General features: G+C 46.1%; 1 protein-coding gene, 1 long non-coding RNA gene and 1 pseudogene across 2 annotated transcripts; 2 read left to right on the plus strand and 1 right to left on the minus strand.

Annotated features, from left to right (window-relative positions):
* The first annotated feature begins 6,864 nt into the window (after window positions 1–6,864).
* RGS20 (regulator of G protein signaling 20) lies at window positions 6,865–23,997 on the plus strand. Its single transcript, XM_029923595.1, has 4 exons — window positions 6,865–7,086; window positions 16,063–16,149; window positions 20,261–20,495; window positions 23,020–23,997. The coding sequence occupies exons 1-4, from the start codon at window positions 6,941–6,943 to the stop codon at window positions 23,206–23,208; spliced, it is 657 nt and encodes a 218-aa protein (XP_029779455.1). The 5' UTR covers window positions 6,865–6,940; the 3' UTR covers window positions 23,209–23,997.
* Window positions 23,998–34,930: 10,933 nt separating this feature from the next.
* LOC115279455 lies at window positions 34,931–35,679 on the plus strand (annotated as a pseudogene).
* A 2,846-nt stretch (window positions 35,680–38,525) lies between these two features.
* On the minus strand, window positions 38,526–44,657 carry LOC115279083. The gene is made up of 3 exons (XR_003903195.1): window positions 44,576–44,657; window positions 42,178–42,256; window positions 38,526–38,735 (listed from the first exon to the last, which is right to left on the minus strand). It is a non-coding gene; the product is annotated as an uncharacterized LOC115279083 (long non-coding RNA).
* Between the last annotated feature and the right edge of the window lie 27,070 nt (window positions 44,658–71,727).

The raw sequence follows: 71,727 nt of genomic DNA on the forward strand, positions 1-71,727 counted from the left end.
TTACAGTGATAAAAGTTCTTTTACCAGCAAAAAACAGGTTTATTTGAGAATAGCAGGGAATAGCAATTCAGGACCAGCAAGCCACAGCAAAACCCGGAGGCTAGGCCAACCAAGGAGAGTGAAGTTATTTTATGGAGAAGGAGGAAGTTGGGGGAGGGGTTGTTTTGAAACAATATCCTTTTGAGAAAAGCCAAGTTCAGGGTGAGGATGGTTTCTCATTGGCTGAGTTGCTGGGGTTGTCAGTTTCTTGTAGGAGATGCCCTGTGCTCTTTTCCTGTTGTGGCCTCTAATTGATGCTTCTTTCCTGTTAAGGAGTCTTCTGTTGGGGAATGTAATTGGCAGCGCTTCCTGTAATTGACATTGAGTGGTAAGGGGTGAGCGCTCCCCCTTCTGGTCTCCTGACTCCATTTTCATGAGGTTTCCCTTTATTAATTTTCACACACTCATCATCTATAAAGGAGTATCAGCCAGAAGGATGATACTTCAAATGCCAAGGTTTGTGATAGAGGAAGGAACTCAGAGGTTGTATAGATGGATTTGAGATTGGGGTTGCCTTCATGGGAATTTGCCTTCTCAAGTTTCCTTTGTATACTGGTTTAACTCTTTCAGGGCCCTGAACTGCCCCCTGATGATAGGATTGTTTTCTAAGGATTGCTGAGAATGGTTTGAATGTAGGTCCCTTAAGGTACTTGGTTCTCCCTCATTGGGATCACTGGGATCCTGTCTGTGAGTCTACCATTGTACATGATTCTTTTTTCTTTTTTTTTTTAGGTTTATTTGCGATAGAGAGGGAGAGAGAGAGAGAGAGAAAGCGCGTGTGTGCGTGGGGGAGGGGCAGAGAGAGAGGGGGAGACGGGGAATCTGAAGCAGGCTCCAGGCTCTGAGCTGCAGCACAGAGCAATGAGACTGTGACCTGAGGCAAAGTCTTGCACTCAACCGACTTGGTCACCCAGGCCGCACCAACCCTTGTCCCTGATTCTGACAGGAGCTCAGGTCTTACGCCTTAGAGATAAGATCTCGTCCGTGACTCAAACAGGAGCTCCGGTCTTACACTATAAAGATCATTTTTCATGTAATACTTGATGCGTCAGCATATTCCCAATGTTCAATTTAAGAAATGGCTGTTTTCAGAGGTTGGAAAATATAATGAAAATAAACAGCTATTAATAGAATCCAACCACCAGGTTTAAGTTTACCAGAAAGTAAGCAATAATTTTCCTGAACTAATTATGGGTAGGTTAGTTTTTTTCTAAGATACAACTTTTTATTCCAAATTACTAAAAGGCTGTGAACAAGATTAAGAGTCTGCCTTGGCTTTTACTTGAACTTTGAAAGAATTCTCTTAAATGCCAGGTTCCTGGGAATTTGGAAAAGCCATGTTTGAGTAGGATTATCTCTTTATTAAGATCTGAATATTTAATAAATTGCCAACCTGTATCATTCCCATTTCCTCGGGCTGCTTTTTAAATGCCATAAGTTACAGAATAAAGCATCTGCGGTAACTGACCTTGGTGTTGCATTTCCTGGAACTTCTCAAGCAGCGGCAGCTACGCCTGAGACACGCTTGAGTCCTCCAATCAGATCCGGATGTGATGCCAAGCGATCTAGAGCAGACATTTACCAAAAGAGAAAGACAGTAGCAATGATGAATAAACACTAATTCTGTTATTTAGAAAGAACAAATGGAAATGAAATGCATACAGAGTTCTGCCACAGATATGATGAAGGTGAAGGAAAAAAGATCCATGAAGCTAGTTTGGCTGATGGGATCATATGTCCTCATATGCCAGTGTCCAGAAGACTAGCTGAGCTCATACATACCAATGGCATATTTTAAAAATCTCGTAAATAGGTGGAATTCATTTAATTCAGGTTTTTAGGCTTCATATTAATTAGCCATTACATTGAAAAACGTCTCTACAGATACTTAGTGACACTCACTATGCAAGTCTCCCACTAAGCGACTGCACATTTGTCTTTTAAACAAGGAGGAAGTTATTTAAAGCATCTCATTCTGACAATTATAAGATGACTAATAATAATGAGTTTCTGTAAATTCATAAACTAAATGAAATGGACAGATTTTTTTATAGGAAATTAAAATACCATAATCACTCAAAGAAAGAACTGAACAAGATCAGAAGTCAAAGAAGAAATTGAAAACATAGTCAACAAGCCACTCTTAAAAGATTCCAGTAATTTACAAGCAAATTTTGCAAATCTTCAAGATGAAAATAATTCCCTAATATGGATGGATAGATAGAGAGAAAGTTAGATAGATAGATTTTTTTAAATTCATTATAAAACATTACTTTATTCAGGGACTCCTGGGTGACTCAGTTGGTTAAGTGCCCGACTTTGGCTCAGGTCATGATCTTGGGGTTCATGGGTTCAAGCCCCATGTTGGACTCTGTGTTGACAGCTTGGAGCCTAAAGCTTGCTTTGGATACTGTGTCTCCCTCTCTGCCCCTCCCCACCTCAAGCTGGGTCTCTGTCTCAGAAACAAATAAACATTTAAAAAATATATTACCTTATCCATTTTAGCTGAATAATAAAAGAATAACCATTTTTTAGACCCAAGAAGAGTTTACTTAGTAAAGGAAGGCTGGTTTAAAATTAAGAAATCATTAATTTAATTTACTTCAGTAACTATTCAGAGGAGGAAATTCATATTCTTAATAGATTCATATTTTCAGTAGATTTTTAACTGTGATAGAATTCAACATTTTAAAACATTATTAGAGAAAATTTTCAAGCCTACTGAAATGCAGAGAGGAAGGTCTAACACAGTCCATGTGTTAATGACACAACTTCGACAATTATCAACATGTTACTGATCTTTAATACCCAGATTTTACTAGCACTGTTTGCTTTTTCTGACGCCCTCTCATTGCAGCACCGCTCAGCTGGGCACAAACCGTCAAGGCTGACTGCTCCGTCCATCCCGCGCTCCAGCACCCAGTAATGAGTAAGAGATTTTGAAGCTGAGAGGGGACAGGTTGTTTGTACATTTTATAGGTAGCATCTATTTCTTGGTTAGCCAAAGCTTAAGTGATTCAAGATGTCAGTATTACTGAACCACATGTATGGTTTCAATTCTAATGTTAAACAGAGGAAAGATTTAATACATTATAAGACCAAGTTGAAGCTACAAAGATGACTTGAAACATGAAATGCTGAGAAAAGAAAAGAGTTATAAGTTAGGAAAATGGTTAACAACCATGACTAGTCCAATAGAAATACTAAAAGAACATAATCATCAAGCATTATTCTATGTGGAAGAACAGAGTAGAATGACGTTAACAACTGTACACCATGCTGTAAATTTTAAAACAGTCTCAGCAACATACATCCCCATCTTGTCTGATGAAAGACTTCCATGCTCAAAAGAAAGACAACGTCTGTGGCGCCTGGGTGGCTCAGTCAGTTAAGCGTCCAACTTCGGCTCAGGTCGTGGTGTCACAGTTGGTGAGTTTGAGCCCCACCTCAGGCTCTGCTGACAGCACAGAATCTGGAGCCTGCCTCTGATCTGTGTCTCCCTCTCTCGCTGTCCTCCCCCTCTCTCAAAAACAAAATAATAAACATTAAAAATATTTTTAAAAAGAAGACAATGTCATCTATTTTACATATATATGTACATGTATATGTATACATATATATATATATATATATATATATATATATAATCCTTTTAGGAACCATCAAAAGTCCAGCAGTAGATATGTGGCTAGGCAAATGGTGTCCGTCTAGACAATGGAATACTGCTCAGAAATTTTTAAAAACGGAATGAATGACTGATACACACAACCAGTACAAAACAGTTATGCTGAATGAAAGAAGCTGGACAAAAAATCTTCCATTTGTATAATATTATTTAAAAATGCCAATTGGCATATGGTGGGAGAAAGATGAGTGATGGCCAGGGGCAGGAGGGACGCCCAAGGGATGTGAGGAAGGCTGCAGTTGATAATGTGGGCGTGATTGTAGTGGCAGTTTCACAGGTACATATATGCCAAAACTTACCAAATTCTTTCCTTTAAACATGTGCAGACTGTATGTCTGTTACACCTCAGTAAAGCTGTTTTCAAAAACGTGCAACAGATTTTGACATTTGCCTTTGGTTTCTAAAGGCTATATTTAGCCATGGGCAACCATATGATGTTCTCTCAAAGTTTGCTCACTAAATCATGAAGTCTTCCAGAAATTTACAAAACAATGAGGCATGTTCAAACAAATGAAACACGCTAACTAATAAGATAGGCAGGCACAACGTATTTTGTACCATGTAAATAATAGAAGGATGTTTGCTTCAATCCTTGAAGTTCTCTTCCCTGAGAAACCTCCAGCACACATCACACATGGGGGCAAAGTGCTATCATTAAAGAAGACAAAGGTGCCTAATAATACTGCTACTTTCAATATTTATGGAACTTCCTGGCCAGTGAAATAAGATCAGTAAGAGGAAAGGTGCTTGTACTTGGAAAGATTCAGAAAGTAAACAGACAAGTGTGACTATTTACAGACAGTATAATCATCCAACTAGAAACCCCAAGAGAATCCATAGAAAGACTACTAGAATTCATAAGAGAATTCAGCACAAGGCAGGAAGAGAACAACTTAGCCTTCCTATACTCCAAAATAATTATCTAGAAGCTTGCTATTTACAACAGCAGCAAAAAACTAATCTATAACATATTCAAAATAAACCTATCAAAAATCTGCAAGACCTATTGGAGGAAAGCCTTTAAAATACACAGGAGAGAGGCTCTAAATGAACAAATAGTTCAGGTACTGATTGGGAAGACCCAGTGTTGCAAAGATGTTGGAAATGCAGTCCCTTGAAACCTGCTGACATTACCATGTCATAAGCCTTACTTCTTCTGGGAAGCCATTGGGATTTTTTTTTAATGAGGCAAGTTGCGTCAGCATCTCTTAGAAAATAACAATTACCAGGGTGCCTGGGTGGCTCTTGATCTTGGCTCAGGTCTTGATTTCAGGGTTGTGAGTTCAAGCCCCCCATGCTGGGCTCTGCACTGGGTGTGGAGCCTACTTTAAAAAAAAAAAAAAAAAAGAAAGGAAAGGGAGGGAGGGAAAGAAAAGAAAACAAGAAAAGAAAAGAATAATTACCTGGGCACCTCCTGCTCAAACCATCTCTGCAAATGGTGCCTGCTTGTCCTTGCCCCTCAGTGTCCTAAATAGTGAAACCGTGTCAGTCTGTGTCTACCGCAGTGCTGCAGCTGTGGTGAAATGTGAGGCCGGGAGGAGCCCAGGGTTCTCCCCCGGGGGCATCCAAGGGACTTGTCTCCCACTGGCGCCCGTGAAATGTGGCTGTGAGTCAGGTAGGTTTCTCTGGGCCCTTTGAACAAGTGAGCGTCCCCAGCGCGGGCTCCTGGACTGCTCAGGCAGGCTCTGGGGACAGGAGATGTGAGTGTTGTTCCAGCTGTGGGAGAAAGGCCAGGACACACTTGGCCGCGTGTCTCTTGCTGTCCTGGAGCTTCTATCCCAGGATAATTAAAAGGGCTAATCTAGAGGAGGTGCCCTGACTTGGCAGGTACAGAAGCCGATGTCGTGCCTCATAAATACATCTACACATTCAGTGTGGTCTTGATCAGAATCCCAACAGGCTATTTCTGGACTTTGAAAAGCTGATTCCAAGATTCAACTGGATGAAAAGACAGACATGAGTAGCCAGAAACAATTCTTTTGTAATTCATGAAGAGAACTTTACTACCCGGTATAAAACATAGACTAAAACTGTAAGAATTAAAACAAAGGCCAATAGGGGCGCCAGGGTGGCTCAGGTCATGATCTCACAGTTCATGGGTTTGAGCCCCGCATTGGGCTCTGTGCTGCCAGCTCAGAACATGGAGCCTGCTTCAGATTCTGTGTCCCCCTCTCTCTCTGATTCTCCCCTACTCACGCTGTCTCTCTCTCTCAAAAATAAAAAACATAAATATTTTTTTTAAAAAGGCCAATAGAATATAAGAATAGGTAGTAGTAGGAGGAGATAAATCTAGTGTTTTGACAGAATAACAGCCAGAATTTAACCCCGAAGCCCTGTTAAAGGTTCTTTAATGTAGCTTTGGTTTGTTTGTTTGTTTTGCTTTTATTTCACCAAACAATCCAGTGATAGTATCAAATGTAAAAGTGCACTGAGCAATTTCTCAGTCCTCCGCTGCTTTTTCGGCTTGTGTCCTCAGTCCTTCTTGTGGGTCCTTGGGAAGAAGAGAGGTTGAGGGGCAACGACCTGTTTTCTATGGCTCAATCTCCACCCAGGTGGGCCAAGGTGACCGTCCCGCCAATGCCGGCCTCGGTCAGAGCAGGCCGCAGGCCACCGCCCTCGCGTGCTTCCTGGGACCTGGGGAGCAGCACTCGTTAGCAGGCAGGCGGGTGACTTCTTTAACGTTTCAAAGCTGGTTATGACTTGAATCGTCCGGGGGCCTCAGAGCAGGGCGGCCTCCCCCGACTTCTGGTCTCCCTCTTGGGACATTTCCTCTTACTGCCTTGGTGGCACCTGACATTTTGGCCTGGCTTCCTCCCGCATCCGTGTTCCAGCCTCGTGGGCATCCGTGACCCAGCCATCAGCTGTGACTGCTCCCCGTGGTCCAGCGTGGACGGAACGGGAGGCTGAGAAATGCCCTCTGCGGGTCCTCACCACGACGTCTTGTGGGCAATGTGAGTGTTTGCCCGACTCCCGCACTGACCCGGGAGCCTTCGGGCGGAGACACTCCCCTCATCGTCCCGGTCACAGCGCTTGGCGGATGGAGGACATGAGATGAGTGTTGGCTCTACTAACGGACTGGCAGCGCCAGGTTTTGCCGGAAGGGGCAGACGTGGCGGGGGCAGGGTCACACCGCGTCCTCTCCGTGATCCGCACAGCGCGCTCGCGGCCTTCCGCGGTGGTAACTTCTGTCCCCTCTTCCTTGCGCTGTTGCAGCCCATGGGATCGGAGCGGCTGGAGATGCGGAAGCGGCAGATGCCCGGCGCCCCGGAGACTGCCGGCTCGATGCCAGCCCAGCCCGGCCCCGGAACCCGCGGCTCCAACGCCTGCTGCTTCTGCTGGTGCTGCTGCTGCAGCTGCTCCTGGTGAGCCCGGGCCGGGAGGGGGCGCCCGTGGGCGGGGCCAGCCTGTGAGTCCGGTGTGCGCCGCGCGGGATCTGCGAGGCACAGCGCGTGCACGCGCACGCGCACGCGCACACATGCGCACACACATACAGAGACATATACATATACACACCATCCATATGCACATACGCACATATACATACACACACATATATACACATACACAAACATGAAGGGGCTACGTGTTCTAGCTTTTAAGGGACTTATATTCAAATCCCTGAAATCAGTGTGTTAAACAACTAAAGAATAGTATAAGGCACTTGTGATAAGATACTAATTTGGGGGCAGAAAAAGTAATTCAGTGGTTAGAACAGAACGAACTCAAGGCACTCTACTTGGTAATAAAGACGTGGTAGAAGTGTGAGAAGTCAAGGAGGGTCTAAAGGTTAAGGTTAAGTAGAGAGCGTGGATTTTTATCTTCGGCTGCTTCGCTTTTACCAACTTCAATTTTTATATAAGAGAAATGTCAAAATCTGTGCTTAACGGAGAGGAAAATGTAAAAATACAGACTAACTTACTGGTACAGGAAGATACACAGTCTTTGCTTAAAAAGATAGAGACACAACGTGAATGTAAAATATTCTTGACCATCTGAGTCCCTGTTAAAGTTCTGGAGAAGTTCATGTAATTTACAATTAAAAATTATAGGAACGTTAGGTGGCATTTCTGATATCGTGACTATGAAAAGTGCTCAGTGGCCACCAAATGCGTGCCAGACTTTAGACAATTAAATTGCTGTAAATAAAGTTATTGTAAATTTATGTTGGACTAAGACCTCACTCCCCAGTGGAGAAGACCAGGCGATGGAGTAGCTGATCAGGCACAGTGACGGGACCGTTATAATTGGGGTGAAGGCGGTGGAGGCTGAAATCCCATGTCCAGGAAAGTTTGATCCGTTGCTGGATTTGGGCTGATGTTAACTTCCAGAAAGTTCCGATCCAGTGGGTGGGAGCCGGCAACACAACCCTCCAGGGACCAACGGAACCGTGGTGGTGGGTGGCTGGTTTGTACCGCAGGTGGGAATGTGGGGAGATGGGGCGGGAACCAAGCAGTCTGGCATTCAAGGCAAGGCTTTGGCCCCAAGGGAATCTAGACTCGGCTGGAAACGGAAGGAGAAGCCCTTGTTGGCACACCCTCCACACGTGGGTATCCAGAACCCTAAACAAGGGGGGATGCCCACCAATGGTCAAGGGACCACGTCGAGGCCCGCCCTCCAGCCTCTCACTCTGCTAATCAGGGAGCTAATTAAAGCTGATTGTGTGAGAGATTTGCAGAAATAGCCCTGTGCGGTGAGACCCTCACTTACCCCGTCACCCCTCCCTTCTCTACTGCCTTCAAGGACACGGAAGGCTGAGGTCGTGGCCTAAACAAGGTAGGGAATGATGCAGTAAATGCAGCTGGTGGCGGCAGGCCCCAGAGCAGGCTGCTTCTACCAGCAGTGGCCACGGCAAATGAATCACAAAGCCGTATGTGGACATCTTCGCCAACCTAGCCAACACTTTCGTGGCACGTTTTGTGTGTGTATCTAGCAGACAATAGAGCAATAAGAAACAGTGTTGAGTTGTCAGTTGTGCACCTGCAACTAATATACACCGTATGTTAATTATAACTTTGATTTTAAAAGTACAATAGAGCAGTGTCTTTAAAGAATGGGAGAAAAGTAATGGAAAACTTAGTCAAACTGTAATTCAAGAGTGTGGATAACATAAGACATTTTCAGACATACAAAGGTGCAGAGAGCTAACTACCTTCAGGCCTTCCCTAAAGGAAATAAGAAAGGATATACTTCAGGAAGAAAAAGGGAGCCCAGAGGGTAATCATGGGGAAAAAGTCACAGTGATGGACACAAGACTGATCAAATATAGCTATAAAATGTCGTACTTAATTGTGTGTTAAAAACTGTAAATACAGGAGCGCCTGGGTGACTCAGTTGGTTATGTGTCTGACTCTTAATTTCAGCTCAGGTCATAATCTCATGGTTTGTGAGTTTGAGCACCACATTAGGCTCCATGCCAATACTGCGGAGGCTGCTTGGGATTCTCTCTCTCCCTCTTTTCTCTGCCCCTGTCCAGCTTGCACTCTCTCTCCCCCCCAAATAAATAAATAAACATTGAAAAGTGTAAAACCAAGGTCATAAACAAATAATCTCTTGTTGATGATAGACAAACCACATAACTTAGACAAAAGTTACATTTTCTTCCCAAATTAATGGTATCCTTGGTTAGTCAGAAGTATAACATTTAGTTTCCACACCAATGGAAGACAATAAAAGAAATACAGAAAACTATCAACATATGACAAAAGTGGTTTTAACAAAAGAGAGAATAAACTATTCAGAAAATGCCAAGATACTTGGTATTAGGGTGGCCAGCTCATCCCAGTTGCCTGGGATGTCTTGGCTTCAGCTTGGAAAAGCCCTATGTCCCAGAAAACCCACGAGTCCCCGGCAAATGAGGAGAGTTGATCACCCCTCCTGCTATCCAAATCCACAAAAATAGACCTCTATTCCTTAAATTAAAAAAAATGTTATGTTTTTTATTTATTTTTGAGAGACAGAGAGAGACAGTGAGAACAGGGGAGGGTCAGAGAGAGAGGGAGACACAGAATCCGAAGCAGGCTCCAGGCTCTGAGCTAGCTGTCAGCACACAGCCTGAGGTGGGGCTCGAACCCACGAACCATGAGATCACGACCTGAGTCGAAGCCGGACGCCTAACCAACTGAGCCACCCAGGCACCCCAATAGACTTATATTCCTATATTACATCATGTGAGTAACCAAGAGTAAAATAGAGGATAATATTGTTCTGATCGTGGCACTGGGAAGAATTACTTTTTTTAAAGATTCATACCTTTGGCTAACATTGAGATATTAAAGTCTGCCTAACAAGAGAAATAAAAATATATTCCACACAAAGGCTTGTACACGAATATTTATGGCAGTGTGATTAATACTAGCCCAAAACCAGAAGCAACCTACATGTCCATCAATGAATGGATAAACAAAACGTGATGTATCCATCCAGTGCAATATGATTTAACCGTAAAAGGAATGATGTATTGAAACTGCTAAAACGTGGATGAAGCTTGAAAAGATTATGCTCAGTGAAAGGAGCCAGAAACAAAAGACCACATACTGTATGATTCCATTTATGGGAAATGTCCAGAACAGGTAAATTCATAGAGACAGAGGCACCCAGGCGCCCCAAAATACATAGCCTTCTGAATACAGCACTGTACCCTAAAAAAACCTCCTGCAAAAGGAGACGTGTAGGAGAGGATTCACGGAAGCATGGATCTGATTGACAAAAGTTAAAAATATCTCTGAAGTTCATGAATGGGAAAATGGATAAATATATTGCAGTGTAGTTAGAATGCAATACTGCACAGCATTTAAATCCGTGTGCTGGAGGAATTCATGAATTTCATGAATGAAGTGAAATTCACTCATGCACCCCAATGTTTATACAGCAGTAGCAACCCGGGTCAAAGTATGGAAAGATCGCAAAGGTCCAGCGAGGGATGAATGGATAAAGAAGATGTAGTAGATCGTGTGTGTGTGTGTGTGTGTGTGTGTGTGTGTGTGTGTGTGTGTAACGAGTACTACTCAGCAATGAAAAAGAATGAAATCTTGCCATTTGCAACTACGTGGATGGAACTAGTTGGTATTATGCTAAGCGAAATTATTCTGTCAGAGAAAGACAAATGTAACTTCACTCATATGAGGGCTTTAAGATACAAAACAGATGAACATAAAGGAAGCAAAAATAATATAAAAACAGGAAGGGGGACAAACATAAGAAACTTAAATATGGAGACAAACAGGGTTTCTGGAGGGGTTGTGGGAAGCGGGGTGGGCTACGTGGGTAGGGGGCTTAAGGAATCTACTCCTGAAATCATTGTTGCTCGATATGCTAACTAACTTGGTTAAACATTAAAAATAAGTAATTTTTTAGTTTTTTTAATTTATTTTTGAGAGACAGAGACAGTGGGAGCAGGGGAGGGTCAGAGAGAGAGGGAGATACAGAATCTGAAGCAGGCTGCAGGCTCTGAGCTGTCAGCACAGAGCCCGATGCGGGGCTCGACCCATGAACCGTGAGATCATGACCTGAGCCGAAGCCGGACGCTTAACTGACAGAGCCACCCAGGCGCCCCCCCCAAAAAATAAGTAAATTTTTAAAAAATTAAAATAGAATAAAATTCATTTAATTCAAGTACAAATAAATAAATTCATGTGCTGGAGAAAAAAATTTTTTAATTTGTAAAGCATGCATGTTGCATAATAATACCTTTACAAATTTGAAATGTGTTTTTGTATTTATATTTTTATACGTGGAGTAGCATAGCTATGAATGGAGTGAGAACAAATTCAAGATAGTGGTTCTCTCTGGAGCAGACACAGGTGAAATGGGGTAGAAAACAGTACACAGCAAACTTTTAAGTGTTTCAATATTTAATCTCAGTTTTTTCCCTCAACATGCCTTTGATTTATCCATGTTGATAATACATAGTAAAGTCGATTTTTAAAAAGAGTAAAAGTCAGTATGTTTTGTAAGCCCAAGTTATTACCTTTCTCAAAGTTCTGCTTCATGGCCTTAGGGGATTTCGTTTTATCACATGCTTGATTTCTTAAAAATAAACTTTGTTTTCCTTTCTAGAAGACTAAAGAATTTCTTCCTCTTTAGAACCAAAACATTTACCAAAATATACCTAGCCACGGGACGTCTTTTACTGACTAGTTCTTAAACATGGTGAGCAACTATTTTAGCTTAAGCAACATTTTCTTATTCTACTGTGACAGTAACAATAAACTCAGGTTTAAAAATTGACACAAAATATACCTTTTGCTTTTTTAAGAACACGTTATCCCCTTAAAAAAAAATTCCTCCTTCTAAAAGAATGAGACACAGAAAAAATGTCAAAGCTTAAATAAAGGCTGTGTTATTTAATTCACAGTATACCTTCCAGGCCTCTTAGAAGTCTTGTGTCAAATTCATCCTTTCTTTTCTCCCTTGCCTTTTCATTCCCACCGTGTACTAATGTTTTCTGCTTAACAAAAGACGCCGAAGTCCAGCAGTATTAACGCCCTCACAGCAAGCAGGCCGTCCACGTGCCCTGAAGTTTGTTTGTTTTCAGAAACCAATATTTACTGCAACTGGCACCATGAAAGCAATGAGGCGGAGACATCCTGCGTGTCTAATGACTTTGCATCAAAGAAAAACAGACCAGCACACCCGCCCCGTTACTGAAAATCCATAAAGCAACTGTGCTGAAAATAGGCTGCATTACTTTTATAAAAAGGTAGAAAGAGTGGAAAGGAAAGCCATATAAAAAAAGGATAGAAAAGATAATACAGTGGCATTAGATAAAGCAAACTTGATCAATATCTTTTTTAAAAACTCTTAAAGATTTATTTTTTTATGTTTGTTTATTTTTGAGAGAAAGAGACAGAGACACAGAGTGAGAGCAGGGAAGGGGCAGAGAGAGAGGGAGACACAGAATCTGAAGCAGGCTCCAGGCTCTGGGCTGCTAGCCCAGAGCCCGATGCAGGGCTCAAACCCACAAACCATGAGATCATGACCTGAGCTGAAGTTGGACGCTTAATCAACTGAGCCACCCAGGTGCCCCTACAAAACAAACCAAGTTAAAAGCAGGCAAAATATCTGAGTAGACAGGTCTCCAAAGAAGATGTACAAATAGCTAATAAATACATGGAAAAATATTTAATGTCATTAGCCATGAGCAGAATGCAAATCAAAGCCACACTGTGCTACCACTTCATACCCCCTGAACTGGAAAGACTGAAAAGGACAGACAATAACAAGTGTTGGCAAGGATGTGGAGAAACCGGGTCCTTCCAACATTGCTGGTAGGAATATCAAATGGTGCGGCTACTTTGGAGAAGTTTGGGTCCTCTTCAAAATGTTCAAAATAGAGTTAGCATATGAGAGCATTTCCAGTCCTACGTATCAACGCAAGAGAAGTAACAAACATCCACAGACTGTGCACAGTGGGATTATTTAAAATAACAGCCAAAAAGTCCAGATAACCTAGATGTTCATCAATTGATTGAGGATGGTCCTATGTCCATACAATGGACCATTATTAAGCTGCAAAAAGGAATGAAGCGTTGATACCCACTACGACATGAATGAACCTTAAAAACATGATGCCAGGTGAAAGAAGGCAGTCACCAAAGATCACATGCCATGTCGTTTAGAAGGGGTGTGTCCACAGAGACAGGACATAGACGAGCACACGACCAGGGCAGGAGGACGTGAGATGTGGGGGGTCACGGGGAGGGGAAGCTACACAGGGCTTCTTCCTAGAGGGGTGAAGACGTTCTGAAGTTAGTAGTGGTGGTTGTGCACCTTCTGCTTCTGCTACAAACCACTGACTTGTACACTTTAAACTGGTAACTTCATGATGTTTTAGTGGTGGTTCAATAAAGCTATTGAGAAGGGAATGGAAGCCTGGGTGGCTGTTAAGTGTCCAGCTGTTGATTTCAGATCAGGTCATGATCTCCCTGTTCATGGGTTCGAGCTCCACACTGGGCTCCGCACAGACGGCTCGGAGCCTGCTTGGGATTCTCCCTCTCTCTCTGCCCCTCTCCCACTCGTGCACTCTCTCTCTTGCACACTCGCTCTCTCTCAAAATAAATAAATGTTAAAAAAAAAATAACAGCCTTGTTATATACCAACAGTAACCAGTTAGGAGATTAGGTGGAATTTGCATTTGCAGTAGTAACAAAAAGAATTCAAATAAATTTACAAAGGCACGTATAGGATATAAGGAAACGTAAAATCTTGTGGCAGATAATAAATTTTGATTATACGCTTTCCTGGTTTTCTCTAACACTTTTGTATTTGTGCCTGTGAAAATCTAAAACCTCCATTTTGACTGGAAACAAACACATTTTGACTGGAGAACGTATACTTTTTTTTTTTAAATAGTTTATTGTCAAATTGGTTTCCAAATAACACCCAGGGCTCTTCCCCACAAGTGCCCTCCTCCATCACCACCACCTCTTTTCCCCCTTCCCCCTCCCCCTTCAGCTCTCTGTTCGTTTTCAGTATTCAGTAGTCTCTCAGGTTTTGCGTCCCTCTTTCTCCCCAACTCCCTTTCCCTCTTCCCCTCCCCCTGGTCCTCCATTAGGTCTCTCCTGTTCTCCTGTTAGACCTATGAGTGCAAACATATGCTATCTGTCCTTCTCTGCCTGGCTTATTTCTCTTAGCATGACACCTTCAAGGTCCATCCACTTTCCTACAAATGGCCAGATTTCATTCTTTCTCATTGCCATGTAGTACTCCATTGTGTATATATACCACATCTTCTTGGTCCATTCGTCAGGTGATGGACATTTAGGCTCTTTCCATGATTTGGCTATTGTTGACAGTGCTGCTATGAACATTGGGGTACATGTGCCCCTACGCATCGGCGCTTCTGTATCCCTTGGGTAAATCCCTAGCAGGGCTATTGCTGGGTCATAAGGGAGTTCTATGGATAGTTTTTTGAGGAGCCTCCACACTGTTTTCTAGAGCAGCTGTACCAGTTTACATTCCCACCAGCAGTGCAGGAGGGTGCCCGTTTCTCCACACCCTCGCCAGCATCTATAGTCTCTTGATTTGTTCATTTTAGCCCCTCTGACTGGCGTGAGGTGGTATCTCAGTGTGGTTTTGATTTGTGTTTCCCTGATGATGAGTGATGTTGAGCATCATTTCATGTGCCTGTAGGCCATCTGGATGTCTTTGGAGAAGTGTCTGTTCATGTCTTCTGCCCATTTCTTCACTGGGTTATTTGTTTTCTGGGTGTGGAGTTTGGTGAGTTCCTTGTAGATTTTGGATACTAGCCCTTTATCCAGTATGCCATTTGCAACTATCTTTTCCCATTTTGTCAGTTGCCTATTAGTTTTCTTGATTGTTTCCTTTGCAGTGCAGAAGCTTTTTATCTTGATGACATATACTTTTTTAAGGTACAGAAATGAAATGAAAACCCCAAAAATCCTGATAGCCTGACCTTTTTATCACTTTCTAGTGGACATGTTTTTATGAAAATAACTATTATTATAAACATAGACTCTCCTTAATTAGTGTAGACCACATTATTATAATTGATTTTGCTAATACTTTAGCATCATAGTTTTGGTTTTCTTAAGAAAACCAATCAGGGTCAATCTTCAAGAAAAGAAAGAAATTCTACTTGGTAAACTGGAGTTCTTTAAAACCTTCATGGGGGCACCTGGGTAGCTCAGTCGGTTAAACATCTGACTTCAGCTCAGGTCATGATCTCATGGTTTTTGAGTTCAAGGGCTGCATTGGTCTCTAGGCTGACAGCTTGGAGCCTGGAGCCTGCTTTGGATTCTGTGTCTCCCTCTATCTCTAACCCTCCCCCCTGACTTGCTGTTTCTCTCTCTTGCTCTCTTAAAAATAAATAATAAACATTTTTAAAAAATTTTAAAAATATGAAATATTCTTTGAAGAGCTCCTAAGTGGTTCAGCCATTTAAAACATCCAAGTTTGGCTCAGGTGAGGATCTTGCAGTTCGTGAGTTCGAGCCCCATGTCAGGCTCTGTGCTGACAGCTTGGAGCCAGGAGCCTGCTTCCGATTCTGTGTCTCCCTTTCCCTCTCTCTCTTTCTCTCTCTCTCTCTCTCTCTCTGCCCCTACCCCACTTATGCTTGTGTGTGTGCACGCACACACGCACGCACGCATGCATGCACACACACGCTTTCTCTCTCCCCTTCAAAAATAAACATTTAAAAATATTAAATATATTCTTTGATACATCTGACTGGCTCAATCAGTAGAGCATGCAACTCAATCTTGAGGCTGCGGATTTGAGCCCCACATTGGGTGTGGAGATTACCAAAAAAATAAAATCTTTAAAATATTCCTTGATACAAGATGATCTCAAGTGACATTTAAATGTCTTGTCTCATACAGTCTTACCGTTAGAAACCAAGAAGAACAGAGACCCAGGAGGGCCTCCCAGGAACTCAGACAAGAAGACCTTCCTACCTCTGAGGAAAGGTAAAGCCTCCTTATTGTTTAGCTTACTAAATTGACGGAAATGCTAGCCTTCTTATTTTGATTATTTTGCATTGTAACACACAGTTTCTCTCAACTGCAATTTAGTAATATCAAATCATAATGTGGCACCACGTTTTCTCTCCGCAGAATTCATTATGTGACAGAAAAATTAGTTCCATTATTAACCGCATCCCTGCTACTCACAAATACAAATCAATGCTTCTTGACAAGACATTATCCTATTTTCATATGGCTAGACTTTTAAAAAATCCATGGTGAGGGGCTCCTGAATAGCTCAGTCAGCTAAGCATCCGACTTCGGCTCAGCTCATGATCTTTCCGTTCTTGAGTTCAAGCCCCACATCAGGCTCTTTACCTGGAGCGTGCTTCAGATTCTGTGTCTCCCTCGTTCTCTGCCCCTCCGCTGCTTGTGCTGTCTGTCTCTGTCTCTCTCTCTCTCTCTCCCCCGCTCTCAAAAAAATGAATAAACATTTAAAAAAAACGTTTAAAAGACTGTAGCGAAACAGACATGTCTGATTTTCAGGAAAGTTTTGAAAGTCTGTTTTTTTCTTAACCAAAAATGTATACTTTAGCTAATGTTTTACTATTCTAATTTAAGTATTTTGGGGAAGAAAAAACACATAAATTACTTTCCATGATGTCAGATTTTCAAATTATCTCTCTCTCTTTTTTTTACGTTTATTTATTTTGAGAGAGAGAGAAAGCAGGAGAGGGGCAGAGAAAGAGAAATGGAAAGAGAGAATCCCAAGCACGTTCCTTACTGTCAGCCTGACTTGGGGCTCAAACTCACCACCATGAGATCACAAGCCGAGCCAAAATCAAGAAGTGGACTCCTCAGGGACTAAGCCACCCAGGCGCCCACATTCTCTCTTTGGGGTCCTATACTGACTTTCTCTTACTTACCCATTTTAATGCCTTTTCTTGTTATTGTTCATATAGAACTACACATACTGGAGAAATAGCCTAAAAGTTGTGTTCAAATAGGCCTTGTATTACATTGTTTATTTTGGGGGGAAAAAAAGTCACCTAAAAGTTTACTTAAGTGTTTTTTCCCATGCTTTATCTTATTTATCCTCACCCAGATTTTTCAAAATCTGGTAAGCATATTAAAATCATCCACCATGTGGGGCCCCTGGCACACTCGGTTGGGGATGTTTGAGACTCTTGACCTCAGTGTCGTGAGTTTGAGCCCCACATTGGATGTGGAGATTACGGAAGAAATAAATAAAAACTTTTAAAAGAATCTTCCATAGTTCATGAGTTTGTTTAAAAATAGCTTTTATGGTGAGGTGCCTGGCCAGCCCAGTTGGAAGAGCGTGTGACTCCTGATCTGGGGGGCTGTGAGTTCAAGCCCCATGTTGGGTGCACAGATGACTAAAATAAATAAACTTTTAAAACCGACTTTTACCTTATATATTCTAGTGTGTTGTATTCTCTCCCAAAGCTTTAAGGCTCTGCTATCTGGAACCAGAATGCCCACATCTAGGCCTGGCTCTACCCATTCTGCCAGTGTGACCTCGGGCACTTGGCCACATTCTGCCTCAGTTCCCTTGTATGTAGAATGGGGATAATAATAGTTTATTGTGGCTGTTGTCGAGAGCCTGGGAGCATGCCCTATATGCGGGCCATTATTTGTTCTCAATCAAATTCAATAATAAGAAATGACTCTTTCTCCTAACTTAATGCCTTTTGTTTCCAATTCTACTTAGAAATCATTATTGCATTTGCCTCATATGTCTTTCCCTATTCTTAATTTTTTAAATATTTAGTAAGCTTCCTGCAAATAGCATTAGGTTGGATTTTGGCCCAGTGTTGGTCTGTCTCTAAATGGGGAATTAGAATCCAGTTACAGGAGCTCAGTTATTTTGATGATGATTCATAAGTTTAATCTTCTGGCATATTCTTTGATTCCTGGTAATACTAATTATTTCCAAATTATTTCCTTACTTTGTTTGTTTGGTTTTGACTTTTGCTATATGAACTGTGCCTTCTTTGCTTTTAGGTTCTTCAATACTATGCAAAGAATATGCTCCCTCTTATTTTAAATATATATATGCATATATATATGTAGTAGGCTCCATACCCATGAGGGGCTCAAACTCACGATCCTGAGATTAAGAGGTGCACGCTCTACTGACTGAGCCAGCCAGGTGCCCCTGCCCTATCCTATTTTTAAACAGTCTACTACCAATTGCCTTTAAGTTTTTCAGAATCGTTCTTTAATATATATGTCTTAAACTGAAGGACTGTAAAAAGATACCTTTTGAATCCTCCTATTTAAGGAACGTAAGTTAGCATATTTTACTCAGCCCCACCAATTTAATTAACCTTTCTGAAAAGAATCTAAGATTTTTATGCAGATTACTCTAAATTATTATTTTTAAAGTAATCTTTTCAGCATCTTTTACAACATTTTTTCTCAAAACTAATTTTCCTAGGGGCACCTGAGTTAGCATCCGACTTGGGCTCAGGTCATGATTTCCTGGTTGGTGGGTTTGCACCCCGCATCGGGCTGTGTGCTGACAGCTCAGAGCCTGGAGCTCGCTTCAGAATCTGTGTCTCCCTCTCTCTGCCCCTCCTGAGCTCACACTCTCTCTCTGTCAAAAATAAGTAAAAATTTAAAAAAGAAAAAAAGGGACATAGAATTTACACCATGAACCTCTGTGTATGTGTGTTTTTTCTCTGAATAACTAGGACACGTAGTTACAGATCAGATTTTTGGCTACACATCCTGTCCCCCTCCAAACTAAACCTAGCACTCTCGGCAGGTGGCAGAATGGCTCATCGGAGGGCCTTCCCAATACACAACAGCAGACGTTGCATAATTCTAAGGTTTTCGCATTGCTGGACTCATAGATAGTAAGGAAAATAACACAATACCCAAAAAACAAAACCAAATGAAAAATAAGCACAACCCTGAGTAGTGACTGCTAAGCTCCAGGAAGAAGGGTTTTCTCTAAGATCAAGTGCAGAGAGGCGTGGGGACAAGGTGTTGCTGGAGATCCCAGACTGAGCCCTGATCCGTAAAAGGAGCCCAAGTGGTCCTGCACCAGTAACACCTCCGAAATATATTTCCAAAGAAGCAGATACCCACCGTCTCTAGAAGAAAGAAAATATCCCCAATTTTGACTCTGCGTTTTCTAATGATGAAGACCAACCAGAAACTAGAGTAAAACTAGAAGGCTACAGCCCACAATGACAGGCAGTAGAAACAATATGTGGATTCAGAGCCTGAAGGACCTCAGGTATGAGACTTCTGTAATAAGACGTAAAACATTGTCTCTGAAATGTTTAGACCAGTTGAAGATGGAATCACAAAAATTAGTGAGCAGAATTCAACTATCAAAAATGTCCAGGAGGACTGAAATACTAAATTTTGCAAATGTCACTTTGGGGAAACTGGGCAAATGGTACATAGTATTAATTTTTTCTTTATGTTTTTTTAAATTTTGTTAATGTTTACTTATTTTTGAGAGAGAGACAGAGCATGAGTTGGGGAGGGGCAGAAAGAGAGAGGGAGACACAGAATCTGAAGCAGGCTCCAGGCTCCGAGCTGTCAGCACAGAGTCCGACTCGGGGCTCGAACCCACCAGCCGTGCGATCATGACCTGAGCCGAAGTCGGATGCTCAACCGACTGAACCACCCAGGCTCCCCATCTCTTTCCAATTTTAAGAACCACTAAAGAGACACAGTCCCGTTGCTGTTCTGGAAGGCAGTGTGCTGAGGTCTGACTTAGTACTGTCACAGGGGACTGGAGAGTTCTGGTCAGATGCTTCTAGAAGTTTTCTTCACTGTTACAATTTCAAAGCTTTGCCGGGACTCCTCTAGATGCAAACACGTGTATTCTTAGCAGTTATTCTAGCGATGGGTTTGCAAGCACGTTGGCAGTGGCCATGCCCTCCAGCAAAAACAATTTCATACTCACATGTTCTTGCCAAAGGCTCCGGAAATGAGAAGAAGCTCACGCTCTTCCTAAAAGCAGCACACGTTTCCGTTCTCAGATGGGGGAAGGTGTGTTTCTAGTGATGAACTTCAAAGTAACGACCACTAACATCGGTCCTCTTGCCCCTTTCTTTCCGTGACCACTAAGCCCGAGTCCCACTCTGGAAGAAGTCAACGCGTGGGCGCAGTCATTCGACAAGGTGATGCTCACGCCGGCCGGCAGGAATGCTTTCCGGGAGTTCCTCCGGACAGAGTTCAGTGAGGAGAACATGCTCTTCTGGATGGCGTGTGAGGAGCTGAAGAAAGAAGCCAATAAAAGCATTATTGAAGAGAAAGCAAGGATAATCTATGAAGACTACATTTCTATTCTTTCTCCTAAAGAGGTATGTGCCTGCCACAGGTTTCCTCCCAGGAGGCCATTGGTCAAATGGCCCATCACTGTTTGGTCACCTGACGTGGGACAGAAAACACCACACCCAGGCCCGTAGTATCCAGGTGCCTTTGACTGTGGTCTCACAGGTGGGCTCTAAGTGCCCCCAAACCCTCTGACAGATTTTGTGCATTTTTCTGGAAGGAAAAAAAAAACAAAACTATTAATAGCTTTCATCAGATTCTCCAGAAGGGGGAGTCTATGTGTTTTATTATAAACACTGTTTAAAAAATATCCTACCATGTAAGCATTAAACAAAAGTATCCTTTCCTTCTGAGCATAATCTTTTTTTACCGTTTTTTTTATTTTAGTAGAAATAGCATCACTAATAACAGTGCGGCGGCTATGTAGGTTTTTCCTGGGCGTCCGTCCTTTCCTTAGACCAGAGAAACTATCAGATGAGTGAAATCAATCAAGTTTCCATCACCCACTTTTTATTCCTTCAAAGCCAGAATCTAAGGGGTCAGGTTGATCTCAAAACCGAGTATCTTGTAGCTCCAATTGTGAAATTCTCCATTATTTCCTACTTTGTGCCCTTAAGAATATAAGGACAATAAGCACCTGTCAAGGAGCCCACAGTCAAGGGGCCTGACAGAAGTGGAGCCCCTGGGGTGACACGGGCTGGTGGAGTGAGCCATCGGTGGGGGTGCGGAGGGCAAGAATGAGGCAGACGTCCTAGAAGAGACCATGGATGGACTAAGGGTATGGGAAGGAAATTACCAGAAACACAACGGGATGAAGACCTTCCAGAGACCAGGACTAGATGTGCCCAGGATAGCAACGCGCGGCCCCAGGCACTGGGGAAATGCCAGCAGTGGGGAGGGCGGGTGTGGCCTGTTAACCAAACCCGGAGCGCCTGCAAACCCTGGAGGCAGCAGGAAGAGGGTGTGGAAAAGGGAGTGGTCTGAGGGCATCGAGGGGTTTGGGGGCCATGCTGAGGTTTCCTGATTTTTATCTCGGGGAGCCCTTGGATTTTAGCCTGGTAATGTCATCGAATTTGGAGTTTTGCAAGACCAGGGTGGCCGCAGAAGGGAGGAGGAGGAGAAGCCGAGAGGCAGAGGGGAGTTGGCAGACGGGCTCAGCGGCGCACATGCGAGCCGCAGTGGGGCCCGCGGAAGGGAAACCAGAGAGGTGGAGTTTGATTCCAGGTGAATCCCAGCCTCTGGAACTATCCCCCATGTCTGGGCAGACTGGGCAGTGGCACAGTTCGTGGAAATTAGGCCGGCAGCCTGGGACCATGCCTGGGCGAGAGGCAGCAGGGCTCCACTTTGCTTACTTAAGTCTGTGTTTTAAAGGTGGAGATCCTTCGGTGACAGATGTGTGAAGGTAGATTCAGAAAGTCGTTTCCATTTTGGATTAATAAAAGCTAGAGAATTCTTGTCCTTCAATTTATAACTTCTACATATTCTTATTTTTGTCATGATTTTTCCTTATTTTAAAAACAATTTTTATGTTTATTTATTCTTGAGACAGAGAGAAATAGAGCATAAGAAGGGGAGGTGCAGAGAGAGAGGGTGACACAGAATCCGAAGCAGGCTCCAGGATCTGAGCTGTCAGCACAGAGCCTGATGTGGGGCTCGGACCCCCAAACCGTGAGATCATGACCTGAGCCGAAGTCAGAAGGTTAATAGACTGAGCTACCCAGGCACCTCGTAGAGTCATTTCAAAGAAGGAAAGCGGGGGCACCTGGAGGGCGCCGTTGGTTAAGAATCTGACTCTTGATCTCAGCTCAGGTCATGATCTCACAGTGTGTGGGTTCGAGCCCCACATCGAGCCCCTTGGGGTTCTGTCTCTTCTTCTCTCTTCCCCTCCCCAACTTGTTCTCACTCTTTCTCTCTCTCTCTCTCTCTCAAAATAAATAAATAAAATTTTAAAAAATTTAATAGATAAAGAAGGAAAACAGTGTTGTGGTTTTCTAAAGCATCATGATCCCCACTAGCATTGCTTGTGGGAAGTTCACAGTGTCCGACCTTCTCCAAACCGACCCAAGTCAGACTGTGCAGGTGGAGCCCGGCCATGTGTGTGCCAAGCCTTCCAGGGGCTTCCGATGCCGCCAAAGTGAGAGAGCCCCCGTTCATTATGTGCTGTTTGTCTTTCAGCGATTTAGATTTGTGGATGACCTTGTTTGGTTTGGGATTTTAAAAAAAAAAAAAAAAAACAAGGGGCGCCTGGGTGGCTCAGTCAGTTAAGCCTCTGACTTCAGCTCAGAGCATGATCTCACAGTTCGTGGGTTCGAGCCCCATATCAGGCTGTGTGCTAACACCTCAGAGCCTGGAGCCTGCTTTGGGATTCTGTGTCTCCCTCTCTCTCTCTGCCCCTCCCCTGCTCCCGCTCTGTCTCTCAAAAAGAAATAAATGTTAAAAAAAATTTATAATAATAATAATAATAAAAGAAAAACAAAACAAGCCATGGGAGTTTGGGAGGGATTTCCAAAAAGAAATGTACGTCATACAACTCGTGTTTGTGTCGATCGGCAGGTCAGCTTGGACTCCCGAGTGAGAGAGGTCATCAACAGGAACATGGTGGAGCCAACCCAACACATATTTGATGATGCACAACTTCAGATCTACACCTTGATGCACAGAGACTCGTACCCCCGGTTCATGAACTCTGCCCTCTATAAAGATCTGCTTCAGTCCTTGTCTGAGAAATCAGTTGAAGCATAGGATGTTCTCAAATATATTTATTACCAATAAAATAAGAACTCATGGACTATGTCTAGTACAGGGAACTTAGAGATCGCAGCATCTCCTGCCAGAGTCATACTCCGGCTGTTTTAATAACAGATGCTGCCTTCTACGGAAGGCTGTACATTCACAATGTAAATTGCAGCCACGGTTAGTGATTCTTCTAGAAAACAATGGTCCGGCTGTCTTAGAAAAAGATAGTATGTTTACATTTACGGTAACTGTAGCATGTCCCAAATGGCAAAGAACACACTAGAAAAGTATCCTGTCTGAGTCCACTGGAACAGGACTGCTTTTGTTTTGCATGAGTTCAGGATCTGATGAATCTCCTCCCAAAGAAAAGGCATTCAAGTGTTTCTTAGCTACTCCTTCCTTCCGTCAAGCTGTTCTGACTATTTTGCTTATCAGTGCCATTACTGGACCCAAATTCCTGTTTTATAAAGACGCGTCACCACTACTTATAAAACGGTATTCCACGCTCAGAATACATGTATGCAGGCACATTTGGTGCAAATATAGTGGTTAATGCAAAGTACTGCGCTCCTGCGCGATCGGTCCCCCATGTGGTAAGAGTAGTGTTTAGACAATTCTTTTGTTGCAAAGTCACCATTGTTTTATTATCGGAATCTGCCAACCTAAATAATGAATTTTTAATCCACAGCTTAGTCGTGTTTGTAACAAAACTTTCAAATAAGCATATTTCCATTTTTATTATTCAAAGAAATATGGGCATTTTCACTCTAAAAAAAATAAAGCACAAGAGTTCTATCTCCTTTTTTTTTTCACATGTAAATATTTGAGAATGTAAGATTAAGTAGGTAGAGTTGGGTACATGCAAGGTTCTGTTGATTTGCCGGACTAGGATTCTGTTTTTAGATCCTACTATTTTTATTGTAGGCAAATGGAATAATAGCTTACGGGTTTGTATATCTGAACCAACCTGACAAAACCCATCACTGCAGTGGATGGGAAGGACACCCAACATCTGGAATGGTGGAGCGGCAGGTTGGAAATTAACGTGCAAGGGGGCGCCTGGGTGACTCTTGATCTCTGCTCTCAGGTCATGAGCTCACAGTTCATGAGCTCAAGTCCCAAATTGGACTTTTCGCTAACACAGAGCCTGCTTGGGATTCTCGATCTCCCTGTCTCTTTGCTTCTTTCTCTCTAAAATATATAAATATGAAAGAAAGAAGAAGAGGAGGGGAGGGGAGTGGACGGGATGGGAAATAAGGAGAGAAGAGAAGAGAAAAAAGGAAAGAAAGTAAGGTGCCAGGGGCCCCCAGCAGGCTTCCCCCTAGGTGGGGGGCTTTCCTCCTGGTCATCCATGTGGCCCGTGGGCCTCACAATGTCTTCATGACTCTCGTCAAGCCCCAGACTGAGCCTTCTGGCCTCATTCTCGGTGAAGCACACCACCTCCTACTTTTACCGTGAACACCCCCCCCTTCATCTTCCCGTGCAGCCTACAGATGCGTCCGGATGGGCATCTCACCTCTGTCTGTCTCGTCCCGTGGAATGATATGCTCTTTCCTCCTTTTATTATTTTTTTAAGTTTTTTATTTTGAGAGAGAAAGTGCGCAGGGGAGGGGCAGAGAGAGACTCCCAAGCAAGTTCCATGCTGTCGGCACAGCTCAGCACAGGGCTCAGTCTCACGACTAGGAGATTATAACTTGAGCCAAAATCAAGAGTCAGACACTCAACCGACTGGGCCACTCAGGTCCCTCTTTCCTCCTTTCCAAGGCATCAACCCCTTACAGCGCTTTTGATTCCATGGTTGACAATCTCGTTTTTTCACTAGCCAGAGGATATGATGGTGGGTGAAGCATGAGCCCTGCTCTCTGGTTTACCTTAAGTAGGGACAGCAGGTGTCCACGGCTGCTACCTTGTACTGTAGTAACAGGGAGGAACTGAGCTAGAGAAGTCCTGAGGGGCGACTAGGTTTTGGGAGAGAGGACACCAAAGCTACCTCCTACAGAAGTGTGTGTGTGTGTGTGTGTGTGTGTGTGTGTGTGTGTGTGTGTCAGGGCGGAGGTTGAGGGAAGGTATTTGTAGTGGAAGCAACCCCAACCGTGTCTGGTTGTGGACATTCGGAGTATGTAGTGACCGATGTCGAGACACCAGGTGGATGTAGGGATCTAGGCGGAGGAGATTTTTTTTTTATTGTTTTATTTATTTTTGATACAGAGAGAGACAGAGCATGAGGGGGAGGGGCAGAGAGAGAGGGAGACACAGAATCTGAAGACAGGCTCCAGGCTCTGAGCTGTCAGCACAGGGCCCGACGTGGGGCTCGAACCCACGATCGTGAGATCTGACCTGAGCCAAAGCCGAGGTTTAACCGACTGAGCCACCCAGGCACCCTGGGCAGAGGAGATTTTATGTGGTGTGTTCGGGATTTTCAACGCAGATGAGTCAGGTTGTCCGAGGAGTCGGAGCTGAAACAAGCCGGAGGTAAGTCCTGGCAAGGATGGACGGAGACACGAGGGCTCCTGAAGAAACTGAGGATTTGCCTTCTCAGTGCAAGTGGGGGAGCGGGGATACGGCGGCCCGCGAACGGGTCTGGGGCGCGTGGAGGTGAGTTACAGGCTCTTACCTGGACCTCGGCTCCCGCTGTCCCCTCGCTCCTGTGCTCCTGTGTCATTGTCACCTTCGCCTTCCTGGACCTCGTGCGTCCCTGGGTCCCCAGTTAAAGCGAGTCTGCGTCACAGAACAGCTGACTCCCCTTCCTCCTCATCAGACTTGTCACTCTTGCTGTCTCCATCTCGCCCTCCCCACATCCACTCCTTGAACCTCGGCAGGGCACCAGCCTGTGCAGCGGGGTCCCCACCAGCCAGCCTGACACAGTGTTCCTGGGGGGGGGGGCAACTCCGCTCCCTGACCCTGAGGACGCCCCACCGGAAAGACCGTGTCCTTGTCTCCAGGGGCGGGGGGCTCTCGTTCTCCATGTCTGCTTCGCCCTCCGCTTCGGTCCCGGGCAGTGGGGCATGGCTCCAGAGGGTGTGGGCTCTGGAGCCGGACCTTCTGACCCCGCTCGCCGTGGGAGGGTGCTGGGGCCACAGTCCTCCTGGGCCCCACACACCGGGACCATGATGGTTCGTTTCCCTGGCATTGCCGCGCAAATTATAACTAATCCATGGCTGGCTCGCTCAGTAGAGCGCACCACTCTCCATCTCAGGGTTGAGTTGGAACCTCAACGTTGGATGTAGAGATGATTTAAAAATAAAATCTTAAAGGGACACCTGGATGGCTCAGTTGGTTAAAGGTCTGACTCTTGATTTCGGCTCAGGCCATGATCTCAGGGTTCTGAGATTGAACCCCGCACAGGCTCTCCGTTGACAGTGCGAGCCTGGTTGGGATTCTCTCTCTGCCCCTCCCCCATTTGTGCTCGCGCTCTCTCTCTCTCTCTCTCTCTCTCTCTCTGTCAAAATAAATAAATAAAACCCTAAAAATAAAATCTTACAAGAACTAATCCATGTAAAATATACTAACCATTCACTATATGTGAGTTACTGCCATTACTACTCATCCACTAAATGCCGTGGCCCTCAAGGCCTGAGCTTTGGCTTCCTTCCCCTACTAATCTGCAAGAGTCCCTTGGTTGTTGTTGTTGTTGTTGTTTTTCTTCTTCTTCTTTTAAAGGTTTTATTTATTTCTTTATTTTTGAGAGAGAGAGAGAGCGTGAGGGAGGGGAGGGTCAGAGAGAGGGAGACACAGAATCCGAAGACAAGCTTCAGGCTCTGAGCTGTCAGCACAGAGCCTGATGCAAGGCTTGAACCCAAAGACTGAGATCATGACCTGAGCCAAAGCCAGATGCTCAACTGACTGGGCCACCCAAGTGCCCCTATTCTTTTTTAATGTTTATTTATTTTTGAAACAGAGAGAGACAGAGCTTGAGGCGGGGAGGGGCAGAGAGAAAAGAGACACAGAATCCGAAGCAGGCTCCAGGCTCTGAGCTGTCGGCACAGAGCCCGACGTGGGGCTCGAACTCACAAGCTGTGAGATCATGACACGAGCCGAAGTCAGAAGCTTAACCGACTGAGCCCCCCAGGCGCCCTGCATCCCTTGGTTCTTCTATCCCCTTCTCATTATTTAAACTACTGCCAACACGCTCACGGCTCCCAAATCAGGACGTGGTGGACATCCTCCAGCACATCCCAATCAGCTGCCAGTCGGACATCTCCCCTTGTGGATCCCACAGAGAAGTGAAATTCATCTAAATTCTGACTTACTATCCCACAGCCCCTCGGCCTCCAAGCCCCACCCCGGTCACCCAGCCAGTCACCTAACCTCTCATCCAGGTGCCAACTTTTCCTTGCTTTCTCCTCGAAAACAAAATCACCAAGCCCTGCTTTTCTTTCCTCCTAAATATTTCTCATGAGTCTCTTCTCCTTCCTTCTTCCGGTCCCCATTATCTCACTCCCGCCACTATCCTTGCCAAGAGCCTCCCGACTGGTCTCCCCGCCCCGATCTCAGCCGTTCAAATCCACCTTTCAAAGAGCCACAAGGTAATCTTTTGTACACGAAAATCTGCCCGACACCCTCTCTCTATTCCTTAGAACCTTGAGTGACTCCCGACTGCCCAGAGGACAAACGCCAAATTCTCGGTATGGTGTGTAAGCAGGACCTCTGTAGTCGGGATATGGCCCCCTAGCCAGCCCCACACATGGTTTAGATCCTAGAATATGCGCTTAGAGACGAGGCACTTCTTCCTCTCCTAACCGCTCATGTGTTCGTACTTTGTTCCCTGATCCCTCTCAAGCACCACCCTTCAGTCAGCTAACTCCAGTCACCCCTTGAAGATTTTCCCACGGGTCACTGCCCCAAGAAGCCTGACCTGACCTCCTCATCCATACTTCCATCGTGTTGGGTGCCATTCTGGAGGATTCCAGGGTGTACTTACTGAGTTTACAAACCATGTTCACGTATCTGTCTCTGCCATTAGACAGTAAGCTCCAGAGGCCTTGGAAATAAACCTTACCCCTCATTATATACCTAATCTAGTTAAGAACAGTATTCAATAACTGTAGAACTAGAGAGTGACAGCATGAAGGTGGAATTTTCCATAGTTAAAAAACAAAAATTCCATTCCAAAGTTGTTTCACAGTGTGCCACATCTCAGAGAAGAGGTCACCGCAGCCCATGTGGTTCCAGAACTCACTACCACTGACTAATCCAGGGAATAAACCGCTCATGACAGCTGAGTGTAGGAAAGAATCCAGAGGCCACTCCAAAAGTATCCTACAAATTCAATGCAATTCCAGGTTTTTGAAAATTCTTAAGTAAACTTTGAAGAGTTTATTTTGTTGGGGTGGATGGTGTTTCATGTGGAAAAAAATGAATATATAAACAAATATAAATTCCAAAACAGCTTAAAGATCTACAAGCTTTTTAAAATAACATTATATTTTGCATGGACCTCAAGTATATTGTAGTATAGAGGTGGAATTTAAGGAAAGGTATTAAGCAGGCTGTGTTTTAGCTTATGAACAAGTAATAAATTGTATCATGTATCTTGAATGTATCATAGATAAGCTGCTATATAACGATTGCCACTTCAGATAGCTCTGAAATTAGGTGATTAACTCGTTGTTCCTTAACCTTCTAATTGCTGTATAAGTCTAATTACATGAAATAGAAGTAATTGTAACTACTGTAGTGTAAATGATGGAAAATAATTGCATATGTTAAAAAAATAAATAAATAAACAGAAAAAAAACAAAAATAAAAATAAAATAACATTATAAGAATATTAGAAGAAATCGTAGACAATATTTTCATGACTTCAGAGGGGAAAGGTCTTTTTTTTCAAGTTTATTCACTTATGTTGAGAGAAAGAGTGCACATGTGAGTGAGGAAGAGGCAGAGAGAGAGAGAGAGAGAGAGAGATCATGGGGGAGGAGCGGAGAGAAAGAATTCCAAGCAGGCTCTGCACTGTCACATGGGGCTTGAACCCATGAACCATGAGATCATGATCTGAGCCAAAATCAAGAGTCAGAGAGACTTAATTGACTAAATCCCCCCAGTGGCCCAGAAAAGCAGCATTCATATCTACATCTTATAATGGGGAAACTGAGGGCTAGAGAGGTTAAGTGACTCATTTGAGGTCATAAGCCTCATATGAGAAAGAACTAGGGTTTAAGCATAGGCGAGAGTCAGCAGTTGTCAGTCGATTTCGCAGTGTCTGCTTGTCAACAGTGGCCAGTTGCGGCACTGCGAGGTGCTGCTGCATCTAGTGGGCAGAGTCCAGGGCTGCTGCTGGACCTTCTATGATACACGGGACAGCCCCCCAGCCGGCCCTCCCCTCCCACGTCGCAGGATGACTCACTCTAAAATGGCAATAGCACTGGGGCAAAAGTGTCAATAGCACGGAACCACTGGGCGGCTCCGCCGGTTGAGTTCGAGCCCCACGTCAGGGGCTGCACTGGCAGCTCAGAGCCTGGAGCCTGCCTCAGATTCTGTCTCTTCCACTCTCTGCCCTTCCTCTGCTCACTCTGTGTATCTCTCTCCAAACTAAAAACTAAACATTGAAAAGATGTTGATCACATTGAAGCTGAGAAACCCGGTCCTCATACCAAAACCCACGGTTCCTAAACACCAGACACTTCATCTTATTTTCTTTATTTGTATTTTATTAATAAACAACAATAATGTATTTATTCTTCTTCTTAGATGGACTTTGGATTGATGTGCATCTTAAATGTTTCTGCCCATGAAGCCAAGTGTTTGACGTGTCATTATTTTTTTCTGACACACATTAAAATAAATATAAAATTATTATAAAACATATTGGGTACCACCAAAAACCATCTCACCTACTACTTGTAGTCTGGGGTAACCAAACTTTAGACCCACTTCACTTCCCCTGTACTTTCCTTTGTCTTTTCAGAACAAGAGAATAAAATGTATCAAATCAGAGTGTTGCTCTGGTGTGGCAAGGTGCTAGCCACAATTGGCTTCTGTCGGAGAAAGTCATCAAGGTGTCGTGACCTCTAGTTGACCCCGAGCTAGAGGTGAGCAATCGAGGCTCGTCACCCCCTCCTTGTCCTTGCCACGTATATTCGGCCCCTGTTGAGGCACTACTAGTCTGCTTCAAGGACACAGCTTTGAGAGAGCAAAGTGCTGTGGAAACCATCTGGACCCACTGCGGGCTCTGTGCAATATAGACATGTCAGATTCTGGCAGGCAGGTGCAGCGATCCACCTGTCTTGCTGGGCCCAGGGCGGGCCTTGTAAGTTCCCTTGCTTATTACCCCACCACCCACCCATCTGGAGACACCTGCCTCCTTCTTTGGTCTCTCCTTGCCCTCTGTATGGGGGGGGAGGGCGTCCAGTGTTGATCTCCCCTCCCTCCCCTCAGCCCCTCTTACAGTTTCCACCCAACAGCCCTCTGTGTCACCTCTGTTCTTTTTTCTCAAGGCTAACAGTTGCTAAGAAAGCTTTCTGAAACCCTAAAAGCCACCTGATGAGGACTATTAACAATCAAGGCCTCCCGCCTTCTGGTGAGGGCCACAACACACAGAGTCTAACTTGCAGAGTTGCATATAGATACACACAGGTTCCAAGCCCTGTGGGGAATCCTCCTCTGTAACATGGCTCCTCCCCCCTAAATGTTGGGGAGTATGGTTGCCGGCTCCTTGCAAACTGTGCTGCAAACTGACATAAGTAAGCCTAGAGCAAGAAGATTCTTCTTTAGATATTAAAAGTGCCTGTGTTATAAATAATAATGTCATCATCTCTTTCATTGAAAGCACCTTCGTTAAGAGCTGCATTTTTATTACAACACATTTGCATGAATTCATTTGGGTAGTGGCGAGGGGCGGCTTTGAGGATGACTTTTCAGCTCCATGAACTTGACAGGTGTTTCGATGTGGAAGCTAATAACCACATTCTCACCCCAACACACACTGCACTCCTCCCTTCCAGGAACCTGAAAACAATGCTTTCTCAACCACGTGTTCTGCATGGGAACGTGTTCTCAAAAACCGCACGTCTATTAGGAGGCAGTGCCTCTATTTTCGGAATTGACATGCCCAGAGGAAAGTGGCTTTCTTCCTTTAAAGAGTAAAATGAACCTGATTTCCCCTTCTTGTACATTTTGTCAAAGGCTCGGGAAACAGGTGTGGGCAAGATTCGAGAGGGGCAGGCAGGAAAAGCAAGGGAATTTGGTTGGGGTGAAGCTCACAGGAGTAGAAGGTTTAAACTTTGGGGTCTGGCAAATAAGCCACGAAGGCTGGGTCTGTCAGGTCTTCTGATGCAGGCTCCCTGCAGGCTCCTCGTGGTCAACAGGGTGCGGTCTCTGTTCGTTAAAGCCAGAGCCAGTCTCCTCTGAGGACCTGATGGCAATATCCTGGTGACAGACAATACATTTAGAGATTGGAGACAGATTCTAAAATGGACTTTTCTGTTTAAATTTTGTCATTTTTCTTTTTTAAAATCTGATTTAGAATTGTCTGAACACCCCAAACTCTTGCGGGAAAGTGTCTGTGATCTATTCTTCCACCAGGACCCTGACCGAGGCTCCCAGCCCCCAGGCTTGCTGGGAGGCTCCTTGGTGGGGTGCGGTGGGGGTGGGCAGACAGGAAAGCAGACATTAGGCGTCTGGTATTTTTTTTTAATGTTTATTAACTTTTGAAAGGCAGAGAGACAGAGCGTGAGCAGGGGAGGGATAGAGAGAGGGAGACACAGAATCTGAAGCAGGCTCCAGCACAGAGCCTGACATGGGGCTCACAAACCATGAGATCATGACAGGGGCCAAAGTCGGCCGCTTACCTGACTGAGCCACCCAGGCGCCCCTGGAGTCTGGTATTCTGCACCCAGCCCTGGCTTTCCCATTTGCTGACCATGTGGCCTTGGGACAAAGTTCTTAACCTCTCAGAGCTCAGCTTCCTGGCCCTTGGCAGGTCTGCTGGAACAGTCCTTTCCCATTCTGATTCAGTGCCTAGAAATATCCCCATCCCTGGTCCCGACAGCGGAAACTCCATGGTCTGTCCCTGCCGTGCGCGTTCCTTTCCTACGGTGGGTTAACACCAACGGCCTTGTGTACGAGAGCTTGGTAAGTTAATCAAAACAGCCTGTAAATATTTTTTAGTGTTTCTCATGCTTCTCACTGTTGTAGGTGCTGGGAGATACTGCAGTAGTCAAGGTCTCTTTCTGCTTTGGGGCTTAGTTTCAATGTGTGCAGGCGGGCAAAACCCAACTCTATAATACAGTGTCAGATAGACAGGGAGTCTGGCGGCCCATTTGAGGAAGGCACTACCTGCAACGGTTAGAACACAGACCCAGGAGTCACATTTCTTGGGTCAGATGCCGGTTGTGTAGTGTTCCTGGCTGCGCTACTGTGAGCAACTGGTTAATTGCTTTGGGCCTCAGTCTCTGCGTCTGTGGTGTGGGGCTGGTAATATCACCTAGACTTAAAGGAGAACAGTCACTCAAGTGGTTTAGCAACTATTTCCAGACTGTGCAAGCCACTAGGCACTGCTTTGAGCATCTGTGAGGAGGGGATTTTAGAAAAGGCAAGCTTAGGGGCTGTGTTGTAAGCATCACCTAAGTGTCAGCTATCACGAGTTCTCACACACCAATGCCTGTGTTTGTAGAGGTTCACACAGTGGTGGTGGCTGAGGGTCGACAGACATACCACACTACCCTCTTTTGGGAATCTCATTCCAATGGATCTGTGAATGTAGACGAAACAATCTCACACCTTGTCCGGGTGGGTTTGGAACAAAATACAGCCCGTAACTCCACGAGTCCCCCAGGGCTGGCATACTCCTGGACATGCTATATCGGTGTCCTCCTGGTTCCTTTTTTGGAACTGGGTCATTCTATGCTAGTCTTTCGGAAGACAGTAGGTGACACTCTTCCAAGAGAAGGCGTAACTAGCCAAGCTCCCTGTCAGTCTGAGAAAACTTGCAGTAGAGTCCAATAACCACCTCCCCACTATGCTTTTTAGTAAAAGGGATGCACTATGTTATTCTATATGTGGCCCAATTTCGTGGTGCTTTGAAAATGCCCCTGATTGAAGCCCAGTAGAGGATGGAGGTGGTGGAGACATCATTTCCCTGCAAATGGCCCAGCCACCTGCAAAGTGTATACTTAGTTAATGTAATGAAAACAACACAACACAGGGTGGCGTGTGGAGATCTAGATTCAGGGTAGCAGCTTTGGTACAAATCCTGTTGGAGGGGCTACTGGTGTCAAATTCAAGCAGAGGAAAGAAGTGGGAGAAATGAGAGAGGGCCGATGGATGGCTGAGTGGAAAGGGCAGATTTGGAAATGCTGCGGGGCGACGGGCGGCCGGAGGCCAAGGAAGCAGGGCGGGACTGCGCCACATCGGGCGAGGATGTCTGGGGGACTCCGGGAAGCACAGAGGCCAGCCGTCTCCGGAGACCGCGCGGGCTCCAGGCGCGGGAGGGTGGCCGAGGCTCGGGGTCCAGGCCTTGCGCTGCCCCAGAGCTGGGGGAGCAGTGGCGGCGCCACGGTGTGCCCGCCTGGGGAACGCAGGGAACGCCGCGAGGTCCTGGAGGGGCAGAAAATGGCAGGTCCTGGGGCTTCGAAGAGTCCCAAGGAAAGACCTTCGGGGAAGTGGGACTTGCCCCTGCTTCGGCCAGGTCTGCTGCCTCTCCCTACCCCGAGATTCTTTGATTCAGTTCATCCCCTGGCCCTCTCCCGGCGCTGCTTATCCCGGTGCCAGTGGCTTGCCATCCCGCCTTCCTAGCTAAGCCTTGGTCCTGGGCAAGTCCCAGCGAGTAGAAACACCGGGATGCGGGCCTGCCCGGGGGTCAGGGTCAGGGGGAGAAAAGGGCGAGGCGGCCCCATGCACCACGGAGGGGCGACCTTGATGAGATTGTGCCCCCGTCTGCCATGGACTGGAAGCCACTGGGTCTGTCACTAACCCTTGCGAGTCTCCCCTTCCCTGGAGGTCAGATTCCAGCCGCAACTCCTGGGCACGCACACCCGAAAAAGCCAGGGCCGGGGCCGCCTCTGCTCGGGGAGCAGGTCTGAGTCGCTCCTCCAGCCCGGAGAGGGCGCGGGAGGTCCCGGAGCCGTACTCCACGTGGCCCGAAACCCGAGCGGTGCCTGCAGCCCAGGTGGCTGCCGGAGCCCCTACATCCCCGCCCGCCAGCCTAGCTCGGCTCCGCCCGCTCCCCAACTTTTCCCCGCCGCCCGCCCGAGTCACCTGTTCCGCGCCCCGCCCCTCCGGAGCTCGCGGGCTTCCTCCTCAGTCCGCTCCCTTCGCCTCCCCCTTTCCTCCTGCCCTCCCTTCAGTCCACAAGCGCTGCTTAGCTCTCTCCAGCGCCCTCGGCGAGCTGGACAGGTGAGAGGGACCCTGCGAGCCGGCGCAGGGCGGCGAGTCCGGAGCGGCCAGCCAAGGCGAGGCGCGGACAGACCCACTCCCCTCTGCTCTCCGGCCCCCTACTCCACCCCTAGCCCGCGGCTCTGCACCCGGCACTAGTCCTCGCTCATCCTCCCCGACCCGGCCAGACGCGCTCCACCCGGCGGACCCTGGGCGCGCTGGGCGCTGGAGGCGAACGCGGGCTGAGCAGAGCAGAGGCAGCCGACCACGACTGCCCCGCGCGGCTCCCTGCATTTGCTGCCGGCGATGGCTCGCAGCCCCTGGCAGCAGCCTCGGCAGCATCGGCTGCGCCTCGACAGCCGGCAGCAACGGCTCCAGCGGCGGCCGGCGGCCGGAGCCCGGGTTGAGAGACACGATGCGCTGAGTCCTTCGGCTGTTCTTCCGCCGCTTGCCCACCGAGCTGCGCGCACGCGTGTGCGGGGCGCAGGAGTGATCGGGGCCGTGGCAGCTGGCCGGTGTGGTGGTGCCGGCGCGGGGCTACAGTTCCGAGACTTCCTCCGGAGAGGCCGGCGAGGGCGCGGGGGTCTCGGATACACACCCCCATCCGGGCGCCCACCCCGGACTTCCGCTAGGGCTACTTTGGTGTCATGGACCTGTGGGATCCGCCGCTCAATTGCGGCTCCGGCGACTTCATCTTCTGCTGTGCGAGGTGTGCCTTCTGGTTCTGCTGCACAGTTAAGAAGCGGCGACTAAATCAGAGCACAGGCACCAACTATGACACTCCGCTGTAGCTCAACACCGGCAAGCCCCCACCCCCACCCCGCGCGCAAGGACGACCCCCTGCACGACCTCACGAAGGTCAAGACCAGTCTGATCGTTTAGGTCATCTGCGGGGTGGTGGCCGTCGTGGTGCTTGTAGGTATCTTCACCAAGCTGGGGCTGGAGAAAGCGCCCCGTCAGCAAAGGGAGCACGTGTCCCGGTGGCCTGCCTCCTACCCACCCACCCTGCCGCCTCCACTCCAGGCGCCGCTCTCCCTCCTCTCCCCCTCCACCCTTCCAGGGTCAATGGCGCTTCCTCCCCCGCCCCCGTCTCGCTGGGGTAGGTTTCCCGGGAAGCCAACTTTGGCTCCCAGCGCAGAGAGGGGGCCCTGGGTGTGGATTTGAGCGCGTGTGTGTATGTGACAGGTGGTCTCTACCCCTTCACCCTCTCGCCGTCCCCTCCCGCCTAGGATTAAGCCGATCTGAGACCCACAGCCCGGGAGCACTGGCCCCGGAGTCTTGGGTTTGGGGGAGGGGTCTACTTCTCGGATTCCAGATCCTAGCTTCTAGGCAAACAGAGCAGGTGACCTAAAGGGAAGGGGAGCCTTTGTGAGCCCGCTGCTTGTATGAGCGAGGTGAGGAGTGTGTCCCGCCTGCAACTCTTAAGGCTAGCGCAAAAGAGGCGAGGGAGGTGAGGGAGTGGGGAGGGCGAGAACAGAAGTCTTGCCTCCAACAGCCGCCGCTCCCTGAGCTGCCAAGTCCCTGGAATTGGGATCTTGGTTGCTTCCCCGCCACCGGACCCTTCACCTCTTTAGCCTGTGGCCACCTCTCCCTGCTGGGGGCCAGGGTCTCTCCCCCCTCCCCCCGCACCCCCCGCCCCCTCCCCGCGCGATTAGCGGGTTGCTGGGGTAGGCGTGGCCTCCATGGCGGGAGCCGCCCTGCCCCGCTCTCCCCTCCCCTGATTCTTCAACTAGCCTGGTTGTCTTACTCATTATGCGAGTCCCAGTGACCGCAAGTCGCAGCAGATGGGAGAAGGCATTTGGGGATTGATGGAGCTGTTTTCCTTTCGATTTTTAAAAAGTGTCTCACTCGATTCGCACAACCCAGTAACTTTAGAGGCAGAGGACGCAGACACTGCGACGCAGCCCCCGGAGAGCTGACCGAGGCCAGGGTTGGTGGGAGGTCTGGGCGAGCAAGCTGAAGAGTAACTGGCAGTCTTGGAACAGCTGGATGGCTGGGCGCTAGCTAGCTTGCTAGCTCAATCTTCTTGCTAGTGTTGGCAGCAGGTGGTGGACATGTGTTCCCCCCAACATACACACACGCACTCTCCCCACACTTCCGGTGGGGGCCCATGTGTGTTCGTGTAGATGCGCGTGCTACGCTCCCTGCGCCCGCCTATAAAAATCTGAACAAAGAGACCCACCAAAAATAGGCGAAGAAACATTACCACCTCACTTGTAATTATTTTCTATTTATACAGAGTATAGATGATTTTTTTCCCAGAGGGGAGGGATTTGGGGCAAGAGGTGAGGAAGTTCCCCTTAGCTGGGTCAGGAGGGAGGTGTGGGTGGACGTCGGGGTCTTGAGGCACACAAGTAAGCTTCAAGGGGATTCAGGAAGCCCTGACCAACTCAGAGTAATACGCTGGCCCCGCCCACCTCCTGCGTCTTCAAGATACCCTGTCACCTGCCCCACAGACCGAGTTTCATTTCCGCTCAGTCCCCACCGGTCTCTGCAGCTTCCCACGGTCTGTGTTAAGGTGAAGGAAGCACACCGAGGCACGACTGCGGCAGGTGGCAGGTGTCACCCCGGGATCGACAGTGTCACCCCGGGAGCGGTCGGCTGCCCTGCATATTTGGGTTAATTCCTCTGCTATAGTAACCACCGAGCCTTCTGCTTGCAAACCCGCGCTCACAGGACCCTCCTGGGTGTTTTGGGGGGGCGGGTGGAGGAGGGTAGGAAAGGCAGAAGTAGAGGTGGGCCAGGGCCAGCGAGCCGGGCTAAGGGTAGGAAGCTCATTTAGGCCAGCGGTGGGGGAGAAAGTGGTGTGTGATCTCCAGGCCCTGTGTGATCTGGGGACCCTGCTGAGACAGTAAGTAAGCACTCCACCACTGACCTAGGGGCCCAGGGGGGACACCCCTTCCTGTCCTGCTGCCTTGCAGCTCTGGAGAAAAGGAATTTCCCCAGCTTCGTTGGTTGCAGCCACTTCTGCACAGACCACAAAAGGGCTGCTTGGGGTTGGAATCTTGGGGCACCTAGTCCTCTGATAGCAGAGCCTAGACATGAGGCCTTGTACACATTTCGGGGATTCCAGAATGCAGTGGAAGTACATTCTCTTGAAGAGAAAGGATAGTTGATTTTTATTGGCAGTTTACACCATGTGGTTTTCACCCCCAGCTGCTGTTTAGGACCACGTGGAGTGCTTTAAAAAAAAAAAAATATCCTATTGCTAGGGACCGAGCCCACTACAACTTAGGTCAGAATCTCTAGGATTGCTGAGTCTCTGTACTTCTGGAAAGCTCTCTAGCCTTTCCAGTGTGTGGCCAATCACTGTTACAGAAAAGGAAGGAACATTTGGCAGGCACCATGCTAGGGTGTGTGTGTGTGTGTGTGTGTGTGTGTGTGTGTGTGTGTGTGTGTGTGTGTACTCACAAGCATGTGTGTGTAAATACTCCTTTAGTGTGCACTACCAATTTAGGAGACAGGTACTATCAATTCCCACTTAGAGATGAGAAAATCACAACTCGGGGGGCTTCTCCAAGGTCACACAGGTATAAAACTGCAGACTCAGCCTCCTGGTTTCGACTGTGTTTTCAGCCTGAGTGAGCATTGCGGGGTGGGGGTGGGGGTGCTTCCTAAACTGCGTTCTTGTGTTCTGTCTGGAAAGATTCTGGCTCAGTAAAGGTCTAGGATGAGCCCCAGAAATCCGCATGTAACAGCCCCCCTGAATGGCTTGTCAAAAATGGCCTTGTCTCCTTGAGGAAGACTGTTCTTGAACTTGGACTATTTTACAGTCTTGGGGATGGATGCATTAATTCAATTCCACTCTCTTATTTGCATTTGGATGTGTGTTTTCTGCACGTGTTTCTGCTTGTGTATTTGTGGTGCTGGGGGCTGCCCCAAGGATTGTCCAGATGCATGTAGCACTGCGTATACAGTTACTCGTGTCAAGTCCCAGCCACAGGTCAGGGGGTACCTGGGTGGGGTACACCCAGCCACCTGAGAGCTTCCGGGTGAAATTAATGTCTCAGTCACAGCCTCTTAATTTATTTTGTCCTGGGCTGTGCGGGTCACTGAAATAAGGGGTTCATACTCATTTCATCAGAAACCACCCCCCACAGTCACCAGCTGCTCCTGGTGCCCCGTGCACTTGTGGGATCCCAGAAGAGGCCTCCATGATGGCCGTTTTCAGACCCAGAGTCCTGGGCATGTCGCCTGCTCCCTTCTGGGCCAACTGGGATCTGAAAACAGAAGAAAGTCAGGAATTCTGGGAGCGGCTGGGTTTTGCCCACGATCTTGGAAGAACCTCAGAGACCCTCCAGCCACAGCAGGTCCATCCAGCCACTTTGTATCAAAACAAGTGACTGCACACAGTGACCGGCTGTGGTTACCCAACCACGCAGACATGTTTTGTTTGGTCTGCAAGGTATTGCTATTTATGTATTCTTACGTTAATTTTTAAGTTTCTCCCTCTCTTTTTTTTTTTTTTAACTGTGAAACATTTTACACATGCCAAAAAAAGCCTCAAAAGAAGGATAAAAATGCCTTTTGGGTTTGTCACTTCTGGTATGCCTGCCATCATTTGGGGCGGGCTCATTTTTGGCTGTGGGGGTCTGTTCTGTGCATTGGAGGGTGTCTGGCCGCATGGTCCGCCTCCACCCGTCAGGCGCCAGTAGCACCCGGCTCACAACCCAGCTGTGACCGTTACAAAAGAATGTCCTCAGTCATAGCCACATGTCCTCCGGGGTAGAGCCACCCCCAATGATCTAGGCCACACAATTATTAGTATTTTGTCCTCTTTGCTTCATTACACACTATATTTTCATTTTCTCTCTTTCTTTTTCCTTTGTTTCTTGGCTGAAACTTTTGAAAACAAATTGCCGACATGGCACCTCATCCCTAAATATTTAGCGTGGATCCTCTAAGAACAAGAAGCTTCTCCCACACAACACAATCCCAGGATCACACTCAGGAAGAAGGACAGAGATTCTGCAATACCATCAAACAGACATTCACGGTAACATTCTCCCCGTCATGCCTGAAATGTCCTCTGGAGATTGGGCTTCTGAACTCAGATCCAATCAAGGCTCACTGCATCTGGCTGTGAAATTTCTGCAGTCTCTGTTCTATATTGTGTTTTAAAACCAACTTAGAACCAAGGAGATTTCACATAGAAATCCAGATTTTTGTCTTCTCTTGAGAAACTGGTAGTTCCAACAACACCGGATGTGAATTTTCCCTGGGAAGCTGTTGGTGGCCACCCAGTGGTGACTTTCCTCTTTAGGAAGCTCTCAGGTTTGCCTCCATCTCCACCCCCACCCCGTTCACTTAGTGCTGGTCCCTGCAGCCCCTGGAGATGCAGCCGGGCCGACCTCAAGTCAGGTGGCCAGAGACTCCATCCAGCCCGGCCGCTTACGAGTTGTGTGACCTTGGGAAAGTTACTCCACCTCTCTGAGTTTTAGATTCTTGTCTGTAAAATGAGTCCATGATGATCCCTATGTCCTCACCGACACTGGGCTTGGGAGGCCCTTAGCACAGGACCTCTTTATGGTCATTGCTCAGCAAAGTTTACCCCTTTGCCATCAGCCTTATTATTGGAATTTTCTACCCCTTATCTGCCAAAGGAGTGAATGCTGTGGTCTGAAACTCAGTATCTAGCCCTTGCTCTGTTTTATCTTTTTATCTGTGTGACATTTGTCCAGTCTCCAAACTCCTTCAGAGTTAAGCAGCAGAGGGTGACAGGTTCAGAGTAGGAGAGAAGACCCAGGTGCGGCCACATCGAATGCCTTGCAACGTGTTGGCCTGGGCGATATTAAAGAACCCTTGTCCTGCCTGTTGTTTTGCAGCTTGGGTGTAAATTCTCATTGCATTTCAGGTCCTGCCCCAGTGAGGCGGGCTTTACATGACAGTGTGCCTTTGAAGAGGCACAGAGCATTTTCCCTGAGGATGAACAAGGCCCTGGCAAGAGGAGTCGAATTTCAAACTTAGAGAGTCCATGGCCAGAGCACAGGTCCTTGACCACTAGGCTGCACGGCGTTTGAGCGGACACATGCGGAACTTCCACGTTCTCCGTTCACAAAGAAGTGCTTGCTGTTCTGCACGTGGCAACACATGTGTTAAGGAGCCACTGTAAGATCATGACCAGGAACGCTTCCTGTGACGGCTGCTGGCAGGGCCGTCACCTTTGGAGGAGACATTGAGGAGAAATGAACTTGGAGGCAGGAGTGCATGTTTGGAACTCCCTACACTCCAAGCCAGTAGGGAACACATGTCATTATTTCACCCACCTTCCAACAGAATCAGAAATCCAAGTGCCAAATTACACAGCACAACGTCCTGTGTGTTTTTTAAACATAATTCAGAAGAGATGGAGTCCCTTTTAAAGAAGTGGCATCAATGATAAATTGTCTTCCCTTCTTTTGCCTTTTCTCTCTTCTTCCTGCTTCCCCTTTTTCCTGCACATCTACCGTTACCCTCTGGCTTCAACCAGCTCCCAGGTTGGAGATGCCCATGCGGGCACATCTTGTTGGCCATGGAGAAATCTCTGTAATTTCTTTTTCATGGCAGGTTACTTCTCTTTGGGCTTTGTAGGCCTTGAAGTTTTAAGTGTGGTTTGAGGAGCTTTTCCTGTACCTGTGTAACCACCACTCCAGAAAGTTCCCTCACGGCACATTTTATAGTCCGGTCACCTTTGCTGAAGTCCCACTACAGGAGTTGCATTGACATTTTATTTGCTGAATCATCACTTCTGACTGTTTGGCTACACATTTTTATGCCTGATGCATAGAGGAATAAATCTGTGGTGTTTGACACAGGCGATGTAGATTCTCCGATCCTGCCTTGTAATAATTTTCCACAGCCTTAGAGATGTTGCCACATACTTATCAAGTCAATGTTTTCATGGTTTGGCAATGGGCTACCAAACAGACTGTCTTAGGTTTCAATGTATTCAATGATTTGGCATTATTTATTTATGAATCAGGCCATAGAACACGAGGAACAGCCACATTTTAGAGCGAAATACATCAGCATTTGGAAGTTTTATGACCAAATCTCGCAACCCTGAAGGATACAGTAAGCTGCATCAACTCTGAAACGGCCGTTGCTGCGTCCCAGTCCGGCTCTGATGGCAATGAGCACATTCCCTTTCAGACGTCACTGGGAAGTACATGGAACCTAGCGGTATGCGGGTCCGGACGTCACGTGTGAGAGAATGTGATCTTGGAGTAGACAAAAGTGAAATGGTGTTGAGTCCGTAGCTGTCCCAGGGGACTGCTAACAAGGTACTCATGTGAAGTTATAAGCTTTAAGATGATTTTTGAATCAACTCTCAATCGGAACGACAAACTCATTGAAGTCACCCACCTTCCATCATTGCATCAGGCCAGAGGGCAAGGAACACTCATGAGTCTTGTTTAAATGAGGGAGGTCTGTGTAAAGTTGTACTGAAACCAAATTACTGCTCGGAGATGGGTGTCCAGGCACTGAGGAATTCAGAAGTCTCTTGTGACAGACTAACGTGGTTTATTTGTGATTCCTGCTCTTGGTCTGTGTCTGAGTCTCAGTAACCAGAGATATTTATACCAATTAAAAAATGCCTTGTGATAGTCTACTGGGTAGATGTACACCAGCGCGTTCCTGGTGGATGACAGAAGAGAATTCCAGGTGGATACAGGCACTTACTGCGGTCTTAGAAGCTATCGATTTCATACAGTGCTGCTGGGTTGATCCGGTCCTTATTTCCTAGGATTTTTGGGAACATCTGGAAAGATAAGAAGCATATAACTCTTCCACAGGTTTACATTCATCGGTTTAATTTTGTTAAAAAAAATTTTAATTCATTTATTTTTGAGAGAGCAACAGAGGGAGCAGGGGAGGGGCAGAAAAAGAATCCCAAGCAGGCTCCACTCAGTCAGTACAGAGCCTGATGAGGGGCTCAAACTCACAAACTCTGAGATCATGACCTAAGCCAAAACCAATAGTCAGATGCTTAACCAATTGAGCCACCCAGGGGCCCCTTAATCAGATTAATGTTTACAATTAACTTAGTAGTTGGTAGTAAAGATGGCCTTCCTTGTAGTGATTTTATCTTTTTGATTCACAAGAGCTATTTACATATTGTAGACACAGGGAAAATTCACAGGTTCAGAAGACGGAATGATTTTGGGAGTTCTTGGAGAGGATTGGCCTCAATGATATTTATCAATTATTAGGGGTTCAAGAGGCCAGGCAGTCACCAGAGCCCATTTTGACCTATAGAGAACTAGGAGAGAAGGAATCCATTCCAACGGAGAAGTTAGATCAGCTCTTGGTGCCAGAATTAGAATGCACCTATTGGGAATTGAACCCTTCTCTGGACATTTTGAGCAACGAAGATTTACAATTACGAAAAATGAAAGAAAGATGCATCCATTTGTGATACACCAAGATGGGGCACATCATGCCATTGTTGGAGTATTCTTCACTGAACATTCAGGTTCCCAGATTTGACTGGGAGTTTGATAACCCAAACTTGAATGCCATTTTTATCTCTATTCAGTGAGCCCCTCACATAGCTTTCAGAGAATACCTCCTCTCCGTCTATTTCTCTTTTCTCATCTGTTTTCTTAATGTTTAATAATTTTTGAGAGGGGCAGAGAGAGAGGAGACACAGACTCTGCAGCAGGCTGCAGGCTCTGAGCTGTCAGCACAGAGTCTGATGTGGGGCTCGAACCCACGAACCACAGGATCATAACCTGAGTGAAAGTCGGACACTTAACTGACTGAGCCACCCAGGTGTCCCTCTCTCCTCATCTTAATACTAATGCCAGACCCCTTTCTGAACTTTCCATTATGCTTTGTTCAAGCTAATAAAATAAAAAATCTGCAGAAATCGGGATATTTAGAAGGACACGGACTAGGGTAAAGGCACACTGGGGTGGGCGAGGAGAGAACTTCAATGTGGGGAAGTGTTGTCAGCTTCCTTTCTAAATTCCCTAAGGTTGACTTTGCCTGTGAGATGCAAGACTTTCCTTCGTATCTGAAGATGAATATTCTGCAGCAGATGCTGTTCATGTTATTTCTAGGCATTCCGTGACATTGCCTAAAATATTTAGTGTGATAATCCAAAGGGCCTCGACTTCTGTGATGAACAGGATGTAGATTGAGATAAGATAGTGACTTTTCACAAATGCTCCTCAGCTTCTGTATAATTCTGGTTTCCTTCTGACAGCACATTTTGTCCTCAAGTTCTATGAATGTGCGTCTGTCTCCTGCACCCCATCCTCTCAGCCTGCCAGGGACGCGCCCCATGCTTTTGGGGAGTGCAGAGGAAACAGGCTCCCTTTCATCTTAAGGATGGGAGCCATAAGGGTGCTTGGGTGACTCAGTTGGTTAAGCCTCCTACTTCAGCTCAGGTCATGATCTCGTGGTTTGTGAGTTCAAGACCCATGTTGGGCTCTGTGCTGACAGTTTGGAGCCTTGAGCCCTCTTCAGATTCTGTGCCCCACTCCCTCTCTCTCTCTCTCTCTCTCTCTCTCTGTCTCTCCCCCATTCACACTCTGTCTCTGTCTTTTAAAAATCAACATTAAAAGCAAGAGGATGGGCTATGTGACTGAAAGGTGTGGGTAAAAGGAGAGAGCCCAGACTGATGTTTCACAGCTCATTTGTGTGAGCAGTACACTTTTTAAAAAATGTAAGTACTTTTCATTTTGAAATAGTTTTATATTTACAGGGAAATTGCAGAGATAACACCCAGAGTTCTGTAGTCTCCTCACCCACTTTCCTCTAATGTTAACATCTTTCATCACTGGTACACCTGCCAGAACTAAGACATCAGCATTAGTGCATTATTATTAGCTAAACGGGGGATACTGGTTAGATTTCACTAGTTCTTCTTCTTATGTTCTTCTTCTGTCCCAGGATACCACATTGTATTTTGTGCAGCCAGCTCGATGGAAGAATTTGGTTGTGCAGTATTGTTTAACGACGTGGGAAAGACTGAACACACTAAATAAGTCAGCAGCAATTACAAAGCTCTTGTTACCACAGTATAAAAAGTGTTTCCCAGGGTCTAGAAAAGCATCCATAGAAGATTATTCACCTGGTCAGTCTTGGGATAAAACCAGTTGATGTCTTGACTGTGTTCTCACACAGGCTTATGGGACAGAGCCCCTCTTAGCGTTCCTCCCAAACATGCAACCCCCCTTTGGAATTTACTTAGCTGGTGAGATCTCACGTCAAACGGAGAAATGTTTGCTTGACGTTTCTGGACACAGAATCCATCAGAAAGACCAGGCTTCCATGTCAGCCTCAGCTTTCTTCTGACACCCCGCCCCCCTCCCCCGCCACCTCCAGGACCATTTCCCAGCAGGTTTACAAGGATTCTGATGAAAAGCAGATCCATGATTTAGCTTCTGAAGATGTTGTGCAGCTCCTACCTAGGGCCAAATGGATTTGCATTCATTTTCTATATTTACCAAGACACCCAAATAGCCTACACTTGACGAAACCCTAACCCTACCCAAGGCTCTGTTACCATGGGGCCCCAAGTACTGGGTTGAGAAAAGCAGGACCAAGAACTGGTTCATTGTGACTTGATGTGAACAATGGGATGTCACAGTGCCTTTTCCACTGCCCAGATGGAGCTGCATGTGGGGGTTCAAGAGGTACTCATCTACCCTAGCCCAAAGAGGAGGTCGGCTCTTGAACCCGAATGCTAAGCCTGGCTGATAATACTTTCCCAGGCACTTTCACCTCAGCCCTCTGGGGGGACCACTGCACTGCTGAAGGATCCAGTCCTGGAGCTTCCTGGGTTCTCAGTCTATCCCTAACCCCAACTCTAAACCTAACCCAAATCCAAGCCCTACCCCTAAGGCGCAACGCAAACCTACACCTGAGTCAACCCCTCACATGGGCCCTCACGTCAACCCCCAGGGAGATCACAGAACTGGTGTCGCTTCTGCCCTGCTGACTCCCCTTGACAAAACCCTAAGGCTAGCCAAGGATCTGTCCTTATGGGGCCCCGAGTCCTGGGTCTGAGAAAAGCACGGACCTGGGGCCCAGGACAGTGCAAGGTGACACGTTGTGGCATGTGGAACATCACCATGCTACTTCCACAGTCCCATTCATGTGGGCCTGCACAAGGAGGCTCCAGAGGCCCTCCTCTCCCCTAGCCCATACTGGAGGCCGGCCCTTGAAAGCAAACACTAAGCCTAGCCGACACCTTCCCATGAGCCCTCAACTCAGCCCTCTGGATGAACCACTGCACGGCTGGTGGATCTGTTCCTGGAGCATCCTGGGATCTTACACTAATTCTAACGCCAACCTTTCATCCATCCCTAACACTAGCCCTACCCGTAAGTAAGGCCCGCTGCAGCCCTACACCTGACCCGGCCCCATACATGGTCCTCACTTCAACCCTCCAGGGAAACCATAGTACTGGTGTCTCTTCTGTCCTGGCGACTCTGAGGAGGGATACCAAACTCTAGCTTAGGCTCTGTTCCCATGGGACCCCGAATCTCATGTCATAGAAAAGCACGGACCTGGAACCCAGAAGTGGTGCAGGGTGACTCAGCGTGGCACATGGAACCTACCATCTTATTTTCTTAGCCCGGAGGAAGTTGCAAGAGGGGGTTTTTGAGGACCTCCTATGCCCTACACCAAAGAGGAGGCTTGCCTTTGAGGCCAAAGCCTACGTCTGACAGGCCACTCCCATTCGCCCTCGCCTCTGACCTCCAGGGATACCACTGCACTGCTGGGGGTTCAGCACCTGGAGTCTCCTGGGCTCTGATGTTAACCATAACCCTAACCCTAATGCTACCCCCAACCATCACATGACAACTAGCCCTACCTCTAGTTGTAACCCTACACCTAACCCATGTTCGTGCCTTTGTGCTCCTTTCAGCCTTCCAAGAAAATCACAGTAGTGGTATGGCTTCTACCCTGGCGACTCCCCCGGATGCACCCCTAACCCTAGCTAAGTCGCTCTCTCCCCTTGAGGACCCAATTCTGCAGCCTGAGAAAACTGCAGACCTGGGGTCCAGAAGCAGTGAAGGATGACTGGCGTGGCACATGGAACACCACCATGCCATTGCCAATGCCCAGGTGGAGCTGCAAGAGGGGGCTGCTGAGGTCCACCTGAAACCTAGGCCAAAGGGGCGGCCGGCCTTTAAAACCAAAGCCAAAGGCTAATCGGCGCTCTCCCATGCACCCTCACCTCAGCCCTCCAAGGAGACCACTGCACTGCCAGGGGTTCAGTGCCTGGAGCCTTCTGGTATCCACTCCTAACCCTAACCCTAACCTTATACCCAACCCTAATCTGACCCCTAGCCCTACCTTTAGTAGCAACCCTACACCCGCACATTCACCTTCTTTCAGCCCTTCAGGGAGGTCACAGGATGGGTGCCACTTCTGCCCTGGCAACTCCCTCTGACGGAACCCTAACTCTAGCCAAGGTTCGGCCCCCTCAGGGACCTGAGTCCTAGGTCTGAGAACACTACAAACATGTGGCCCAGAAGTGGGGCAGGCTGCATCAGCATGCAACGTGGAACATCACCATGACATTTACAAAGCCTAGAAATAGCAGCATGAGCGGTGTCCTGAGGTCCCACCATAGCTGGGCACACAGAGGAGAAAGGCTCTTGAAACCAAACACTAAGCCTGGCCAGCATTGTTCCATGTGCCCTGAACTCAGCCCTCTTGGTCCAGCACTAGAATGCTGGCATATCCAACAGTACATTAAAAAATCATTCACCATGAGCAAGTGGGCTTTATACCTGGCATCCAGGGCTAGTTCAATATCTGCAAAAACAATCAATGTGAATCATGACATTTACAAAAGAAAGGACAGGAACTACATGATCCTCTTAATAGATGCTGTGAAAACATTTGACAAAATATAGCATCCTTTCTCAATAAAAACCCTCCAGAAAGTAGGGATAGAAGGATCATACCTTGAGATCATAAAAGCCATACATGAAAGACTCAACACTAATATCATCCTCAAGGGGGTAAAATCTGAGAGCTTTCCCCCTAAGGTCAGGAACAAGACAGGGATGTCCACTCTTGCCAGCATTATTCAACATAGTATTGATCGTCTTATCCTCAGCAATCGATCAACACAAAGAAATAAAAGGCATCCAAATAATCCAGGAGGAGGTCAACCTTTCAATCTTCACAGATGACATGATACTCTACATGGAAAACCCAAAAGATTCCACGAGAAAACTGCTAGAACTGATCCATGAATTCAGCAAAATTGCAGCATTTAAAATCAATGCACAGAAATCAGTTGCTTTCCTATATACCAACAATGAAGCAATAGAAAGAGAAATCAAGGAATCAATCCCATTTACAATTTCCCCTAAACTCATGAAATACCTAGGAATAAATCTAACCAAAGAGGTGAAAAATCTATACACTGAAAATTATAGATAGCTGATGAAAGATATTGAAGCAGATAAAAAAAAAAGGAAAAATATTCCTTGCTCCTGGATAAGAACAAATATTGTTAAAATGTCAATACTACCCAAAGCAATCTACATATTCAATGCAATTCTTATCAAAATACATCAGCATTCTTCAGAGCTGGACCCAACAACTCTAAAATTTGTATGGGGGTGCCTGGGTAGCTCAGTCGGCTGAGCGTTCAACTTCAGCTCAGGTCATGATCTCACGGTTTGTGGGTCTGAGCCCCGCATCAAGCCCTGTGCTGACAGCTAGCTGAGAGCCTGGAGCCTGCTTCAGATTCTGTACCTCCCTCTCTCTCTGCCCCTCCCCTGCTCTCGCTGTCTCTCAAAAATAAAACACATTTAAAAAATAAAAATAAAAAGGAGACTAAAAATGTATTTAAAAAACAAAAATAAAAAAAAAATAAAATTGTATGGAACCAGAAAAGACCCCAAATAGCTAAAGCAATCTTGAAAAAGACAACCAAAGTAGGAAGCATCACAATCCCAGATTTCAAACTGTGTTACAAAGCTGTCATCATCAAGACAGGATGGTACTGGCACAAAAACAGACACATAGATCAATGGAACAGAATAGAGAACCCAGAAATGGACCCATGTGGCCAACTAATCTTTGATAAAGCAGGAAATAGTATCCAATGGAATAAAGACAGTCTCTTAAGCAAATGGGAAAGCAAATGCTGGGAAAACTGGACAGCAACATGCAAAAAAAATGAACCTGGACTAGTTTCTTAGACCATACAGAAAAAACAAACTCAAAATGGATGAAAGACCTAAATGTAAAACAGGCAGCCATCAAAATCCTCAGTCTCCGGAGGCAAGGGAAACAAAAACAAAAATGAACTATTGGGACCTCATCAAAATAAAAAGCTTCTGCCTAGTGAAGGAAACAATCAGCAAAACTAAAAGACAACCAATGGAATGGGAGAAGAATTTGCAAACGACATGTCAGATAAAGGGTTAGTATCCAAATATATAAAGAACTTATCAAATTCAACACCCAAAAAAACAAATAATCCAGTGAAGAATGGGCAAAAGACAGGTACAGACACTTCTCCAAAGTGCCCAAAGGCGACATCCAGATGGCCAACCGACACATGAAAAAATGCTCCACATGGCTCGTCATCAGGGAAATACAAATAAAAACCACAATGAGATACCACTTCCCACCTGTCAGAGTGGCTCACATTAACAACTCAGACAACAACAGATACTGGTGAGGATGCAGAGAGAGAGGATCTCTTTTGCACTGCTGATGGGAATGCAAACGGTGCAGCCACTCTGGAAAAACAGAATGGAGGTTCATCAAAAAATTAAAACTAAAACTACCCTATGACCCAGAAATTACACTACTAGATATTTATCCAAGAGATACAGGTATGCTTTTTTGAAGGGGCACATGCACCTCAATATTTATAGTAGCCCTATCTACAATAACCAAAGTATGGATAGAGCCCAAATGTCTATTGGTGGATGAATAGAGGGAGACACAGAGAGGGGGACAGAGGGTGAGAAGCAGGTTCTGCGCTGACAGGAGTGAGCCTGACCGGCTGCTCGAACTCACAAACCACGAGGTCATGACCTGAGCCAAAGTCAGACGCTCAACCAACTAAGCCACCGAGGCACTCACATAAGTGACTCTTTAAATAGAGCAAACTGAGGGTTGTTGGAGGGGAGTTGGGTGGGGAGATGGGCTAAAAGGGTGATGGGCATTGTTGGAATGAGTGCTGGGTGTTATAGGTGAGTGATGAATCACTAAACTCTACTCCTGAATTCATTAATACACTATATGGTAACTTGGATTTAAATATTTTACAAATTAAAAGTACAAAAAATGAGCCTCAAGAGAAGTTGGCAGTAGTGATGAAAGAGCAGTTCAAAGAGCAAACGCAGACACAGGCCTCCGTCCTCTCTCTCCCAGAGCAGCCCAGAGAATGCGGAGCTGGCAGTGTTAAGACTTCATCCAGCACCACCGTCTCTTGGCCTCCCTCACCTAGCCGTGCTGTCTATCCCTGCAGCCCTCAGGGACACCAGGGCTCCCACTCTGCCTGCTCCCCCAAAGAGCCGTTTCTACCCGGCTTCTCTCAGCTGACCCCCTCCGCTCCCCAAACTCCAGCAGCAAGGGAGCTCCCCAGAGCTGGGTGAGCCTCAGAGACCTGGTGTGAGGCTGGGTCACCAGGGTGAGGCCGCAAAACACAAGAAAAGTGCCACTCACCTCTTTGGTTTCCAGGGATGTCTGCCTAGGCCTGCAGAAGATCTGGAAAAGGCCAGCTGGGAAGGATCGGATAAGCTTGGCTTTAAGCCAGGAGGATTGATAAAACGACCCTCATGCCGATTTGATGCGTACCCATGAGGCCCCGGGGTGGAGTCTTAACCTCCAGTGCCTGGCCATATTCACCCAAGGCAGCCCCACCTAAGACCCACGAATCACATGGGCATTCGCTTTTCACAAGCAACTTCTAGCAAGTGCAAGTGTGTACACACAATCATGCACACACACAGAGGAAAGTCTGGGGACCACTGGTCCCGGCTCTGGATCGCTAGGTGTGTATTTCCGAGGCTGTTCATTATCGCGGCCTCTGAGGGGCCTCAGTTGTGAGGAGGGGTCTGCTTCTTTCTTCAGGTTTGTTTATTTGTGTTCTCTTAATGGGCAAAGATGGTAACTGCCCTTAGCTCTCCCCGAGAGTCAGACAACTTACAAAGAGGCAAAGCTTTACGATTACAAATCACTCTGTTTAAAAATAGGAGTCTCCTCCATTTATTCAAGTCTTGCATGGTCATTATAGGGCCACTATAAAAATATTATAAATTATAAGAATAAAAGTGATACTCACTTTCTAACCCCACCAGGTACAATACCAACACTCTGATATTTTGATACATTTCCATGCAGTACCTTTTCTAGACATATGCTTGACATAATTGGGAGCTTATCAAATACAGTTTTTTAAGAAACTGTGCAGCTCAATTAAGGAATAGTTAACATAGGATAAGCTGTACATATTTTATGTTTATAATTTAATATGTTTTAACACATATCCACTTATGAAACTTCACAGTCAAGAAAGCGAATGTATCCATCACTTCCAAGTCAATATTTTAGGTGGAGTTTTAAATTTGGGATAGGTTTGGATTTACAGAAAAGCTGCAAAGAGAGAGTTCCTGTATACCCCAGGCCCAGGTTCCCCAACATTAATATCTCACATTCCATGTATGTTTATTACAACCAAGACTTTGATATTGGCACATTACTATTCACTCAACTACAGACTTCGTTTGGATGACATTGCTGAATTTTCCACAGTGCCCTTTTATTTGTTCTAGGATTCAACTCACGATACAGAACTGCATTTTGCCAAATGTAATTTTATAGCATATCTTTTGTTACTTAACATTATCTGTATTTTTTTAAAAAAAGCATTCAGAAACATTGTATTAAATAACTGCTCCGTATTTCTTGATATCAATTTTTCATATTGCTTGACTTAGGTGATCTCTAAGTTTTGTTCTCATAAGTGATGTTGCCATGAAAATCTTTGCACCTAAATCTTTGTTCACGTCTCATATTGTTTCCTTGGGATTTTTCTCTCTCCCTCTCCTCTGGGTTTGTTGAGATATAATTGACTCATAAGATCATCTTCTTTGGAATACCATTACTAAGTCAAAGTCCTTTGATATACACTCGCTTCTAGTTTTCTCACGAAGGTAGTACCATTTGGCAACCATCATAATACTTGTTTCAGGGTACAATCACCAGCAGAAGCCAAAATTAAAGTGTGAAGGCTTGGGGTGCCTGGGTGACTCAGTCAGTTAAGCGTCCTGAGTCAGGTCATGATCTTGTGGGTCATGGGTTTGAGCGCCTCTCTGGACTCTGTGTTGACAGCTGCTAGAGCCTGGAGCCTGCTTCAGATTTTGTCTCCCTCTCTCTCTCTTTGCCTCTCTAACTCTCTCTCTCTCTCTCTGCTCCTCTCTCAAGAATAAATAAACATTAAAAATTTTTAATAAAAAATAATAAAGACGTCTTAATGAGAAATGGGATAGTCACACGGTCTCAGAATAGCTCCCCACAGGTTACTCCCTGATTACAAAGGAAAGAGGGGCCACTCTAAGTGGAGAATCCTGGCAGGCACTGTCATAACTGAGTGACTGGAGCTAAAGACATTGAAATGACACAGGCCAACACCGAGCCTCCTCGTCTGGCGTGCAAAGAAAACCACGAGATTCCTGCCAGAGCTGCATTACCTGAATCTAACAACAAGAAAACGTTTGGCAAACCCAAACTGAGGAACATTCTACACAATAGTCTGCTGCACTTTGCACAAACATCAAGGGCATGGAAGGCAAAGGGAAGCTGAGGAACATTCCAGATGAAAGGAGATTAAAGAGACATGACCACCAAATGCAATAGATAATCCTAGCTTATATCCTAAACCACTAATAAAGAACTTTTTTGAAAATTTTGAAAAATTTGAAAATGTTACATAGAAGATATTATTGGGAAATTTGACTTATAGATTAAATAGTACCCTATGAATGTTAATTTCCTGAGTTTGATAAATATTTTTTTATGGAGGAGGCAGTGTGGACTTCCAACTATAAAGTATTTGGAGAGCCTGATATGGGACCTTTTTTTAAGTGCTAAGAGGCATATTCTGATGTTTTAGGATTCTAGCTTCAGAAGAGCCTTACTATCTCACCAGGTGATGGCAAGCTGTTTCCACAAAGCCTTGAAGTTTCCATTTTCCAGGAAAAGTTACAAATTCCAACAAAGAACTCTCAGATGCTTCTTACCCAAACTTTCATTCAAATTTTAATAATTGCCCAATGATGCTTTTTTAACCTAAAACATCCAGTCCACGATCATGCATTGTAACACGTTTTATGTCTCTCCTGCCTCCTTCAATCTGGGCTGAATCAGGAAAGAAGAAAGAAAGGAGGGTGGCGGGGAGGGAGTGTTGGTCTACATTTTTAGAGGACCCTTTGTTTTCTCAACATCAACGTTTCTGAGTAGGAAAATCTGGGGAACACAGCCAAGTCTAAGAAGAAACTTCTCTCGGATTCACTGCACCCAGATAAGCATTCTTCCCTCTTGGACGAATCCCTCTGTTTTTGTTCTCTGATCCATATTTGAGATTGAAGTGAATATGTAATATTTCAGGGCTACATGGCATCTCACAGTGAGCTTGCTCGAAGTACAGACCTTTTCCATTCTCTACTCCAAGCCCACTGAGTCGGTATATGTGGTTTTTATTTCTAAGGGAGGGGCAGGGGCAGAGAGAGGGAGACAGATAATCTGAGGCAGGCTCCACACTGTCAGCACAACCCAACGTGGCTCCTGAACCCACAGTCCATGAGGTCTTGACCTGAGCCAAAGTCAGATCTCTACTGACTGAGCCACTCAGGTGCCCCTGGCATGTAATTTTTTAAAAGTATATTTTAATGTTTATTTACTTTTGAGAGAGAGAGAGAGAGAGAGAAGAAGAAGAAGGAGAAGAAGAGGGGAAGAAGAGAGGCAGAGAGAGGGAAATTCAGAATCTCAGGCAGGCTCCAGGCTCAGAGCTGTCAGCACAGAGCCTTACATGGGGCTCGAACCCGTGGACCGTGAGATCATTCATGACCTGAGCCGAAGTCGACGCATAACCGACTGAGCCACCCAGCCCCCCACCCGCACGTAATTTTCACTGTTCGCAGGGATGCCGACGCCGTTTAAGAATTTGAGAATCATCTTTGCATTCTGTATTTGTCATTTAATACTTATTAAGTCATTAACATTTCCCTTCACCATGAGACCGTCTTTTCCATCCCATCTATGAGCAGACATTAGTTACTTTATCCAAATGATTTTTGAAAAGCTTCTAATGACCAGCCATCCCCATGCTCCTGGTTGAAAACCTGTGTTCTAAGAGAGGATCTGCCTGGAGGGGAGCACGCAGCAGGGGCTCAGGGAGGTTCTGTGGAATCCCAATGACACTGGATGGATGCACATAATCAGCAGGTGGAGTGAAGTGACACCTGCCCCAGAGACTCACGCATTTGGGAAGAAGAGTGAGCTGATGCCATTGCTGGGAAGGGTCTGTTGAAATGAAAACCACACTTAGCCATTGGCCACCGTTTCCATGACCAGGAATTGGCTTCCGGTGGATATTCTGCACATGGAAAGGCAGATGGTCTTGGCAGCTCACTGGAGCATTGCCAGTAAGAGCAGATGACCCTAGGTGACATAAATATCCACAAGTACAAGACAGAGGCCATGCCACGAAGTGTGCTGGGCAGCCTTGACAGGAATGTGCCAGTTTGGCATGTAGGGACCCTGGGAGTTGCCCCTAATACCCTGTCACCGGGACAAAAACCTTCCGTGGATGTGTTTTTAAAGGATTAGATGGGGAGCCTGAGTGGCTCAGTCCGGGAAGCGTCTGACTTTGGCTCAGGTCATGATCTCATAGTTTGTGAGTTCGAGCCCTGTGTCGGACTGTGTGCTGATTTGCAGTGTGTATACGGCTAAAAGATTTCTGCAAGGACACAGGAGAGACTATTAAGATAGTCGTGGTCTGTGGGGAAGTGGCCTCAGAGCCCTCAGAGGTCTGGGGTAAAAAAAAGAGATCTGTTGTTTTATTGTATATTTTCTTATGTGATTTGAAAATTTCACCTTGTGAATGTATGATCTGCTGAGATGAAAAACAACATAGCAAAAAATAAGTAAATAACTGTGAATGAAACGTCCGCTGGAGGCGGGGAGGCAGTGACTCGGAATGCATGTGATGCGACAGGGGCCCTCACATGGTTTTCACAGGTGATCCTGGCGCGTCCTGACGCCGCCTCCCGACTGCGGTGGGCTGGCTGGTCCGAGATGCATCCGTCAGGTGCCCCTGCTGCCGGGGCAAGGGGCAGGGGAGGCGGGCGGGGTCTGTGTGCTGAGCATGTGCAGCGCAGAGCCTCTGTCTACGCTGCCAGCTGGGAAGCTCAAGTCCAATGCCCAGGTCTCTGAAACAGCGCCCAGACCTCTGGGCTTCTTCCCGCCCTCTCGTAGGATCCGGTGGACCTTGCTGCTCTGTGGCCTCTTCCTCCTGGGCTTACAAAGCGGCTCCTGGGCCTGAAGCCCAGCCCACGTCCAGTCGAATGCAGCGGCTGTGAGTGACCGCCAAGAGGGCAGGGCACGGGGTTCAAGGCCTGCTTCCACCACTTACTGTGTGGCCTTGGGAAACCGTCAACTTCTCTGAGCCTTCCCTCTTCATCTGTAAGATGAGGTTCATAATCATATCCATCTATCTCACAGGGCTATGTTAAATGAGATAGTCTGTAGAAAGAGCTCATCCGTTATGAGCGATTAACTCCATTAACAAATATTGATCCACCCTCTTAGTCAGTGCTACATCCTTCGCTAAGGACTGGGAGTTTAAAATATGGTTTTAAATATCTTTATTCTTAAGTAACTCAGGAAAAAGGGTAATTCATAATATTTAATAGTTACTTTTCAAAATGCTTCCACATTTATTGTCTTCTTTAATTTTTATTATAACCCTATGAGGTATCTATTATTATTCATATTTTTTCTCCAATGTTTGTTTATTTATTTTGTGGGGGGAGGAAAGGGGCAGAGCGAGAGAGACATCGAGATCGAGACCTCAAGCAGGCACCAGGCTGTCAGCACAGAGCCTGATGTGGGGCTTGATCTCCCGACCTGGGAGCTCATGACCTGAGCTGAAATCCAGAGTCGGACGCTTAACCGACGGAGCCACCCAGGAGCCACAAAACATACTTTTTTTTAAATTTTAATTTTATTTATTGTTGAGAGAAAGTGACAGAGACAGAGCATGAGTGGGGTTAGGGGAGATACCTTGAGAGATGCAGAATCCAAACAGGTTCCAGGCTCTGAGCTGTCAGCACAGCGCCCAACGCAGGGCTCCAACTCACAAACCGTGAGACCATGACCTGAGCCAGTGTTGCACGCTGGCCAGCTGAGCCACCCAGGTGCCCCCACAAACATCACTTTCTAAAGACAAGTATCAGAACACAATAATGTAAGGTAAATTGTGATTATTTATGTTCAATCAACTTTATTTGCATAGGGTTATTTTTGGTTTTGGTTTTTGGGTTTTTAAAAAATTTTTTTAATGTTTATTTATTTTTGAGAGACAGAGAGAGACAGTGCAAGCAGGGGAGGGTCAGAGAGAGAAGGAGATACAGAATCTGAAGCAGGCTCCAGGCTCCGAGTTAGCTGTCAGCACAGAGCCCGACGCGGGGCTCAAACCCACGAACTGTGAGATCATGACCTGAGCTTAAGCCGGATGCCCAACCGACTGAGCCACCCAGGGGCCCCTGTTTCTTTATTTTTTTAAAAAATCCACCTGGGTCCTTTAGGATTCATTGAAAGGAAACATCCTCAGGACACCTAGTTGGCTGAGTCTCTTAAGCATCTGACTTTAGCTCAGGTCATGATCTCACAGTTTGTGAGTTTGAGCCCCACATCAGGCTCTGTGCTGGCAGCCCCGAGCCTGGAGCCTGCTTAGATTCTGTGTCTCCCTCTCTCTCTGCTTTTCCCTGACTTGCACTCTGTCTCTCTCAAAAATAAATAAACCATTTAAAAAAAAATTTAAAGGAAACATCTAATCTGCATATCTGTGTGTATATGTGCATACTCACTAAGGGTAAAGAAATAATGGAAATAAAAATTCATGAAAGGAAAAAGAGAATTTAGTTAGTAAAATATAATATATATATAATATATATGTATATATATCTTAAGAGTGATATGACAGTATTTCATGAAGTTATTAAAAAAATATTGTTTGTCAAGTACTATCTCTTGCATGTGTAACCCAAACTATGAGGTTATGTAAAAGCTTTTAATAGAACTTGCCTTGGTGATTTATTTCTAAACCTTACTGTTACCCCCTGCTCAATACAGTATCACTACTTAATTTCATGAATGCACAAAGCTGCTTTAAGCACTACTTGGGGAATAAGTATTAAGAGTTCAAGTAAATGCAAATGATATTTTTGCCACCTTGCCTCAACACTATTCAGTGAGAAAACAGAGGACAATATGAAACTGTATCTTGTGTATATAGTTTCCAAAGTTATCTGTAACTTGGTATCTTTTGTAGCTCATAAGGGAAATGTTCCTAGTGTTATTGTTCAGGCTTCAACTAGGGTTTGCCTTGTAACTCTCTATCAGGGCCTGGTAACCATGTGATGCTGGAAATCACAAGGGAGTATGAAACGTTCTGTTTACTCAGTTCCATAAAGTTTACTATAGACCTTTCCCCACTGTTCTCTAACCTCAGGGGAAACAGGACTGAGTTCTAGAAATTCATTTATTTATTGTAAAAGGTGAATGCAGTTAGGTATCTCCCCAACCCATCCACAAGCCCGCTGAAAACTTGAAAATCCCATTTTAGGTCTCCTTAAATAACCTTCTCCTGCGGAGGGAGGCAACTCTGAGAGACTCTGGAATATTGAAAACAAACTGAGGGCTGAAAGGGAGGGGGGAAGGAAAGGGGGTTGTAAAGACGCAGGTCTGAACCAAACTGACTCCAGGACAGACTTCAAGTTTCCCTCTGACCTTGGAGGCCTAAGTGTCGGTTTCTCAGAATCATTAGACCATAGAAGGGCACACGTTGCACAAGGCAGGAGGGACCACCCTTGTAACACCCAATCAGGAAAGGCCAGCTAACACCCTTAACATTCCTAAGGGCGGGCCTAGAATAGAAGCTATAGGTAATCACTGATTGCTTAAGGCTAGTTACACCCTACAGGAGGGTTCTGGGTCCTGGGTCCTGGGTCCACTCTGTGATTGGTTAACGCTCTAAATGTTGTGGTTGGGTCCCGCCAAAATTAATGAACACTCTGGACGATGTGTATGGTTAAAGTTACTGCCAATGACGGTAGGCGATAATGACTGGACCCCTGTACCTGTGTCACAATTTCCTGTAGCTCCCCCTTCCCAAACCCGTAAAGGCCCTGCCCCGCCTTTGTTCCGGGCTCTCAGCATGGATCCGCTGCGCTGGGGAAGTCTGTGAGCCCGGGTTTAGGCCCCGGGGAGCCTAAACCCATAATAAAGCCCTTTGCTTTTGCATGCATGACTCGGTCTCCCTGGCGGTCTCTGGTTTTGGGGGACGATACTGAAACTTGGGCATAACAGGGTGATGGACATGGAGGAGGGCACTTGTGGGAAGAGCACTGGCTGTTACATGGATACTAACGTGACAACAAACTGTTAAAAAAATAACCTTCTCCTTTTAGCAGTTCCCTATTTGCACTCCCTGCTTCATATTCTGTGTCTCCCTCTCTCTGTCTCTGCCCACCCCCACCCACCCCCGTTCATGTTCTGTTTCTCTCTCTCTCAAAAATAGACATTAAAAAAAAAAACCACTGAATTTATACTTTAAAAGGGTGAATTTTACGGTATGTAGATTATATAGTCAGTAAAAGATGCAAAAAACTGTGTGAGAAGGGGAGGAAGCTGGAATGGACCATGTGGCAGCGGACGGGGAGGTGGAGACATCAATAGAAACTCATGTTTACCTGAATATCAGATGTCAAAAACAGGAGGACACACAGAAACATTTATAAAGGCATACAGACACAGGTTAGCATACACATATGTTTTTCCCAGCGTAGAAACAAGGGCACATACTAACTAACTAACAATGAGCACACCTAGTGTCCAGATCAGAGTCTTCAGTAAAAGGAGATATAGATCCTTGGAGAAATGACAGACTGTAGGGTTGGGGCAAGAAATACACCAAATGAGCCTGGAGCATCTTGTTGGGCCAGAAAGTAAGGAAGTGCTCAAAAGCTCCCAATAATGGTGGCGGGAGGGGGGGGGGTTGCAGGAGGCGGTGAGAACACAGGAATCAACTGAAGAGCTCCCATAGCCAAAGCTTCACAATTTGAGCTACAACTACTGCTGAATTATAACCCAAAGTATAGGAAATAAACCCACGAGTCCATATTAATATAAACAAATATGTAAGGGGCGTCTGGGTGGCTCAGTCAGTTAGGCATCTGGTTTCAGCTCAGGTCATGATTTCATGGTTTGTGAGCTCAAGCCCCACGTCAGGTTCTATGCTGACAGCGCAGAGCTTGGAGCCTGCTTCAGATTCTGTGTTTCCCTCTGTCTGCCCTTTCCCCCACTCACGCTCTGTCTCTCTCACGTAAATAAATAAACGTTAAACAAATAAATATGTAAATTTGGGGAAACGAGATGAGTCTCCCACAGAGATAACAAATCACTTACTTGGATATTCCACCCTCAAAGAGGAGGAACCTAACTCCCCACCCATGGGTGTGAACTGTGCATAGGGACTTCGTTCCAAGAGTGACTTTACAGTGGAGAGACTGGCCCAACAGCAACAGGTGTGATAAAGTCAGTTTGACCACATGCACTCCTTGATGCATCTTGATGATGGTGACGAAAACGGCACTTTACACCTGCGTGATCTTCCTCCCCCAAACCCAGGACTCCAGCATGAGAAAACCATCAGACCCATCCCAACAGAGAGACATTCTATAAAATACCCGACCGGGACTTCTCAAAACTGCCAAGGTCATCAAAAAGAAGTGAAGTCTGAGAAGCTGTCACAGCAGGAGGTGACTAAGGAGATGTGACACCTAAGTGAGGCGAACTATGCTAGATGGGATCCTGGAGCAGAACAAGGGCACTAGGTAAAAAGTAAGGAATCTGATTATGGACTTCATTAAGAAAAGTGTTATCAATATCAGTTCATTAATTGTGGCAAATGTGATACTGGATTAAGATATATATAATGGGGGAATTGAAGTACAGGGCATATGGAAGTCTCTATTATCTTTGTAATTTTTATGTAGATTTGAAGTTGTTCTAAAACGTTTAAAGTTTTTTAAGGGGAGCCTGGGTCGCTCAGTCGCTTGAACATCTGACTCTTGATTTCAGCTTGGGTCATGATCTCAGGGTGTAGGATCGAGCCCTACTTGGAGCCTGTCTAAGATTCTCTCTTTCTCTCTCTCTCTCCCTCCCTCCCTCCCTCTGCCCCTCCTCCACTCACACACTCTATATAAAATTTAACAAAAAATTTAAGCTTATTTAAAAAAATATATACAGGAGTGCCTGGGTGGCTCAGTCGGTTAAGCATCCAGCTTCGGCTCAGGTCACGATGTCACAGTTCGTGGGTTCGAGCCCCGCGTCAGGCTCTGTGCTGACAGCTAACTCAGAGCCTGGAGCCTGCTTCGGATTCTGTGTCTTCCCCTCTCTCTGACTCTCTCCTGCTCACACTCTCTCTGTCTCTCAAAAATAAATTTTAAAAAACATTAAAAAATTTTTTAAAACATACAGATAATTTCCAAAAGAACAAAAATGGAATATGCAGCCTTCAATCAGCAAAGAGGCAGGAGAAAAACTGGCAGTGACCACAACAAACGAAGAAACCAAGCACAAAATTTAAAAATGTTACAGACACCAAATGCTGGCTCTGGTGCAGAGACACAGGCTCCCTCCTAGAGGGCTGGTGGGAACGTACAGGAGACAGCAACGCTGGGGAAGTTTCTTACAAAAGTAAACGTGCATTTACCATTATGACCCAGCAGCAGAAATCTTGGGGCATTTATCCCAGAGCAGTGAAAACTCAGGTTCAAACGTCTGTACCCAGATGTGGACTGCAGCTGTATCTGTAATGGCCAGAGCCGGGGAACAACCTAAGCGCCCTTCTCCGGGTCTGCGGTTAAACGGTGGCGCATCCTCATCTCCTTACTCAGAACAAGTCATGAAAAGTTCTTTACTTTCAACTCTTCCGCGGGTCCTGTTCAATTTGACACATGCCAAGCACTGAACCTCTGGAGCTCTGATTACAGCAACATTCAGGCTTTGGCTGGAGGGTCTTGTCTTCAGAGAGGCCTTCCCTGGTCACTTTGTCTAATGACGCCCTTTTTCATGGTGCCCACTCCAGGCCAAGAATTAGCACACCATCCTGTGCATTCTCTCCACTTTCTAAAGTGATTTGATTTTGTTATAATTTTTAAATTATATTTTTTAATGTTTATTTTTGAGAGAGAGAGAGAGAGAAAGAGAACGCCAGCCATGAGCAGGAGAGGGGCAGAGAGAGAGAGGGAAACACAGGATCGGAAGCAAGTTCCAGGCTCTGGGCGGTCAGCACAGAGCCCCACGTGGGACTCCTACCCAGGAAGCATGAGATCATGACCTGAGCTGAGGTCGGACGCTTAACCAACTAAGCCACCCAGGTGCCCCTCTAGAGTTATTTTAATTACGCAGAGGTCTATGTAGCCTCTCTGTCCCCTCTGGGGAACTTAAGCTCCCTGGGAGCAGGGCTACAGCATCCCAGCGCCTGCAACAGGGACCGGTGCCCAGAAAGGGAAGCCTCCCTACTTGCCCAGGAGCCTCCCTGGGGGAGATCATAGATGCCTTGGATTTCCTCCGGGTTCTGCAGTCAGGCCTGACCTGAAATCTGATCCTGGGTTTGCACTAACGGCCCTCCCGCTATTGAGCATTATTCGTAGTGCAAGCCTGGAGTCTGCACAACTCTGCCATCTGCCTGGAAAAGGGAGGGTGAAGAGGTGCCTTGCTCTGGGCTTGCCAAGAAGGGCAGCCTGAGCTCGCCTTTCCAGCCCAGAGGACTTTAGGGTTCTGACGGTGATTTTCTGAATGGGGCATTTTTAATTGCACAGTCCAGAGCTTCTCAGCAGGGGACCCATTAACTAAACGGGAGTCACCCAGAGGGAGTGAAGCCCCAGGGACCACCCTGAAAGCTGTAGCCCAGGGCGGGGCTCCCCTGTCACGGTGGCTTCCCCAGGCAATTAAGTGCTGCTCACTTCCCGTGCCCAGCCTCTAGTTTTTGAGGCCGCCCAGAACTGTCTGCTCTGCAGCCTGCAAATCCCTCATCTGCTTCCCAGGCTCCGTCCCACCCATCCTCCACCTCTTCTGCCTCCCTTCTTCCTCCTCTTCCCCTCTCCCTTCCTTCTTCTTTTCCATCCTTCCTTCCTTTCCTCCTCCTTTCTCTCTTCCTCTCTTCTTCTCCCTTCTCCCAAACTTCCCTTCCTCTCTGCCTGCCTCCTTTCCCGACTAAGAACATGACAAAGGTTCTCTGCATTCCCCGCCCTCTACTTCTCACCCTTGTCAACAGGCTTCACCCGCTCCATCCCTTTCTCTTACACCTGGCTCCCTGGCTCGTCTCTAAACTCTGAACTCTCCAGGTGACCTATTTTTGCTTTGCAGGCGTTGGCCATGGCGCTGTGGCTGGATGATTGAGAAACGGGCAGAGGTGTTCTGCACACAGGAACAGTGGGCCCCAGAGGTTATTGGGTGGGACTGCTGGAGGCTGCTTGCAGGGGCAGGTTTTCCAAGAGCTCCTTAGGCAGCATCCATGGACCTCGAGTTCTTCACCTGGAGAGCTTTAGGCTTCTCTTTTGGCCACAAATTGAACAGAAGCTGGATTTCCATAGCCAGGGCGCTCTGTTGGACCCAACACTTACTGAGTGTTAACCCACCACGTGAAGCGATGGCATCCAATCATGGTCTCCTCAGCAAAGGACTTCGCACACACCATCCTATTGAAATGCTTCCCAAAGCCTTGTGAGAGGGGAATGACTTGTGCCCATGTTTCAGATGAGGAAATGGAGGTGTAGAAAGGTTAAGTTGTACTCGTTTTCAAATGACAACTCTGAGGGGTGAAATTTATAATCTCCATTTTATTCATGAAACCCCCAAGGCTCAGGGTCAAGATCCCACAGCCAGTAACTAGGAAATCCCGGGCTTCGCAGCGGTCCCCAGGGCAGGCTCTGCCTGGCTGCAGTGCACAAATAAACAAATAGCATTTGCAAAAGTTGTAAATTCAGTTGCTAGGAGAAACACTTACTCATCATCGAGGGTTTCCTGCACAGCAGGTAGGGGCTAGACTGAGCAGTGCTTTGGCAGACAGTAAACAGGACTTTGCTGGGCTTTCGCACTAGCCACACCCCTTCCCAACATGACTGCCCTTCCCCCATCAGGAGGTGGAGTCTAAGGCCCCGCCTCTTGCATCTAGCGGAGAGCTATGCCCTCTTCATGCCAGCCACCTCAGGGGGCAGTCAGCCGCCCCCCAGAAACAGCAGTGTGGCTGACCAGCGGCAGGCCGTGGGGGCCTGAGGGGGGCACAGGTGAGAACAGAAGAACCGCCCGGGCGAACCCGCCCCAAATGCCAACCACGTGATCGTGAGCACACGCAGAAGATCCCGAAGTGTATATTCCCCAGCCCAGCAGCTTCAGCATCACCCGAGGAATCTGTTCGAGGTGCGGATTTTCAGACCCGCCCTAGAACTGCTGCATCAAATACCCTGAGAGGAGAGCCGAATGACCTTTGAGTGAGAAAAAAAAACAAAAGAAAACAAAATACCCTCCAGGTGATTGTGGAGCAAGCTAAAATTGAAGACACACTAAACTAAGTATGGGGTGTTAGTTTAAGCCACTAAGTTTTGGAGCGTTTTGTGACCCACCAGAGCTAATTGATACAGATGGAGAAGATGAACTCACCCATGGCCTTGAGATGCTTAAATTTCATCAGTGGAGATAATACATTCTTTTTTTTAAATGTTCATTTTTTGAGAGACACAGAGCACAAGTGGGAGAGGGGTAGAGAGAGAGGGAGACACAGAATCTGAAGCAGGCTCCAGGCTCTGAGCGCCCCGCACAGAGCCTGACATGGGGCTCAAACCCATGAACTACAAGATCATGACCTGAGCTAAATAAAGTCAGATGCTCAACCGACTGAGCCACCCAGGAGCCCCAACATATTGTTAAACATAAAAAGTCTGCAATGTATAAGGCCAGATGTTAAAATTACAGACCAATCTCAGATTGCATGATCATAATGAGAACTAACCTTTACTGACTTATTAATTTTTAGTTTTTTTTTAAAAAATTTTTATAGTTTATTTTTGAGGCAGAGAGACAGAGCACAAGTGGGGGAGGGGCAGAGAGAGAGAGGGAGACACAGAATCTGAAGACAGGCTCCAGGCTCTGAGCTGTCAGCACAGAACCAGATGCGGAGCTGGAACCCACGAACCGTGAGATCATGACCTGAGCTGAAGTCGGCCTCTTACCCAACTGAACCACCCAGGTGCACCAAGGTTTCTTTTTAAGCAATCTCTACACCCAACATGGGGCTCAAATTCACAACCCCAAGAACAGGAATCGCATTCTCCATCCACTAAGCCAGTCAAGTGCCCCTAAGAACTAATACTTAAATGAATGCTTACCATATGCCTGGCTTTAGAGTTATTTTACTAAGTCCTTGGAGGAACTCTTTGAGGTCGGGGCTATGTTTATGTCCATTTTAAGGATGGGAAAACTGAGGCCTAAATAAAATAAGAGTTTTGCCTGAGATCAAGAATCAAGAATAGAAGTGGGTCACAATAAAAGGATGTTTCGGTTGGACAACACTATTAGCAAGAGGAGTGGGGTGGCGAATAGCAGGCCTTCTGTCCTGCACAGCTCTGGGAGAAGCCATTTGTAACACAAGTATTTGCAACACAGTGAGTGTGGCTTCCTGGCTTTCCATCTAAGCCAAGTTCAAGTTCATTTGCCAATTTCACTTCAGCTCAACAAATATTTATTCAGCACATACCGGTATCTTAGTAAAGCTTTTCCAGGAAAAAGAACCAATAGAATTAATATGTAGGATGGATTCATCAACTGATTGATTAAAAAGAACTGACTCACTTCCTCCCGGCCTCACTGCCTCCAGACCCTCCTTCCCCCTCTCCACCTATTGTCATGAAGGCAGCATCTCTGGCTTACTTGGTGGTGCTTTGCGGGATCACTTCTGGGGCCACAGGGGCCAAGCTGGGCTCCGATGAGAAGGAGCTGATCCTGTTGTTAGCAAAGTCACGGATATGGCCAACACGAAGGTGGGACAGTGCATAAATGCTAGTGAGACCAATCAGTTGGAGCTGATAGAGGATCATAAAGAAGAAACTTAAGACCTACACAGAAAGCCTGTCCTCCACCCCACAGCCGACCACGCCCTCCAACAGTTCAACCAGTCAGTAAGCGATGGACAACCTCCTCTCCAGACTAGGGGGGATCAACAGAAGCCACATGAGAAACATGAAAGGAGAAGAAAGCAAAGGCTTTGGGAGCTCAAAGAGGCCTCATTATGACTGAAGATTAATTTTTTAATGTCTTGTAAATACTACCTTATTCTGAATCCTTTTTGTAAATATTTTTCTACCGTGTTCCCCACTTCAGTCAAAAGACCTTTTTCTGTTCTTTGTTCACTCTATGTAGTGCCAGTGGGTTCTTAACATGCTACATCTCTGAAGACATTATTAACCTTAAAGTTCACATATTCTTTGAAGTGGTTTTTACTTAAGTCTCTGTACAATTCAGTTTTGAACGGAGACTCCTCCTATAAGATTCTTGACCTAGAATTTTCATGTTAAGTTCCCGCTGCTGATTCTAATATTAACAAGACTGCAATCCTGTTCTAGGCAAACACACTTACCTTGATAGTAGGTAGTTTCACCAGAAGCTTAAGTAGAAATTGTGCCAATAATAAGTTATGAATAGGGTAAGTTGAGAAAACTTACCTCTTGCTCCTCTAGAGAATCTAGTAGTCGTAATGAAACTGGGGGCCATATGGGTTGGTTATGGCATTAATATTCCACCTATGTGAGGTGTTTGGTTACCTATGCACATTCATTCAGATCACTTGATGTAACTGCCATCTGTCTCTCAACATATTCTTAAAAACTCTATTGCTCATTCTATCCTTGCTTATTTAAAAACATATAAGGCTGTACTGAAATCAGAGGATTTCCCGGGGGATAGGCAGCTTTCGCTGGGCAAGGCAGGGAGCATGGGCTTAGGGTGGATAAGGCCCACCACCCCTCCAGTGAAACTCATTGGGTAAAATACTGCTGCCTATCCACCCCCATCCCCCAAAAGCCAGAAGCCTAGTGAAAGGCTGTGTTCTCTAGGAGACACCTGAGTTCTCGTGGGTGGTGGGAGGAGAGGAAGAATGTCTTGCTATCTCTTGCTGCTCCTCCGGGTCTCATTGCCATTACTGACGGGGTTGGTGGAGGGCCCTGGAGGGCCAGCAGGTGTGTGTCTGGGCTGGCTTGACAGACGTTGGAACCTCCTTCTGTCTCTGTCCTGACGGGCAGCTTCATGTCAGGCAAATCTTGCATCCTGAGGCTGCCAAGAAGAATGGATTATTGACAGAATACTTCTATTCCTCTTGTGATCTTCGAAAAGAATTCAAGAAGTGTTGCCTTCGTTCCCCTGATATTGATAAACTGGAGGTTGCGGCAGTGACAGTGTTTAAACTTTGAGAAGAATAGTTCAGTCTCCTGGGATGGAGTCTCTCGAGTTGGAAGTCATAAGGAATATAAGTTTAGCAATTTATTTAAGGGCCCCAGCAGTTAGACCATCCTCAGAAAAGAAGTGTTTGAAAGATTTGTGGTGATCCCAAAACCATCAGCTAAGACAGCATCTAGCAACTTCAGGGGAAGTTTGTCTACATTCAGGCTGTAGTATTTTCAGCAGATATGATTGGACATAGACAATGGGCCTGTGCCCGACCTTTTGGTAGAGTACAAAATTTGAGCCAGTGAAGCCAGATCCTTCCAGCAAGCAGCATGCCCGGCTCCTTACTGATTCAAACAGGCATTTAAAATGTGACTTGGAAATCAAGTGACTCCAACACTTGCAGCAAATGTGGCATCAGAGGCGTTTCCTAAGTTTTACATCTTGGATCAAAAATACTCCTGTCTACCATCTCCATCAGGAACTGTGTTGTGGAAGCTTCATGTGTGTGTTTCCATTTTTCTATCTCCACATCCCCGTCTGCTGCACGAGTGAGCTAAGTAATTTAAGAATAAGGTCTTGGAATACTTAAGTCACAAACTGAAGAAATAAAACTACTATTTTCCCACTCTCTTGGCCATCATGACGTCTTATAGTTAAAATCCCATGAGAATGATTTTTAAAACCCCCTGGGATAAATTCAAAGAGCTTGCACACCCACCACAACATATACAAGGTTTAAAAGTTGCATCTGTTTCCTCACCAGGTACCAGTTGTAAATAATGAACTAGGGGCCGAAATGCAAAACCAGAAATGAAGCAGCTATGCGTAGTTAGTAACTTCTAGTTTAAACTGGAACTGAACGTTGTGGTTTCACATGTATTATTTAATATTGTACTTTTCCCATTGTTGAGGGTCTCGACTTTAATAAGAGAAATTCCATAGTTTTTAATATCGCAAAATGAGAATATTTGAACAGTGTGTTCTAGAAAGCAATATACTAACTGAAGTTAATGCTTGTATATATTAAGATATACCCTTAAACCTTTCTCTCGAAAGCCTTAACTGTCAGATAATTAAAACTTTTAAAAGCACAGGATTGGAGTCAGCATGGTGGACCGAGAGGTGAACGCCAGAGCAGTTACTGATGCCGTCGGTGTTTGGCACCACGTGTGTAGTCATACGTATGCTACAGAAGCACAGTCTTAGACACCAGCTAGCTAGTGCTGGGCCGCATGCAACTCCGAAGAGGAAAACAGGATTTGATTGACTAAGTGCACACGTGTCTCTGCGTTACTCATATTGTCCTTGGCTTGGATATAACGCCATGCAGATTTGTGTGGCTGCTATGGTTTTATTTACTTTGATAACACCTTGAATGGAGAGCCAAATATTCCCTCTTCCCTTGACCAGCAATGGTCCTTTAACTGCAGTAGGAAAAAGAAAACAAAAACAAAAACAAAACTTTTTTGCGTGAAAAAACTGGTGACAACTGGCACTTAAGATCAGAAAAAGAGTTGTTTATACTCGATGCTTTAAGATGCTGTCTGAAAGTCTTGAAGACAAATACTTAACTACAATACTACTGAGTTTTCACAGAATTGTTACATTTGGTAATAAAACGTTCCTGTTTGATCTCAAGAAAAAAAAAGAAAAGAAAGAATGAAAAGACTCGATTGATCTTGGAGGCTGATCAGGGAAGAGACTCAAGAAAGCCACTGATACAGTTCCAGGCCAAGTCTGACGTCCTGAGAGTCAGCAAGGCCTATGGTATTAAGTTCTGGTCCAAGGGCAGGAGATCAGTGTCTAGGCTCCAGAAGTCAGGCAAAGATAGCAAATTCTCTCTTCCTCCACCTTGTTGATCTATCCAGGCCTTCAGCGGATTGGGTATGCCCACCCACCTTGGGGAAAGTGGTCTGCTTCAGACAGATGCTCATCTCATCCAGAAACGCCCTCACGGACACATCCAGAAGTAATGGTTAGCCAAATTATCAGAGGACCCCTAGGATTCTGTCAAGTTGATGAATAATACTAACCATCACACCATTGGATTTGACTCTGAAAACACAGAGGTAGGTAAGGAAGGGTCTCTCATCTTGGGGAGGGGAGAGCAGAGTGGGGAGGAGGGCTACAAATTATAAAAAGTATTTTAACGTTTTTATTTATTATTGAGAGACAGAGGGAGACAGAGCATGAGCACGGGTGGGGCAGAGAGAGGGGGAGACAGAATCTGAAGGAGGGTCCAGGTTCTGAGCTGTTGGCACAAACCCCAACAGGTGGAAGCTTAACCAACTGAGCCACCAGGCGCCCCAGACGGCTGACAATTATAATACAGCATAATGCATATTAGTACAGACCTAAGTACCTGAGGTTATGGAGGTACAAGCAAAGGGTACCCAGCCTGGCCAAGGATAAGGGAGCAGCAAGGAGCAGGGTTTCCTGGAAAAGATAATGTCTGAGTGGAGCCTTAAAGGATGGGTAGGAGCTTATGTGGAAAACAGGATGCTGGAAAGCTGCTCCAGGCAGAAAGATCAGTGTGGTGGAAGGCATGGGTGAGCAGACAATCGTGGGTAGTAGTGGGAACAGTAAGCCGGTGAGCATCACTTTCACAAAGGAGAGTAGGACTAAGTGTGGCTGGCAATCCGAGGAGACTCCAATGCTGTACTAAGCATTTGGGACTTTGTACCAAGGGTACTAGGGAGTCCGTGAAAAGTTTCATACCTGGAACACATTTTGGTTTTAGCTAAATCCCTCTGGTAAACAGAGTGAGGGAAGTGCAAGCAGAGATGGGAAACAGAAGACCTCTTCCCTTCCTTGGACAAAGAGATGGAGAAGAACAGAAGAAGGTGAGGAGAGAGTCCCTGAGGCTTTGATTTCAGTCAGTATTGAAGCTAAAACTTGGAGCCAGGAGGAGAGTTAGGTACCTTTAGAATTCTTGTTAACAAGAAAACCACAGGACCAAACTGGTACCACTTAGGCTGTCACCAAACCTGGGCTTAAAACCTAACCTAACTGCAATTCCAACCTCCCTGAGAACTGTCAGCAATCTTCTGGTCAGTACCAGTGAGGTGCTCTGTTTCATGGACCCTGTCTATCTGGCCCCCAAAGGAAGCTGAGGTAATACACCCAATTATACCCTCTGCATCCTCCCCACCAAAGGAAAGGTGCACTTGAACACCACTTTCGTCCTATGTCTGTCTGTCTATCTGTCTGTCTCTCATAAAAACTTCCTTGCCCTCACCTCCTTCCTTTAAAAATCCTTTTTTTCTTGTACAACTCCGTGGAGCTCCTCTCTACTTGCTCTACAGGATGTTGCCTGGTTTGTGAATTGCTTACTAAAGCCAATTAGATCTTCAGATTCACTCAGCTGAATTTTGTTCTTTAACATTCTGGTAAGAGATTCAAAAGAGTTGCTTTTATTCAACCTCAGGAGTAGGTACAGAGTCAGATTTTGTAGAGACTTTTTATTTAGAATTTGGTGAGAATGTATCCTAGAGAAACCAATGTACGTGAACTCAACCTTCATGCTATAGGATGATGTTCATAAGCACCTTGTTAAAGAGAGCCCCAAAGTGAGGGGTGCCTGGGGGCTCAGTCGGTTGGGAGTCTGACCTCTGCTCAGGTCATGATTTTACAGTTCATGAGTTCGTGTGCTGTGTTGAGTTCTGCGCTGACAGCTTAGGACCTGGAATCTGCTTAGAATCGTGAGTGTGTGTGTGTGTGTGTGTGTGTGTGTGTGTGTGCCCCTTCCCCACTTGTGGTTTCTCTCAAAAATAAATGAAATAAATAAACGTGAAAAATATTTTTTAAAAAGCCCCAAAGTGGAAAGAGGATAAATGTTCTCCATCACTAGCCTGGATAAATACATTGCATGTTCATGTAATAATATATACTATGTTACATGAACTTATTACATGAATATAGCATTGAAAATAAACCTAAGAGAGCTAATAAAAATATAAAGATTAATCTAAAGAACAACATTGAGCAAAAGAAGCAAGATACAAAGAATACCTATACGTTGTAAAGCTACAAAGGAAGGCGAGAAAAGCTAACCTCGAAATCCTGGGGAAGTCTTCGCTTACAAACTGACGTTGCTGCAGAATCTGGTCTGGATCATCTGGCAGAAGGACCGAACAGCACTCAGAGATTTTGGAAGGAAGGAGGTTTATTTTACACGGGGGAGTGGCCTCCAAGGAGTTCGTTCTCTGGAGGTTTGAACCCAGAGCAACAGCAGAGGGAACAATTTATCGCCAGGTACTTCAGCATTCCTCCTTATTTAGGGACAGGTGTGTCCTGGTCACCCTGTCAGCCTCAGTATACTTAGGGCAGAGAGAACTGAAGAAAAAGGCAGACCAGTCCAGATGGGTGAGTGGCAGGGTTAATAAGCAAGGGAAACTACAGGTGGCCATGAGCGAGTGGCTCTCCGCCCACGCCTGCCAGATTCTTACCGGTTTATTTAGAGGTTTTAATATTCATTTGTGTATATTTTGTAGAGGGTCTCCACAATCCTTCACTCTCTCAAGGCCATGTCCTTGGACTGGCTGCTAGCTCAGCAATGGTGGCCAGAGTGTACATTGCACGGACAGGGGAGGAGGTGGGGAGCCTCTGATTATCTGGATCCAGCTTGCAGGTCAACCACAGGTCATGTCCTCTCCACGACCTCCTCCAACGGGAACAAAGCTGTTTAAACTTTGCAGAGAAATCTAGACATGGGGGTAGTTCCATAAATTCCGAGATGCGATGCCTAAGAATCTCTCAAAAGTTGGCTCTGAAAATTTTGGGGGCACCTGGGTGGCGCAGTCAGTTAAGTGTCTGACTTTGGTTCAGGTCATGATCTCACGGTTCGTGGGTTCAAGCCCTGCATCAAGCTCTGTGCTGACAGCTTGAAGCCTGGAGTCTGCTTCAGATTCTGTGTCTTCCTCTCTCTGCCCCTCTCCCACTCATGCTGTTTCTGTCTCAATAATAAACATAAAAAAGTTGGCCTTGAACGTTTGAACTTCTGAAGTGATGATAGATTCAGAGCCATGAAAGGAAGACTCATGTTTGCTTGCCCCACACCTTGGGAGTGGGTGCAAAATTATCCCCCACTTCAGAACCACTGCTCTAGAACAAGGCTATTCAATAGACATATACTCCGGGGCACACGGATACCTTAGTCGGTTAAGTGTCTGACTCTTGGTTTCAGCTCAGGTCATGATCTCACTGTTCGGGGGTTCAAGCCCCATAAAGTGCAGAGCCTGCTTGGGATTCTCTCTCTCCCTTTGTCTCTACCCTTTCCTACTCATGTGCACTCTCTGCCTCTCTCAAAATAAATAAATTAATTTTAAAAAGAAATATACTTGAAGCCACACAACTCATTTTAAATTTTCTTGTAGCTACATATAAAGAAAAACAAGTGAAATATAGTGTACTTGACTTAATATCCAAAGTATTGTCATTTCAGTATGTATCAATATAAAAAAATTGACATACTTTCCATGCTTTTTCAACATTAAGTCAGTGAAATCC

The sequence above is a fragment of the Suricata suricatta genome, chromosome 15 (assembly GCF_006229205.1).
Source record: "Suricata suricatta isolate VVHF042 chromosome 15, meerkat_22Aug2017_6uvM2_HiC, whole genome shotgun sequence".
NCBI lineage: Eukaryota > Metazoa > Chordata > Mammalia > Carnivora > Herpestidae > Suricata > Suricata suricatta.

Excerpts from the sequence above, each read along its gene's own strand:
- RGS20 (XM_029923595.1), top strand. The coding sequence starts at position 6,941 with ATGGGATCGGAGCGGCTGGAGATGCGGAAGCGGCAGATGCCCGGCGCC. Across the intron at positions 7,087-16,062 it reads TGCTGCTGCAGCTGCTCCTG|TCTTACCGTTAGAAACCAAG; the intron begins GTGAGCCCGGGC and ends TGTCTCATACAG. Across the intron at positions 20,496-23,019 it reads CTATTCTTTCTCCTAAAGAG|GTCAGCTTGGACTCCCGAGT; the intron begins GTATGTGCCTGC and ends GTCGATCGGCAG.